The sequence below is a fragment of the Aplidium turbinatum genome, chromosome 14 (genome assembly GCF_918807975.1).
Source record: "Aplidium turbinatum chromosome 14, kaAplTurb1.1, whole genome shotgun sequence".
NCBI classification, from domain to species: domain Eukaryota; kingdom Metazoa; phylum Chordata; class Ascidiacea; order Aplousobranchia; family Polyclinidae; genus Aplidium; species Aplidium turbinatum.
The window spans coordinates 5,174,446-5,246,534 of record NC_137485.1 but is presented as its reverse complement, the minus strand read 5'-3'; the positions used below and the strand labels follow the sequence as shown (position 1 = coordinate 5,246,534).

The 72,089-nt window shown below is 37.2% G+C and overlaps 3 protein-coding genes and 1 long non-coding RNA gene across 4 annotated transcripts in view; all 4 read right to left on the bottom strand.

Moving 5' to 3' along the window:
- The window catches only part of LOC145782723 (uncharacterized), a 25,983-nt gene extending 10,745 nt beyond the window's left edge, over nucleotides 1-15,238 (bottom strand). The window contains exons 1-12 of the mRNA XM_082594479.1: nucleotides 15,152-15,238; nucleotides 14,684-14,796; nucleotides 14,234-14,368; nucleotides 12,844-12,967; nucleotides 6,263-6,360; nucleotides 5,483-5,657; nucleotides 4,255-4,430; nucleotides 3,779-3,837; nucleotides 2,955-3,057; nucleotides 1,885-2,043; nucleotides 1,129-1,226; nucleotides 334-422 (exon numbers count right to left, since the gene is read on the bottom strand). Of these exons, the coding sequence (XP_082450605.1) occupies nucleotides 334-422; nucleotides 1,129-1,226; nucleotides 1,885-2,043; nucleotides 2,955-3,057; nucleotides 3,779-3,837; nucleotides 4,255-4,430; nucleotides 5,483-5,657; nucleotides 6,263-6,360; nucleotides 12,844-12,967; nucleotides 14,234-14,368; nucleotides 14,684-14,796; nucleotides 15,152-15,200 (1,378 nt within the window). The 5' untranslated portion in view covers nucleotides 15,201-15,238. The remainder of the gene's footprint in view (nucleotides 1-333; nucleotides 423-1,128; nucleotides 1,227-1,884; nucleotides 2,044-2,954; nucleotides 3,058-3,778; nucleotides 3,838-4,254; nucleotides 4,431-5,482; nucleotides 5,658-6,262; nucleotides 6,361-12,843; nucleotides 12,968-14,233; nucleotides 14,369-14,683; nucleotides 14,797-15,151) is intronic.
- Nucleotides 15,239-29,829: 14,591 nt separating this feature from the next.
- Nucleotides 29,830-49,004, bottom strand: LOC145783135 (very long chain fatty acid elongase 6-like). The gene is made up of 7 exons (XM_082594919.1): nucleotides 48,862-49,004; nucleotides 48,085-48,244; nucleotides 45,504-45,709; nucleotides 44,503-44,613; nucleotides 42,081-42,202; nucleotides 34,008-34,190; nucleotides 29,830-32,341 (listed from the first exon to the last, which is right to left on the bottom strand). The coding sequence occupies exons 1-7, from the start codon at nucleotides 48,896-48,898 to the stop codon at nucleotides 32,243-32,245; spliced, it is 918 nt and encodes a 305-aa protein (XP_082451045.1). The 5' UTR covers nucleotides 48,899-49,004; the 3' UTR covers nucleotides 29,830-32,242.
- Nucleotides 49,005-54,659: 5,655 nt separating this feature from the next.
- On the bottom strand, nucleotides 54,660-60,170 carry LOC145783694 (uncharacterized). Its single transcript, XM_082595583.1, has 8 exons — nucleotides 60,010-60,170; nucleotides 59,188-59,284; nucleotides 58,564-58,782; nucleotides 57,790-58,012; nucleotides 57,223-57,340; nucleotides 56,819-56,880; nucleotides 55,709-55,838; nucleotides 54,660-55,353 (listed from the first exon to the last, which is right to left on the bottom strand). The coding sequence occupies exons 1-8, from the start codon at nucleotides 60,164-60,166 to the stop codon at nucleotides 55,079-55,081; spliced, it is 1,281 nt and encodes a 426-aa protein (XP_082451709.1). The 5' UTR covers nucleotides 60,167-60,170; the 3' UTR covers nucleotides 54,660-55,078.
- A 58-nt stretch (nucleotides 60,171-60,228) lies between these two features.
- On the bottom strand, nucleotides 60,229-61,321 carry LOC145783152 (uncharacterized). The gene is made up of 3 exons (XR_014290905.1): nucleotides 61,194-61,321; nucleotides 60,645-60,799; nucleotides 60,229-60,305 (listed from the first exon to the last, which is right to left on the bottom strand). It is a non-coding gene; the product is annotated as an uncharacterized LOC145783152 (long non-coding RNA).
- Nucleotides 61,322-72,089: the final 10,768 nt, after the last annotated feature.

Below are 72,089 nucleotides of genomic sequence, written 5' to 3'. Positions count from 1 at the left end.
GATTAACTAGTCATAGAAGGCCATTCGCAATATACGGAGAATGCAGAGTCTACTCTTTTTTGAGCTGTTGTTTCAATATATTGTGGGTAAAGAAATTTTGACGCGGGCCACATGGAACAGTCAGGCGGGCCGCATTCGGCCCGCGGGCTGCAGGTTTCCCATCCCTGGTTTAAACTGACGCAGAAGGATATGGGTTAGGCTAATTTGTTCCAGTTATGTTGGAACTTGTAACAGTAATTTTAAATCTTTTATGAATTTCAAGACTTGATGACATAACATCCATATCAAACATGTTACAGCTATGAACGATATGCAGTGATGTACACCATGTACCTATATCGTCAAATCCCATCAAGACATCAACTACATTCCTCATAAAGCCCTCGTATGGAAATTGATGGTCCGTCATTGAAGGTGGCTCTCTGGAAGCAAATTTGTAACTTTAGCATTCTGATCGTGTTTGAGCGGTGCATCTAACATGGCCGTGTCTCAATCTCAAAGGTGTGTTTATTAACACATCTGTTCAGTTCAGTTTTTTATTTTATTTCTGACTATCACAACGAAAACACAATATATGACAAACATAGCAGAGGTCTATCAAAAGGTAGAAACGACAAAACGTGCATGATACCAAATCAAGATAATCAGTGTGTTGATTTCTGCGATGTTACCAGTACAGCCGTATGTTTATCTCAGTGATGTATTCGACATGGTGGTGTGTTGGTTTTCGGTTTGTATCCAATATGGCGTGTTTTCACTACAGCTTTGTGCAATGCAGATATTCTAAAATAACTGTGTCTACCAGGCATCAGCGCAATGTATTTCTTTCTAGTAAATTTAACCAAAATGTGTTTTTTTGAAACACCTTTTGTTTCTGTACGTAGCCGATAGAGCTTTATTGCAAGAAGGACATGTAAAAAATAATATTAGGTCTATTGGCTGCGAATCAAACAAAAGCATGTGTAAAAAGTAGAACCCATATCATCGGAATAACGTATCCAGCAAAATACCAGGTGAAACATTTCTATGTAAATTATTTGCTGACATAAGTTTAGGAACCAAGTTTTTGTAGTCCAAGATTCAAGCATCGACAGTAAGCTTACAAACGAAATATTATCTACTGGGTACCTAGCCAACATGGTGTATCCGTACACAGCGTTGGTGTGGGTGGCCGACTCGATACGTGTAGATGATATTGTATTTCCAAGAAGTGATTCCGATCCCCACTGTTAAAAAATGACTTGAAGTAAATCGGATTGTCATATAATTGCATCGGGCCACATTAAAGTGGTTCAATCAGCCAACGACGATTTATTTGTTTCCCCGCGCTGAAGTGTTTCTTAATATAAACTTAATAGATTCCGTTCATTCAATTTTTTTTACAGTTTTTCATTTCGCTTACCTTACGTTCTACATTTACACCATGTCGTCTACTCAACTAAATTATGTTTTTCACAACAAAAGTAATATATTTGAAACCAGGAGATAAACTTGAGTTAAAATTAATCTGTTCAAATACTAACTCGTGCTCTGGGAGGTATAGGCTACGTTTGACTTGACCGGGTGCATTGTTTTTCTTTCTGAAAAAATGTAGCCCACTTCGTGGACATGCTATGTTATCACTGGCCAAGAAAGGCAATGAAGAACACAGCAATTGCACGTATTTTCCCGACTTCGTTTGCAACCGACGAGCACTCTCTTAGCAATGTTAGAGAACAAGTCGGCTCTGCTGAGCGAATTGCGTTCGCTTAACAACGAGGACTCCTTCAAAAACCGGGCAGTTGATCGCAATTCAAGAAGCCCTCAACGTTAATTCTGGGAAGGAGCCTGAGTTGCTCAACAAATAAACAAACAAGCAACAACTGCAGCAAGTTCCACACTCACATTTTCACTATACACGGTGAACCAAAAATCGCAGTAGCTTGGTATGGAATCACTGTAGCGACATTTGTAGGCATAAGTGACAGGAAAGTCCTCGGACTCGGTGCTGATGTAGGAGCCTTCATATCGTTGGTCGTCTGTATTGGTGCGGAACGATGTGACCTTAACATTTTCAAACATTTGATCAGTTCAGTTTGTTTTTATTTCTGACCATCACAACGAAAAACAATATATGCCAAACATGGTAGAGATCTAGAAAAAAGTAGAAGCGACAAAACGCCGACTTTAAGATATAACGTGCATGATACCAAAGCCAGAAAATCAGCATGACACAATCGCAACACCTTAGATGGATCAGGAGCAAAAGCGCTGATCATTTCGTTTTGGCTACCAACAGTGGTATGACTGGATGCTGATAATGATGTTCTTCTTTTTTTGTATGAGAGAAGATTGTTTTCTAGGTTTCTAGCTAATGCTGCATTCTAGGTGTCTTCCATATGTGCTGTTCTGATGGTATGATCGCTAAATGGTTGTAATAATTCAGCGGTAGCTGGTGCAAAGGAGTGTCTTAAGTTTAGTCGCCAGGAGGGTTTCTGAGGAGGAGCGTTGAGTTTTGAATGCAATAGGTTGGTTGAGATCTTCTGCCAGGCAAGCCAGATGTATAACGGCTCCCTTTCAGCAAAGCCCAGCAGGTCAGATGCCTGCAAGGGTTGCTAAGTACTCTGTTGGAGTTGGGTGCAGGCATCCAGTCACAGTTCGCAATGCGTCGTTTAATTCGGTGCAGTTTGTAATAACTAAACTGTTACTTTAGATATATATAGTCGTAATTAGTGGTGGGATTCAGACGTTTGTAGAACCGGTTCCCGGTCAAATTTTTTAAGTGGACCTAATATAATCACCGTACGCAGAGTTGCCAGATGTGAATAATTTTAGTCAAAGCTAACCGGGTGCTAAGTAGGCCTAGATTGAATCCCGTCACTGGTCGTAAGCATAACCTTTCACCACAACAAAAGATTAAAAAAGGGTTAGAAAACAACGACGCGTGATTACCAAATCTATGACGCACAACTTACGATATACGTGTACAATTCCGAGGGATCCGTAGCGTTCGTGGCGTTGTTGGTTTTCACCAATGCAAAGAATGGGAATGACTTCCTGCTAGACAACTCCTCGCAGCTGCGTCAAGTAGTTGGTGGTTAAATATATTTCATAGAGGTTTCTGCTATCATGAGCTCACATGATATAAGGAAAAAAGCTAAAGCTTCCCTTAAACTATCTTTGTTTTTTGAAGAAATTTACGAGTGAAACAGCCATAAGAGTACTAATATTGTGAAACCAGGACGTTTTATAACAATAATTATTGTTTTATTTATGATCATCATTAAATGATGATTTAATAAGAAAGAAGTGATGTGATGTTTTCATCATTACTGAGCGATGGGCCATACAACGAAGATAACGAAGGTACTTAACCCCTCGGACAACTGGTACCAGAGTCCAAGTGTCGATTTGTCACAAGAGTTGCCAAACTTTAACAAAACCTTGAAGAGTTGAACTCTCTCGTGACACAAGGTGATGATGTACAAATTCAAATCGTATTTGAAGAAATGGAAAAATCAAGGAGCGATGGTTCGACTCTCGGGGTGTGCAGTTAAGCGACACATTTTAAGGACAGCTGCTCTTCATTCAATTACACCAAGTAGATGGAAAAAATTGCAAACAACACATAAACGCTTGAACAAGCGAAAAATTTGATCCGTCAATCTCAGTGACCTTCTCTGCGTCAGTGGTTCAATGCCTCTACAAGTTGTTGCTGTATCCAACAACCACTATATTATCAAGCGCTTCGAGAATATTTCTTAGACCAATGATATAAGTTCCACAATCAATCACTTACTCGTATGTTTGTCCATAGATGAGATCGAAGCCGGTGCAATTTGGAGCCTCCACTGAAATCTAAATTCAGATTTAGTTCAACTTGTTTCAAATATTAACCATCACAAGAAATACAACCGAAACACAGCTTTCTAGAGTGAAAACCTTTGCGTCTTCTTTTTAAACGACATATATGTATATATTAACCTGGTCATATATACGTAGCTTACATGCATTTTGTACGTAAATGTTATGTACGCAATTGTATTTACGTGATAGTAACACTCGTGCAATTATTTAGAACAGTAAAGATAGAAATGAAAAAATACGTCTTCTACGTCTTTAATATGAAACAAATTCATTAAAGTTCAGGACAGGTGATGGAAAGCAAGGTTTTGGTGGTTCCGTCCATTCATCCAATGTGTGTTACTTCATAATTGAGCACTCAAACAAACTCCAAACATTATCTGACGTTAAAAACCTTTATTTTCAAAGTACCTGCATCCCATATGGATCAAACAAAGCATTTCCCCCATCGGTCAACCTATCAGGAGTTGAGTCATTGTAGACATATTCGTATAACTCGGGCGGCATGGTCGTGTTAAGGATTCCACCAGCGTCGGCTTTCTCCACCAGTGCATCAAGCATGTCGTCAATGACGGAGGTTCCAAATACTGGCAAAATATGAATACCGGTACCCTGAATTTTGTAAGTAACAGACTACATACAAAAGCATTGAACAGATGTAACTTTCAGTATTATTTTTTCAATCAATTTTTTTTTCATTTTTTTTTTTCAATAACGGCTTAAGTAACAAATGATACAATGCGGCGTTTTATATATGAAGCCAGTTGCAACGCAAAACAAGGCAGCAAATTATGAGAAAACAGGGGCGCCGGAAGCGGGGGGCGGATGCCCCTCTGCCCTCAATTTTTTTGTAATGGAGGGGCAAGGGAGGCAATAGTGCCCTTTTAAACTCATGTAGGCTACTGCACATTTTGCAATATAACAATTTCTGCTATTCGCTTTTAGCCTAATTATAGCCTAATCTTTCATTTTTGCCTTAAAACTAATAAGCTTATTCAGTTATTCACGCACAAAATTCTGCAACACAGTAGGTTACATTATTATAACATAGCATGATGTCCTTCTTTGTATACCGGACACTTGTAATCATAACTCGATAGTGAGCTGATCGATGAGCATTATCGTTATATCTTATCTTGAAGCTTTAAAAAAATTAGCCTTTCAGCAACAAAAGTGCCCTTTTTTCATAATCTTGCCCCCCCAGTCAAAAATTGTTCCGGCACCCCTGTGAGTAAATCTATTGTTCTGTTCCTGCAAATTTTAACTAATACCGCAAGTGTGCAAACAGCAATAACTGCAGCGATTCCGTTGCAAGGCTGCTACATACCTTGAAAGAAAGCAAATCCCAAAAAGTAAAAGTCATAAAAATCGGTAATGTAGTCAAGGAGAAATAAAAGCAACGCTTTTGGTACGTACGATATGACACGATCATTAGTTCATTATTAATAACAATGGGCACTGTTACAATCATGGGTTCAATATTATTGTGACGTCACATCCTTTTAAAAAGAGAAGAGGTAGTGACCTGCAATCCTGAAGACCCCTTTAACTACGTTATTTGTTACTACACCTTGTTGTATTTATAAAACCAAGTTCAGAAAAGAAAGAAAGTTTTTCCTTATTTATTCTTTTACTCCACCTTGGTCGTCCTCTGTGACGGGGGAGAGCGGGAAGTGATCGGAGAACATGGACTTGAGGTTTCCACCATAATCTTCCAAAAACTTATTGTCCGTGTAGTAACCCAAGGAAGCCTTCGCACCGCTCTCACTGACAGCTGCTCCATTAGGTACATGCTTGACCATCACGTCTGATGCCTGAACAGATTGCAATACAATTATATCAACACCACGAACAAAAACAGTCAGACTACGAATACCAACAGCATTATTTGGCATCAACGTTAGCAAATAAACGCTTTGTGGGCCATGCAACAGTAAGTCCTCAGAACACTAGGTTTGGTGACTATGTACAGTTGTACACTGTACAGATTCGTCATAGCACATGCCTAGGGAACAGTGTTCCGACAGTTAGTGCAAACCGCTATTACCACAGCGAACTCGAAGAATCAGGCGAAAACAGATTGTTTGTATCGACATTTATGAAGGAAATCTAAGATACTTTTGAACACTTATAATTTGTTTATTTTTAACTTTTCGGTTTTGCCATCTTTTCCTGCTGTTGGTACCAAATTCAAGTGTTACTTTGCCGTTCTCTACATTATCGCGCCAGCAATGACAAATGCAATTGAGTTATATTGAACTGGATAGAAACTGTCTTGGCTTGACTTGCTGTTGGGACTTTGTTTCTATCCTCCATTTGAAGTGTTCTCTTCAAATAGGTATAGTTTATAAAGATCTTTATTCACATATAAAGCTTTATGCATATGATTTACTCACAGTATAATAACTTCAAATCTTACTTTCAGTTTTGAATATCCAAGATTTTTGTAGTCACGAGTTGTAGCACTGTCAGGGGGTGTTGCCATGACGTCAGCGTTCTCCCAAAGTCTCGTCTCACCTGCATTAAACAAATCCAACTCAATCGATGCATTAACAGGTGTAATAAATCAGCCGGAGAGCACTTAGTAAACGTATTTCAAAATGTTACTCAGAGGTAAATGGAACGTGCCATATTTTGAACTGATTGTCCTGCTTTGGTATCATGCACGTTATAACGTCCTCGTTTTGTCGCTTCCACCTTTTTCTAGGCCTCTGCTATGTTTGGCATGTCTTGTTTTTAGTTGTGAAGGTCAGAAATAAAAATAAATTGAGATAATGAAGAATATAGAAATTTTTATAACTATCCCGCGTGTTTCCTGACCCTTTGACTGTATCGCAACCCAAAATTGGTTCAAAGGGTTAGTGAAGATGTGCTCACGTATTGTTTTCAAACATTCACCATAAATGTTTTAACCGGTTGGAGAGTCTAAGTGGTCGTAGTGGAAACAGTTATAGCACTCTTTGTAGCAGAAGAGAGAATAGGTGTTTACTTTTGTTTAATGTTCAACTCGAACAATGAGTTTCTTCCTCACGCTTCGGCAGGTAACTCTTCGTCAAACAGACCCGGACAGAAAAATCCGTCGTTTTTACATTGATTCAACGTCTGCAGATGTTGAATGACGGAATTTTCTGTCTGGGAAGTGAAAGTCACATTCTGTACCATTCGTCTTGTAAAACTGCTTCACGTTGTATGATTATGTTGTCGCTGAAGATGCAAAGACTCCTAAGACTAAGAAACGTCATAAGTCACATGCTTGATGTTTAAAAACCGGTTAAAAATAACAAAACACTGAAATTTACGGGTCAATTGCATTGGTCACTCAGTCAAAAAACTTCAACAAGGTTTCCTTATTAGCTAATCTGAAGCAAAACAAGGCTAAGACAAATTAATTTTGTTGCGAAACAATCGTTAGTCTGAATGATTGACAGATCTTTCATTTAGTTTCTTATTTATAATGAAAGAAAATTTATTTTGCATCAGAACAAAATATTCGCAAAACTGAGTCTACAGTACAACTTTAAGCCACTGTTCTGGTAAGAACACATTGAAATATAGAGGGTTATAAAGTCGGTACTGCTATTTTGCATTCATCAAATGCTGGCATTTGCACAACAATCTAACCTCTTAGTGTTATTTATTAAGTAAGAATCGATTTCGCTATAGTAATAGCATCTTCAGCTAGCACATGTAAAAAAGAAAATTTGAAAATACGTAAAACGAACAAATAAAACAAACTCAGATATTATCAACATGCATAAAATTCTATTTTAAATAGATGGTTACATAAAATTAAAATCAAAACCTGCAAGCCTAAATCTTAAACTGGTGTTCTGCCACGATTTTCAACACTACAGCTACCGCAAAATGACTTCGGACCTTTTTACTAAAATTTACGCCAGGTTTGTAGCTGTGCGTTTTACATCAGATCATACCACTAACAATAAGCAATGTGACTAACCAGTGGCGGCTCGTGGCCTGTAAAAGTGAGGGTGCTGCAAGTGACATGTCCCTGCAGAGCTCGCCAAAGGCGAACGTTCCGGCGGGGGGTCTGGGGGGCCTCCCCCAGAAAATTTTGACAAATTACATTGAATTTGGTGCGTTCTGAGCGTATTTCCAGCAAAAATTGCAATCAAAATAATCGAGATTAATGTATTGATTACCTTTACAAAGAGTTTTCACAGACATAAATTTCCATAATTAAGGTGCAAGTAGATTTTATATAACAAGAAGTCTTAAATACAGGTGGAGTAGCCTACTGTTCTTTGAAAAACTCCATGGTGTTATGGGGTGCTGGGTGTTATGACGGAGGTTTATTTAATTTCTTCCAGCGCACACAAACAACGACAAAGTGTAAACACACGAAAATAGCACTAGAAACAGCAGCCAAACGATGATCGTTAAAACACGCATAGGAAAGTGTGTATTACTGCAGCGAAATAAAATGCATGGCTACTGCACCTGAAATGAAACAAAGGCCTTTACAAAACATATACACAGCTCGGACAGCTGTAACTTCAGCCAGGGATACTATTTGGTAGGCTACTACACCTTGTCCCAATGAGCAACGACAATTAAGAGGTAACACCATTCTGCCTCAAAGTGAAATTTCTGCTGCTGGTTGCAGTTTATAGTAAGTACCCAAGGACCAGGACTACATCACATACGGTGATATTTAAAATAAACAAATTGTCTTTGTTTATTGCGGTAAAGTCACTTGTATTTAGTTTATTTTGTTGAGCAGCCAACCATAGACTATAATAGTTTGGAAGATGTAATCAAACAGTAATGTCGAAGTGAATGAAGAGACTAAGTTCAAATAATATACTGACATAGTTCTCGTAAATTTTGCCTTGAATATTATCGTTTGACCGTGTTTTTCGATACAACCCTTTTGACGTACGGAGGAAGGCAAGTGTATTGCAGCAACAAAATTGAAAGAACAACATGGCAATGACACACACAGCTAACTCAGACAGACAGATAACAAACCACATAACACATTTAGAGGTGTGCTGACTTACACATTTAGACGATAGTGTCTACAGTCGGTCCGGTGCCGTGAACCATGTTGTTACGAGGGCTAAGTACAAATAATTTTCACGCATAATATACTAACATTTACATAGCACCACATCCTCAGTGCAAACTATGCCCCTGGACACTGTGCACTGTGCATGACAATGGTGATAATTAATACGGTACTTTCAGTTATAATGTTCAGTGAAATAGAACGTTTTCAAGAGAGTTTTGAATTCATATAATTTTTCAGCTTCTTTTACACAAATAGGCAAACAATTCCAGCAACTGGCAGCAAGAGCTGGGAAAGTGCGATTTCCACATTGTGTCTTACATGAAGGGTTGCACAAGAGGAGCAATGTTGAGAACGCAAAGTTCTGGCAGGTTTATAATGAACAAGCAAAGTGTCCAGATAGTTCTGAGCAAAACCATGGAAAACTTTATAAATTAATAGACATATTTTGAAACGAATACGATACAATACTGGAAGCCAATGCAGGGATTTTAGTATAGGAGTAATATGCTCATGTTTGCGTGTTAAATTAATTAGTCGAGCGGCAGTATTCTGAACTCTTTGAAGACACAAAATAGCACAATGTTATTTAACAATGAATTTGAATAAACAAGCCTGGATGTGCATGGGTTAAAGTTTTACAAGCATCAATATTTATGAACTGTCTGATGGAACCAATATTTCTGAGATGAAAAAAGCACATTTAACAGTGTCACTGACAAATTTTTCCAAACACAAATGTTGATTTAATGATACACCAAGCAATTTAATTGAATTAGAAGAAGAAGAAATAATATTACTCAGGGTAAGGGTCATGTCGTTAAACTTTGAAATACACCGTTTTGGAAAAAAATACAATAAACTCACATTTTTCTTGATCCAGTTTTAACATATTAGCCTACAGTAGGCTATAGAACACCCAATTTGAAATATCAACCAAACATTTTTGATTTTTAATACAACACGATGAATCTTCATCAGTAACATGCAAATACAATTGTATATCATCAGCATATGAGTGTTGTAAAACTCTATGTATGAAAGCCCATGTCGCTTCATGATGTCAAACAGAGGTTTGTAGAGGCAAAACCAGACAGGGCCGAGAACAGAACCCTGAGAAAATCCAGAAGAAAGGAATGTTGCAGAAGACATTGAGTTTTCAATTGCTACAGACTGAGTTCGGTCAAAAAGATGAGAGAACCAGTCAAGTGCCATTCCTGTAATGTCAAAATCTGATTTGAGACGATTTATAAGAAGTTTGGGAGCTGGTATACAAGTCCCCCTCACCCTGGTAACTCATGACAAAGAGGAATTGACCAAAACATGTGGACTGAAGTGTGTGAACAGTAAAGCAAAGGTAAAGTAGTTTCACCCTATATGTTTGGTCGAGTCCTGTCTTTGTCATGAGTTACCAGGGGGGGGACTTGTATACCAGCTCCGTATAAGTCCAAATGAAACTTCCAGCATAAAACTATGAGATATAGCATTTACTAAAAATTGTATATTTAATGGTACAAAACTTCAAAAATTACAACTAACCTCTGGAATGCATTGATCGTTGCACCACTCATACGTAGTCATCATGCGAATGAAGCGATTTCAGAGAAATTAAAAACAGTAAATACAGCAGGTATGAACTCTCATAAAAGTAAAATCACAGCGTTGTAAGAATGAGTGTTAGATGGTATGTAGCAATAAAAATTAGCTTAAGAATGGCTCTGAACATAATGAAAAGGTGCTTAGTAACCTAACAAGAAAAAAAAAACTAAAACCTAAATTTTAGTGTAGCTACCACTTTGCAAGCAACTTCTTTGCAATAATGGATCGCTACCTCATCATGACCTCTGAGTGGCAACTCAAATTTCTCACATAGTTTGATGCAGTTAATAATTTTTAATAAAATTTGCCGATTTTCTATCACTTTCTCATTGTGGCGAGCAATTGATTACGGTATATCTGTATCCAGAATCAAGCTGGGAAGCAATATTAGCTGTACCTAAAAGAGGTAAATTTACCATTTTGTTCAAATGAAATTGTGATTTATCATGTCTTGCAATGTTTCAATTGATATGATTTAAATCTTTAATTCTAGACTTTGTCCATGATGTATCACCACCAAACAGTAAGCATGGAAAGCAAAATAATGCATTTTTTGCACTGCAGCCACATAGCCACAAGTTAGTTTTGTATAAATGTTGATTAAAATGCCGGGTATAACCTTTAGCCTACTACTGCTGGATGGTGCTCTTTGTGAAATTTCAAGGGAAGGCGTTGGCCTACCTTCAAGTTTAATATTGATCTTTTCTTGTAATGATAACCTATTGAAAGTTGTACTTTGCAAATATTGAACAGAGTTGTCTATGATCAGATCAAAAAAGCTTTAACATTCAGTATAATGATGATAGCACAATTTGAAACAATAATCTTACATAAGCTATGTGTAGGTAAAATGAAAGATAGTCAGGCAGTGTAGCCAATTTAGCAGCTTAGTTAATACAATATGAGTTGCCGGTACTTATTTGTTCTACCTGTCTACAGTAGGCTACACAATTAACAATTCAAAAGGGATAAGACAGTAGAAACTAGGAATATATCAATACGGTACTCAGGCTATAGTAGCCTACTTCAGACTGGTTCAACATCCCACAAGTTAGTCTTAAGTGCCCTACCTGCCTATTGCTCTTGCAACCATGTATGCTAAAAATTACTCACTGTAGACTGGTATAACAAAGTCCTGAAATGCTATAAGGCAAATCTAGCCAATGAACAGCTTATTATAGGCTAAGTTATGTCAAATAATAAAACTTTTCTGCATTTCGTAGTCTATCGTCAATGACCGGTAGCTGTCTAACGAAACCAGCAGTGTACGTGCTGACCTGAGCAACACTTGGAACACAGTCAAACTGTTGGGAGCACAGCTCCCAGAGGCTATCAAGAGTTACCGCTTTTGCCTGCGTTTGTGTTCGCGTCATTGGGGTTTTCCCAAATCGTCATAATAGAAAGAACACCCTTCGTGGAGCTTCTTGGTTGCTCAGCTCCACTGCAGAGTTTCCATTCAAATTTTTAAAAAGAATGCTAAAGAGTGAATATGCAAGAACAGCGAAGGTAAGTTGAATCATCACGAGGACGTTGAGGAAAATTTTTGTAAGGGTATTTTCAACAAGTTCTATTTAGATGTCAGATCGCAGAGGGAGCTGCAGCTCCACAGCTCCCTTTTACGAGCCGCCACTGTGACTAACAATGCGAAGATTGTGAAAAATGTGAAAAAGGTTATAATAATGCAATATGACAAATTATTAAGAAAGGTCGATAGTTTTTATTAAAAAATTTCGTTGTATACAAAATGCTTGTTTTTCTTGAAAATTCAGAAAGGTCCGAAGTCATTTTGCGGTAGCTGTATACTGGTACAAAATTCAAGAACACATGAACATTATCATCCATCAAGTAAATTACAATCCTTCAACAAGACGAATACAAAGAAAAACGCAATTTAGATTACAGTCCACTGCCATAAGTTTACATTGATATAACGCCAAAAAGAATAAACTGTGAATGGGCATGGTTGAATAATCTACACTACAGGGGTCGGAGGTTGCTGATGACATGGGAGTAACAAAACAGACTAAGTGGTTGGTCGAATCAATTTTTGTATGTTGATGGTGGCTTTAATTTTATGTAACCATTTATCTTCAGCGATGTCTAAATATTATTTACTGGGTTGTTCGGCGAAAATAACGACAAAGCAGTCTGCCAGAGCTGGTTTCTTTTTTAGTTCACCGTTGTGGAATTTTGCATAATGTTTCAATAATGCTGCTTTGTCACCGGATTTATCAGAGTAATTAAAACTGTTCCAAATAGATCTGTGTGTGGCCCAACGTGTCAACTAGTTGTTTCCAACGTAGATCTACCGCAATATGTACTTCTAAATAATGTAAATCTTAAAATTAAACCAACACCAATAACAAACATACTCAAAGTATTTCCACCATTGCTAACCCAGACATCATCAGAAGCACATTTCTTGTCAACATCGCTCTCATGAACTGTGGCAACCAGCGTCCAACCCCCTCCATCAGTTTCCATGTCACAGTACGTCTGAAACATTTCACTTTATTTTATTTTGTCGTGGCCATGATCTCAAATAGATTGAGCTTTTCATTTCATAAATAAATGACAAGACAAGCAAGATTAAAAAGTTCTGGCAATTATTATAAATTATTTTTGCAATCTTGCTTTTTATATGGTCTGGGATTAGTCTTTACACAACCATTATTTGTTGAGCTATAAGCATATCTTCTGCAAGATTTAAGATGTTCAATGTTGGTAATTGTATGTAGCGTACTGTTAGAATAGGCTATTGTAGAAAGAAACATGATTTTAGATGGCGGTTATCCTTTGAGCTTTTTGGATCAGAGGTCTTATCCCTTTACCACCCCAGTATGTCGACGTTTTTCTAAATTACCCAAGAGGCCCACTCAAGTAGGCTAAGTCTTAGGTTCCGTCATCTGAACAGCACAGATCTTTCGCTCTATTTGAGTAGGAAAGATGGTGTGCGTAGTGCCGTGTGCAAATATAGTTTTTATATTGCGGCCAAAATTAGATTATAGCTATAGTGATACAAATGTCTTTAAAAAACAGGGTGGATAAAAATAAAATGTGTGTTGAACTTCTGTTTTTCATTACAACTCTGAAACCTGGAATATTTCAACAAAAATGGCAGAAAAGATTAATGCTTTTGAAATGTGGTGTTTCCGTAGAATGCAACGCATTTCATGGCTGGCAAAGAAAACAAATAAAGAAATTCTACACTAAGTGAACCAAACCAGATCTCTGTTAAAAAGTATGAAAACCAGACAATATAAATTTCTCGGCCATGTAATAAGAAAGCTAAAACTGGAGCATCTCTCTTTAACTGGTAAAATTTTTGGAAAGCGGGCACCTGGCAGACAAAGACAAACACATCTGGAACAATTTAACGACAAAACAGAAACAATTATCCATGCAACATATAATAGGAACATTTGGTCTAATTATTCATCTGAGGCCGTCGATGCCTGGTTCAGGCAAGGCAATTGAAGAAGAAGAAACTATATCTTAGTATAATGAAAACGATAAACATCTTTTCGTAAAAACTCCTTTTTTCAGGGCCCCTGTGAGAACAATTTAGGCCCAATATGGATGAGAAGCTTGCCCCTCCCAAACAAGACACTTCTAATAAAAACAATAGAACTCCAAAGAATACGCAGTGTGTTCCTCGTTCTTAGACCCTCTAGAAAATTTTCGGATCCCTAAATGCTCGAGGGGCCAGGTCCAAAAGTACCCCGTCAACGCTGATACTCCTTGTTGCTTTAGTCTACTCACCAGAAACGGCTCAAGTGTGCTGTCAGGTTGTATGACGTAATAATTTGAAGAAAAGTCTCCGTTTGTTTTCATCTCCAGACATGAGGCAGGAGGATTTCCAGATATGATTTGGGAGCTATTAGATTCTTCAGAATACTGAAAGAGTGAGAAAAACGCATCAATACTGCAATTAGATCGACGCTTTGTTTAGATTTTAATTGCTTCTTAAAAACAAGAAGACTCATGGAGGAAACTATTTGATTGCATAAACATTGAAATATTAGTATTTCAACAAATGCGAAGCTTGTAACAGAAAAAGCATGATGAGATCATTACACAATTAAAGTCACGCAATTTAGTAGCTCACAATATCATACAGTTGTTGATTTATCCACAATATTACAAAAAAATATTAATATTAAAAAAAAAGCAATATTAAACAAAACTCGATTATTTTGAAGAACATCTCACCTTGACCATAAAATATATTCCAGCTATTGATAAAGCAATTAATGCCAGAATGACAACAACAACAACAAACGTGCAAAGTTTTGATCGGCCTTTGCTCTTATGCCCTGTGACACCTGCAAAAATGAAGATCGTAGACTAACAAATATCAAAATCATATAACAAAATCAACCTATAATGAGAAATTGAGGTGTAGCCTACCACGAGGTGTACTGTTGCAAAATATCTAATAACAATCATTCGTGAGCTTATATGTTGAGAGCATGTACTAATAACTATCAGCAGTAGATAGAGTTTCGCTTTTAGCAGCATGATCTTTATCTACTTCACTCAGCAGCAGACTTATCTCAATAAATAGGCCTAACGTAAGCTATTAATTGTACTACTATATATACAGTACAATCAGCATGTTTTCCACTAGGCCACTAAATGAGAACCCATACAAATAAACAACATGCAATATCATCTTACCAGTTTCCATTTCGATGTTAACTTTTTGACCAGCTGTATTGTAGCTCATATCAACTAAATATATCAAAAAAATTTAATAGATGTACTGCAAAAGAATAACAATCAGTTATTGCAAGTCGGCTACAGCAGCATTTGAAAGTATTCCATTGAAAGCAACAGCTGTCTTATCTGCCATCTTTGCATTTATAAAAATAGATCAAACTCAAAGACGTGTGTCGCCTAAACTCAAGCTTAAGTGAAGTTACTACTCAATAGTCTGTACCTACTATCGGGACATAATATCACATGTCCTTGGAGGCAATACACACGAGCTAATAATTAATCTCAAAATGTATGTTTACTTTGTAAACTGTCAAAAAATTGAAAAGAGTTAGGGTGTAGATTTGAATCTGTGATTAATTTGTATTCTCGAAAATCAGTCGAATGGTTTTTATGAGCTAAGTGATTGGCAGACTTATTTTATTATTACCTTATTGATTCCTTCACCAACCCCTAACTAAAGACTCACTATCTTTGAAACGACTGTGTCAAAACAAATACATTTATTCCTTGCGCTATCTTTGTTACACCAAGGGTCGAGGGACTCTACCTTTCACTACCCTTTCCGACAGTTGCGGTAGCCCGCACTAAATGCCGGGGTAGGTGTCGAGCAACTACATTCTGATGACGTAGACCACAAGCGACGTTGGGAGGAGGCAATAAATCATACAGTTGATGATATATGTCCTTCCAAACTTTTTTTTATCAGTAGCGTGAGACCAGAGTGGAGGAAGTGGGCATATTATATTTATATGAATATGATTTTAGTTTTTATTTGCGTGTCTGAAACGAAAAAGGTAGTATTCTCGCTACAACAAGCGAGATAGTTCAATATAATTTGTTGGTGAATTGAAGGCCTTCCAGCACCTCAATAAACGGAAAGATAGGGCAAAACTTTGAAAGGTTTAAAACATGCCAGGATAGTTACAACATGACCTTCTTTTGCGAGTAGCTTACACTCCAGTGAGTCAGATGAATGCTAAGAATGACAACTTTGAGGCTTGTTTCACCCTATAGGCCTACTCAATAAACGGTCCTTCAAAGTCATCTAACCGTAACCATATACATAGGTTTTCACCTCCGTTCATCAGACGTTTGAAGCCGGTAAGCCAAGGAAAATTTGTAAAATGTAGGTGGATAGACACAATATGAAAAACATTTAACCCAAAATAATCACAAATTTCTCTCAAGAGCCATGAATGCAAAAGCAAAATTTTTCCTCCTGCTTTCTCTTGTATAAAAGACTTTGTTTTACTCTTACGTGAGTTCGTTAGTAAACTCTCTCTTTTGCAACTATTTTTATTCATATCCAGTGCAATTCCAGTGCAAAATATGGAATTGAAATTAATGACAAAAAAACAAAATGCATGACTATCTCCAAACAAAGTCCTGAACCCCACTTTGTACTTCACCAGAGAGGCAACACAATTGAACAGGTGTCTTCTTTCAACTATCTTGGTTCTCTCTTAACAGCGGACGCACGATGTAAGAAAGAGATACGAAGAAGAATAGGCCTAGCTAAAGACGCTTTTAATAGACTACGACCTATTCTATTGGATCGCAAGCTTTCTATTCTTCTGAAGGTGCGACTTCTCAAAGTGTTAGTGTGGTCTGTTCTCCGGTACGGTTGTGAAACATGGACCTTCAACACAGAAACTAGGCGTAACCGCGTAACATTGAAGCAGCTGAAATGTGGTTTTACAGAAGAATGCTCAGGATTTCATATACTGATCACATCACAAATGCAGAAGTTTTAAACCAGGTACATCAAGATAAGGAACTATTGAACAACATAACTCAAAGGCAACTCAAATTTCTCGGTCACATTATCAGAAAAGAAGATTTCGAAAATCTCTGTCTAAGCGGCCGCCTTCTCGGGAAACGTGCTCGTGGCAGACAAAGAACAACATTTATATCTAATTTCAATGCATCAATCAGCCAACCAAGAACACTTTGGGACACTGCGCGACAAAGGGAACACTGGAAAACATTACGAACTGAGCATCTAGTTCATCAAAGGCCGCATCGGCTATGATACTGTTGATGATTATTCATATCATTGCAACGTCTTGCGAAGTTGAAACGATGTAAAAATGAAATATTTAGCAACTCAAGCAATGCTTTGAAAATTTTAATTCTTTGAAAGGTTTGTCAGATTTGGCTTGTAGAACTCACTCAAGTTTATTTGATTCCCTTGTTATTGCATTTGCTGAACGCATCAACAGAAACAACCCAAAACCAGTAATCGCTCAGAATGTAACAAATAAGTTAAGTAAAAGTTTTTGAATAAGCGATGTCTGCTATTGCGTATTTTTTCAAGTTTTGTAATGCAGTTCGATTTTAAAAAGTGAAGGATGTCTAATTTAAAATGTTTAGAACCACCTGCTAGGATACTATTTTTTAGTGTCGTAAGCATGTTTATTGCAGCATTTTATTTCCTGTTTACTGCTCTATCTTCACAACACATCTATGTTGTTTTTTATCTGAAAATCTTGATAGATGTGGCTAGTGCTAAGTTAATTTGCTGTGATAAATCAAATCACCAAACGTTTGTTTGTTTGTTTATCTTTATCCTGCATTGCGGGAAAGCGGACTTGAGCGCTATGCATCGCTGTACGCCTTTCGACGTACACCTGACCCACGCTGCAGCCGACGGTAATGTCTGTTTCCATGTTGTCTACTCTTAAATTTGGTACTACCCAAGGAGGACTTAAATTTGGTACTACCCATTACTCGAAATCGATCACTGGGTAGAGGCAATTATCGTAGTTTCTTGTCCAGAGAAACTACAGCAGGCTCTCGACTGCGAGCCCAACGCGCTAACCACTCGGCCACTGCTGCCGAGGTGATTTGAGACTGAAACTGACTAAACTGGAACCTCAACTCTAACAAGTTTGGAATCTGCATCAAGTGCGAGCTCCCATAACAATATTATTGAGTATAGCAATACATTTCAATAAACCTCGCACATTCCAGTTCATAAGACGTAGTAAGCATTGCAGTGACGTAACGAAAACAAATGCTCTTCAAACATACAGTGGTTCTTTTTGGGGCTTGAGATTTGCTTGAGAATAGGAGTGTGCCTAAATATTAACTGAGGTATTAATTCAGCCTTTCCAGAAAGGTAAAATACAATCAATCGACAAAAGTAGTGGTCGAAAACTCTGTGGCATAAACCAGTGGTGCGATACAAATGAGCCTAACCTTTTGGGCGAAACACCGTTGTCTATCGCTGTCAATTTTTACTGCAATCGGCTGCCGAGAAACTATAAAACGTTAGCCAGAATCAAAAAGAGCAAAAGCATAAACAATAATTGTTTTCCATTTATTTCTGTTTCACTGTTTGTTGGAAATTGTAGATCTTGCATCTTAGCTATCTTGCAACGGGTAGGCTATGTAGCACAAAATGAAGTATTAACGCTGGAGTAAGTCCAATCACACTTAATAGTTAGTTGCAACAGCAATCTATCTCTACGATCACGTTCGTTGTTTATCTTTAAATCTACTGGTCGAGATCCACACTCAGCTAATTCTAAACACAATCGAACTGACCCGAACAGAAATAATGCGTCTTTTGGTTTTGTACTAAATTCCATTGTATTTTATAGGCAAGAGTCCGACCATGCAGAAACAAAGCTGCGGCTTTGGCTGACTCACGTTATAGTCACGTGCAACGCAACGTTGAGCGCGCGTGACAATAATTCATGACGTAATGCGGAAAATTTTACAACCATTTACCCGGTTGCGTAGGTTGCTGAGAAACAACTTAATTTTTTTTGCTGTTGATTAGCTGGCAGATCCAAAAGAGTGTAAGCGACCCCTAAAACAGTGGTTCTCAAACTGTGGTCCGTGTAGACTGAAGACTCGAGTGTAGACCTTCTACTTGTGGTACGCGAAAGTCTAGTTGGTGGTACGCGAGCAACTCACTGAAACCACCAAGATTTAGGATAAAAATAACAAAATTTGCCAGAGCTTTCAGATTAGCCTAGGTCACGTGTATTATTGTGTCATATTTACTTTATTTCGAGAGGAGGAGGGTTCAAGCATTTATGATACAAACAACATGGGTTATCCGGCTTTGGTCATCATCAAATTGAAATGCAGGATCTTGTTGCCTCTGAGCTTGATTCCAGATGCGCAATAAGCGAAGTTATTCCTCGCATTGACCAACAGGTGAAAAAACAAACAATTCCGTACAACAAAAATTCGAAAGCCAAAAATAATGATAAAAGGTCAACAAAAATGTTAACAAGCAAAACAATGCTTTCAATATGTTCTCACAATGTCACTAAACTGATCATACTGCTCTTTGAAGCCACCGTCAAGCAAAGGGTGCCTGATTTATGCTGTAGTCCAATAAATATAAAAGAACAATTTGGCATCAGCTTTACTAGCAGTAAAATTTTCTTTTAAATAAACAAAATCATCTTCGTCTGAACCCATGGTTTTCACAAATGCTGCATCAAGCCAATCTCAATACAAATCGAAGGCAGGTAGGCTTATACTGTAATATTTCTGGTAAATTAGGCATAGCTACACGCTTTCTCCCAATTGTAGGATTTTTTTCTTTAGTGGCCAAACTTTTATAGCATTGTTGTAAGAACCTCGCCAGTTCATCAATCAGAAAGAACTCTTCATTTTTATACGGAGGAAGCTCAATAGCTATCTCAGAACCATGGTAGGAGATGAAGAGTTAAAAGGCAAGCTAGATATTATTAAACTTTAAGTTTCTTTCTGCTGAAAATTTTTATATTTTTGGCACCCAAAAACAATTATTCCTTATGATAGTAGTTTACTCATGTCATACCATTGACAGAGCAGAAGACATTGCCTTCCTTTTATCGTCAAGCCGCAACAGAAGTTTTGTTTTACTTACATCTATTGCAACACTATATATAGAGCGTAGCCTTTGTTTTGATCCCGAACTTCATATTCAAAGTAGTGCTTGCAGGCTTATGCCTGGTGAACAGCTTCACAGAAACAGAAGGTAAAGTGTCCTCTCCGCATATGAAGCAAAATTTTGATTGGATGTTCATTGTTCAATCAACCTCGTCTGGAGTTACTTGGTCTGGTACTCATACTTGTAGCAGTCGCTATTGCAGCTGTGCTCATATCAAACTTGAAAGCTAACTTGCACAGCTTTAGCTTCCAAAAACAACACTAATTTTGACAAAGCATAGGGCTACGACTACGTATAGCTGCACCATAAACATGGCAACAATATCAAAGACAATGACATAGTCCCCCGATGATATAACACCTTAAAAGGGACATACATAGCTATTACCTAGCAGTCAATTATGACAAGTTATGATGTCACAACGTCAAAACACTCAATGCAGTATTTCGAACAATGACAGCTCTTACATCATAATGCTAAACCAATTGTTACGTCATAAATACAACGTTGGAGACAATAAACTCTATAAAATATTTATTATTTGTTGGGAAAAGAGTAAAAAGTTGATTATCATAAAATCCTGACGTAATAGCCAAATTCTGATTTGTGATTCGAGCTCAGTGCACCAAATGTGCTTGGAAATGCATGTTAGTTTGTCCTGTAAAAATTTCTTATAGACCAGTGTTATTGACGTGCCCGTGTAAAGCTTACTGTGAATAGTACTACCTGTTTCATTCCGGACAATGTTATGATAAAAAATGAAATGGTGTGATATACTGACGTGATGAAAATCACAGACCCAGCACCACACCCAGACATTTAAAATAGGTTTAAAAATTTCCACTTTAGTTATCAGGCTAATATAATATTATAACCCAAAAGCCAATAACATACAATTTAATTACTGTATGTCCAATGAATTCTTATTTCGGTATCGAGCACGTCTTAGTGTTCGCGTCAGTACCCAACTAATTACTAACACAACTCATCGTATTTGCAGCAGATTCAAAGTGTGCAGAAACAGGCAGGTTGAACTGATAAAACCTGGTTAAAACAACTTTAAACCGAATTAAACCATTAAATGGTCGTTTTTGTCCCCCTAGCCATCGCAACTTTGAATTCTATGCAACCTACCTTACGTATTTCCAACGCTTGTATTTCTTCTTTCTGTCTTATACAACTTTGGTTGACTGATTGAAGAAGTCTGGCTTTCTATAATGTAAAGAATACCTCTGTTATTTTGCATTTATCGAATCCTGGTCATTGCACAATCTAACTTCTTAACACAATGTATTTGGAATCGATTTAGCTATAATGATAGCATTTTCAGCTGATTTAAATAGAAAAATATCACCTCACGATGTGCCAGGCCTCTTCTACAAATACATTTCATAATGAAATGCGTTTTAAACTAAAGCCAGATAAATATTTATTCACAGTGTACGCACATTTGTATTTTACGATTTTATGTGTAGGCTAACTGAAATGGCGTAACCTTTGGCAAGCTGTCAAAAAGCCCGCTTACTGCATGCTTGAAAATATTTCTGATTCTGATGACAGTTCTGCTCTGAAGTCTCACAGCACTTAGCTGTGTCAGCACAAAGTATTGGTTACCCAGCATTTATCAAAATTACTTGTTTTTATATTGATGCAACGTGTATGCTCAGATTGAGTTAATGTGAAAAGCAATGTTATTGGTTGAGTAGGTGCACATTGACACACATTTCCTGTCTTGTTTATGTCGTTTTGACGTCTGGCAGGGTTGAAACAGCAAAAAAAAGAAACTCTCGTGAACTAGTCTGCCATTTCTTCTATGCTACAACACGCTTGGATCAAAACAACTTCGGCGATACGGTCGGTCAACAAATCCTCAGGTCTACAACTGATGGACATGACACAAATCACGTAGTTCGCGCTCATAAACAAGAAGGGAGAATTACGTTACACCAACAACAGATTACGTAAAAGGTATTTTACAAGGTGTAAAAATGTGATGTAAACCTACAGCTGTAAAAGCGCTTGGTAGCTTGTAAAGTGCTTTTCAACTTAGAATGGATTTTTGCATGCTGATTAAACGTGAATGTGGTCGACAAATAAAATACATAGCTTTGGTAGAGAGGTACTTTTTAAAAACCATAGACAGACAATCGATAACAACTTAATAACATTGAATTGCATAATTCAAAATTAATACAGAAATTAAATCAAAAAAATTAAATCAAAATATACTGTGCAGTTTTTGTCTTTTTCTGTTTATAGATTTAGTTAGGCCTAACCATTGTATTTTTTTCAGATGTAGTTAAGTTGTATGTATATTATTCTTGAAGAGGACATCTTGTGATGTCGAAAACGTTCGATACTTAATTTGTTGCGTAGTTTTATGTTTAGGCTATGTAAATGTAATAAACTTGAAGATGTTAAACTTGATCACGTTGCTCGGCTTCGTATGCCTATGGTTCAACAAGACAAACTCTCTACCGAAGCTCTATAATACAGAAATGAAATAGATACATAATTTCAAACGTTTTCGGCAAAACTTTCTGCCCTCTTCAGGAAAATATCTTAATTCATCTAAACACAACAATTATTCGTGAAATGCAGGGATATCTATAACTACGGGATTGGAAACTGTATCCAGTGCTATACATCAGTAGGGTCATCACGTTACTACGACTACAGAAAGATTAACAAAATAAAATAGGCTACCTACTAAAAGATATATATACAAATTCAATTTTACAATAATAATACAAAATGTACACTCACATTAAAACTTAATTGATGTATAAAAGTACATTTACGCTGCTAGAAAAAAAAGATGAATTCAAAAAATGAATGAATGCAATGAGTCCAAAAACCGCCGACTGTTGTTCTTTAGCATTTTGCGTACTGCAAATCGGATCAGAAGTAAACGAGGAGTGTTCAGCAATCAGTGAAATATGCTGTTCTATCATCAACTTGTTCACAGACCAATCCAGTACGAAACCAATCCGTTTACGATGTCATCAGAACTAAAAAAGTAAACGAGGAGTGTTCAGCAATCAGTGAAATATGCTGTTCTATCATCAACTTGTTCACAGACCAATCCAGTACGAAACCAATCCGTTTACGATGTCATCAGAACTAAAACCAATATACTCAATCTGGAAAATTTTTAAGCAGCAAATAGAATACAACATGACTGCACTAATGGAATACAAACAAATTATTTATCAAGGCGGAGCACAAAGAAAAGTAACCCTACTGGTGTATAAAATGGTTTTCACTTTCACAGAGTTTCCAATCCCGTAGGCAGGCGCGGATCTAGGAGTTTTTTTCGGGGGGGGCCAGAAAATTTGAAAATCAATTAAAAAGAAAGAAAAAGATAAAACACATATGAACAATGATATTACGACATATAGCCTAGATATGATATAAAATAGACATTAAAACAGACATTTTCATCAATTGTGAATGTTTAAAAAATAAATTTTGCTTCAATAAAAATTGCTAAGCATGCAAAGTAAACTTGAAATCTGGTTTAAAACCCTGCATGCCTATCCATGACCAATTGGATATAAGTTATTTTATGTTTGCAGGCATATACGGTAATTGATTGAAATTATAATGAAGACTAAAAACTAGAAAACAGCCATTCCAGTGGCGTAGCCAGAAATTTTGAAATGTTTTTTTTTTTTTTGACGTCGGGCTGGCGAAGCCACCAGCGTGTTCGCCTAAGACGACACCGAGCAGCGGGGGGGTCTGGGGGCCTCCCCCAGAAAATTTTGAAAATTTACTTTGAATTTGGTGCATTCTGAGAGCATTTTCAACAAAAATGTGGGTATGAAAATTCTTATAAAATGGTGCTGTCCGGTGGCATAGCAAAAAGATGAGATCATGTTTTCTTCAGCTTTTTTCGGAAATAAAGCTAAGTCTCTATGTTTTCTTGTTGCTAATTCCTGGCTGAGATATTTGAATGTTTGGTATTGGCAAAACTCGCTCTTTTAATGCAGTTTCGTTTAAAGTTAAGTAAACTTTGTTTTAGAGACATAAAGAGACTGAAAGCATCATTCTCAATATCGTGACGTCACATGCGTGCCAAAGGGGGGGGGGGGGGTTGTAACCCCCAAACCCCCCTGGCTACGCCACTGAGCCATTCAATGTTTCAGGTTGTTTCAACTGACGCCAATTGGTTCAGCGTTGGTTTCAGCCCCAACAAATGTTGCTATTAAAATGTATTTGAAGTTGTATGAAAGAAAATAACGGAGTCTGATCGATGGGTAATTTCAACCATAACAACAAAAAACTATTCCCTCCCCCCGAGATAAGTTAAGTCCGCCGTGGGACTAACATCAGCTGTATAGAAGCATATCAAACCATTTGATGCGGAAACATACAATTTCAACAATTCCTCACAAAATTTCGGGGGGGGCCCGGGCCCCCTGGGCCCCCCCATAAATCCGCGCCTGCCCGTAGGTATAGATATCCCTGGTGAGATGTTAATAATAAATGACTGAAATTCAATAAAACTGCACTGACCTGCGTACAAGCAACAACTGACTAACAAACACAAAAGGTTGTAGCAGTCTGTCATAATTATGCGGGAGTGTGGTCATGAGACAACATAGTGAGCGGACGACAAAATAGCCTACATTGGCTGAGATTGCACGTATAGTACAAGCTTCATGATAAATTGCAAATCACTAACGCTACCTAAAGGAACGCATAAAAGTATATTGTCACATCACACTAGTGACTAGACGGTGTTAAATGAAGAATTTTAACGGGACCATCAGTCGAACAACCACACTAAAGCCGATATTTTTTTTTCGAATAAATACACATCCTCATGAGTGACAAACCACCAGTAGTGCTTCGTAATTATGAATCTTTTAAAATTGTATCTTACACCACGAAAGCCACCGTGGTTGTTCCGTCATGACTCATCACGCCAAAGTAGAAATAGTTGTCGTTTAAACAACTTGTGGCTAAATGATCTGGAACGGATGAACCTGATCTAGACTCAGTGTTGTACATTGATGCCGTCAATTTACGGCGTCAATTTTTTGTTGACGCTGAGGCTAGCGCCGTCAGTTTATTTTTTAGTTGACGGAAGTGATAGCGCCGTCAATTATTTTGCCGAATTTAAGCGTCACGCGCTAGCCTATATGCGTCATTTTTTGTTTTCATGGAAAATCTCGTTTCACAATGAGAGTTTCAAAATGTATTCTGGCCAGCGCGACTCATTACCCGCTTTCGACTCACTAATTACCCGCTTTCGACTCATTACCCGACCGAATTACCCGTTTTCGCGTTGGTTGGAATCAGGGCCGGATTTAGCCTAAGTGCTGCCCTAGGCAGATGAGAAAAGTGCCGCCCCCAAAAAAATTTTCGATGGTGATTTTCGATTTTTCGATTTTTCGATCCTACAATACAGGCACTGGTTCTCATTTGTCCTCAATGCCACCATTTTTATAAAACTTCATGAAACTAAAGTTCTTTCGTATACTAGTCTTACTTTTTGGCTTGTTTACATACTTTAAGCATCAAGATTCAAGACAAGTACACAAAATAGCCTGCAACTTTTCCATCAACTTAACATTGACTAAAAACATTTTTTCTAGGCTCCTTCAAATTTACTAACAGTGAAACAAACCGAAAAATAATTAATAAAAATTGCACAGACAAAGCCTTGTCCTCCATACTACGCGAGACAGATAACTAAAAGAAGCGCTAAGCAGCACATATTGTTGAAAACCAATCAAGCGTGAAGTACTCTAGGGGGGATGACTTGCCATACATGACTTGCCGCACTGTTTATAAATGTGTGTGATGTGATAACATAATTATTAATTGCTATATATCTGAATATATCTGTTGTGAATTATTATATTCACTTAGCCTACAGTATTATCAATGTAATATATTCGTATATTTTGCCGCCCCCAATAATTTGCCGCCCTAGGCAACTGCCTACTCTGCCTACTGGTAAAAAAAATCTGGCCCTGGTTGGAATGGCTACCTGGAATACATGCGGAAGAAGTTCGCCAAATGGTGATCACTAGGGCAACCAAAAGTCAATAAAGTCAAAATTTTTCTGCCTTGTTCAAAGTTTATAAAACGTCCATAAACTAAACTTGTTTCAAAGTTATTAAGTAAAAAAAAGTCAAATTTCATTTTAGGTCAAAATTTTCTTTTAACGTAGCTTTTCCTCTTTCTAGTGATATTTTATTAAAGCTACACAGATACTGATTTTTTGTTGCAATGTCTGTTGCTATTCTGACGTAATAATCCATTTGTTGCAATTTCGGAGGTAATAATCTTGTTTCGCCCACTATTGACGGTTGAATGTAGACTACGCGTGGAAAGCAGGTAACGTGGTCTTTGTTCTTGCGCTGGTTAGATGAATGCTCAAACCATTATAGTATTGAGTTTTAGCTTCCTGATGTTCTCAAATTTGTCTTTAGCTAGCCTATAATTATGTCTAAGGTTAAACAATCAAATTCTTCTAAAGTTCGTAGTACCGGTACACTGTCTAAGTATCAAAGGATCGGTCAACAGTCTCAATATTTTAATAGATTCTATTATTAAAATATCTAAAATATCTGTATATTAAAATATCATTATTATATAATTATGTATTATATATTAAAATTATATATTAAAATATCTATATCTATTAAAATATTGAGACTGTTGACCCATCCTTTGATACTTAGACAGTGCAGATAGATCAACTAGTAATGGACAAAAGATCGTCGCAGCATAGCAGCAGCTCAGGTAGTCAAGCAGATTTCCTCCCTTAGTTTAAAACTAGAGACCTTCAAAGACATACCGGTACACTGCTTGATTACACTTCTGCGTTTACCTCAACAGCTAAAGGTGAATGACAGAAGATAGGAACTTCAAAGGCGATGATGTGAAACATTACTTGATGTTAAAGTTGAAGTATAATACTGCAGGCAGAACCCTCTCAGTAATTTCGGGATATTTAAAGACACTCTATATTTATCCTTTGCAGTTTTTCGAGTTACTTTTATTACCTGTTTGTTAGCTGTGGTGTCGTTGAGTCTTTCACATTTTTCTTTTATTTCATTAGAAAAAGAAGATATCCTTACCTAATGGTTTGATTTCTGATATGCTTTGTAGGCTATTTCGCATTCGGGTTGCAAACGCAGAAAGGTATTGGTCAAAATTTGTAAATAGTAAAGTCAAAATTTCAAGTTTTTAAGTCAAAAGATTGGTTGCCCTAGTGATCACTCATATCGTGAGCAGTATCGAGAACGAGGTATCAGAGAAAGAAAGCGAAAAATCAATGAATGTCATCGCGGAGGTTAAAGATACTTTATTTCAAGAGCTCTATGCATCTGAAAAGAGGGATGTTGGTGCAGTGCGGACCTCGTTAAAAGATTTATATATGCTACACCAACACAGCACCCTTGGAACAGTGTCCAGTGGTACCTTTCCGTGTAAACGTTTTCAAGACTTGTTTTTAAAATACAACACACCAATACCATCCTGCGCTGCAGAATGCATGTTTTCACTTGGAAAGGACATTATGCGTCCCAAACGCAGCAGATTGTCAGACAAACATTTTGAAATGCTTGCGTGTTTCTACAAGGAAATAACTAATAAGCTAATTACAATACAGTCTCAAAACATAATAGCCCACCTGCTCTTTATTTATAGCTATTGTTAGCCTAAACTTGGTAAGGCGAAATACTTCTGTTTTGTGAGACCCTGGCTAAAATAGCGCTGAAGCCGTCAATTTCTTTAAGAGCTGACGCAGTAGCCTACTTTACGCCGTAAAGTTTTTAGGTAATTCGCGCTAACGCTGACGCCATCAATTTATTTCATTGACGCGTACAACACTGGAGATATAGTTTAATCCCTAGATGTACAACTAGGGTCAAATCGACCCTGCAAGCTTGATTTTATTTGCACTTCACTCTTGATCAAAGTTAATTGTTTCAACAAAACGGTCACACAGTTATACCGGGAATCAACAGACAAAAATGTAGAAGTTTGAAGCAAAATAGCTGTGGAAACAAAACAAACTTCATTTTTCGCACAAAAACACCAGGGATTCATAGTATAGGGATCGCCAACTCGGCTGAATATCTGACAAGCGGAGTGTAAAAGTGTTGTCAGCTTTTTTTTGAATTTTAGAAAAAATATAATTTTGGTATTTTTAAAGTAGTAGTTGCCCAAAACTTGCCTGTAAATAAATGGACAAACTTTGGGCTATCACTACTCTTTAAAAATGCCAAAAAATGTGTTTTTCTAAAAATTGAAAAAATATTTGGTAACACTTTTACACTCCGCTTGTCAGATATCCAGTCGAGTTGGCGATCCTTATACTATGAATCCCTGAAAAACACTGTAGGCTAACAAAAAAATACAATACATAGGCCAACATGGCAGCCCCGGTCGCAACTTTCTAAAAGGTAACCTACCATAAAAAAATCCCCTATGCTAAAACTTCGGAAGAACAAAGGAAAAACGCAAATGGTAGCTGAATTAAGTCATCGGCTGACTTGGAGCAGAGAGTTAGGGTGATGGTAGTCATTTCAATGATATGGGTTTGATTCTCACCACTGCTATTGATGTTTTTTTTTCTGTAATTACCAAACAAAGTTCAAAGTAATAAATGTTTAAGTGCCTACCCTACTGATCAGCGCGACTCTGATTGGTCAAATTTCAAAGTAGGGAATTTTTTAAGGTACCTTTTGGAAAGTTGCACCCGGTCATACTTTAAACCAAACAAAGACGGTTGAAAAAATAATTTTCGTTTCCAATATATTAAACCATGGATACTGAAGTGGAAGTCAGTAGATTGACAAGTTCCTTTCTATCGGTTGTCCTTTTTTCAGAGACTAAGCCTACCCAAGTCATTACACCTTGGAAATGAACCTCGTGTTTTTTTAACAAGCAGCTTCCGCGGGTCGAATCACGATCGGCAAGTGAATGGCTTATCCAATGCGGCATACATGAACACTTCGCTGTATTATGACATATAATATGACAAAATAATCACTTTCACGCAGATTTTAAAATAAATTTGGAGACAAAATGTTTGCTTGATTAGCAAAGTTGGCCCTTTTTCAACACAAAAAGAACTGGTTTTGCGAGCTGAGCATTAAATAATGCGCAAGAAAGTCTTGGTACAGTTCTGCATATTCACTCAGCAAACTACCGTACTGGAAAGGTATAATAAAGTCTGTTGATTATAAGTGTTTCCAATGAATCTTCGTGCCCACCCTCCAGCTTCCCATTACAGGTCCTGACATGACATGGGCTTGAGAAGAGAATCGAACTTCACTTTAATTGAAGTCTTTGCGGGCAGAATAAGCACTTCATTATAAAGTGTTGGCTCACTTTAGTGTTGTTGGCAAAGGTTTGACTCGTAAAGAAAGTCGCTGATATTTTGTTCTGGACTGTAGGTTGTCTTGATCCTCACAAGTGATGGATCATGCAGGTTTGAAGAAAAAATTTTTTTTTTTAAAACTTAAATTGTTGGCAACAGTTTGAATCAATCAGTTCATTACTCAACTTTTCAACCAGTCATTTCTATGTAGATTTAACATCAGCAGACGTGAAATCAATCTAAAAATGGCTGATGTAAATGCGACCGATTTGGGTCTGGGGGATCAGAGTTAACATAAAGAGGGGTGTGCACAAACCGATGCTACTGTAGAAATGGTTGACTTGCTGTTGGTTACTGAAGGACACTGGTTGTACTACCATGGACGACAATAAGTCACTTGCATGCTGTATTATTGAAATAGAACATAAATTAGCGTAAAATTAACGTTTTCACTTTTGCATGAATAAAGGCAAAATGAGGAAGCTTTGGAAGCCAAGAAACTTTGTTAGTGTTGGTTCAAAAAGTGCGAACAAAAAATTTTAGTCCCAAAAATTCAACATTTTTGACGCAAAGACATCGTTGAAATTGCGTTTAGATGTCGCAAGAGTTGATCGGAAAAATTTAACATCTTTTCAACGTAAATAGTCATCAGCATGACGTCAGCAATGCGCAAAAATGACGTACACGGCCAGGTGATTGAAGAAGAAAACGTGGCAAATGCTACTTCACGTTGTTTGAGCATGTTTGCATCAAAACAACATAAAGTGACGTTTGTTTGAACCAAGAAGTATAAGATTGCAAATAAAACCACAAGGTGAGTTCTCTGACAACAGAGGTGCATACAACCCAGACAGCAAATCAACCGTTTTTTACATTGATTCAATGTCTGCAGACGTTTGGTAAATAACTGTTGGTTTGCTGTCTTAGGCAATGACACAATAGATGGCCACGGTTTAGAATTAGATGAATAAGCAATTTCAATTATAAAATAAACTCGTCGTGCAAGTAAATTGAACGTACATCTTACAACAAAAACGATTCACCTCATACTCAAGTCTACTTTCTTTAAATTAATTGCTCGAACTTGTGAACTTTAATTAAAATTTTAATCTGAAACAAAACAAGAGAAAATCACAATAAATCCACGAACTGCAAGTTGGACTGTAAGAAAATTAATGGACGCCATCTTGAACGTAATCATCTCACAATGAACAATCTGAGGCTGAATTTATCAGTTTGGGCACTTGGTAACTCGAAGATTTCACTTACAACGACCCGACAGCAAAGCAACCGCTTTTCAGATTGATTCAACGTCTACAGATGTTGTAGACGCCAACGTCTGTAAACGTTGAATCGATGTGAAAAGCAGTTGCTTTGCTGTCTGAGGATGGGTGACACATATATGTCCTCAGCACTAACAGCTTTGAGCTAAATTAATTTCAATGGCATTAAGTGATAAAGTATCATTTCAATTCAGCATAGTTTTATGAAATATTTAGTACAACCGGTCGCGGTATTGCACCAATGCGTAGGTACCGATGTAAAGGCAAGCGTTCCATCCACAAAAGCAATGCACGGGCATTGACAATATGCGGCGGCTACAGCACCGGCCAAATAGTCAACTCTGACAATTAGCTTCGTAGGAAATATAATAATCTCAACCAAATATATATCAATCTGGACGGCTGGATGGTCTGAACAACTTCAAACAAAATTCTTTGTACACTGAGCAGGATCCCAGACCGCAAAATGAATCATTTTTACATTGATTCAACGTCTGGAGACGTTGGATCAAAGTTAAAATGATGGATCTTGAGATCTGGGTTACATTTTTGCAAAAAAACAACTTACAACCAACAATGTATTCATAAGTTAAAGATTGCGATAGGGAATTAAGCAACTACACGGATGGAACTTGATGAATGAACGGTTGGTTTCATTTATTCACTTTGGAGCTTTTTAAGTTGAAAAGCAAAACAATGGCTACATAAGGATTCGAACCTATAACTAAGGACTTTGAAATTCTCGGCAACATTTTATAGTTGGCACTTAACTAGGGGTTCCCAACTGGAGAAGGGTGTGGTTATCAAAGATCAATTCAGTTAATCTACCAAGGGAGTAAACGTTTTGAGCATGTTTTTTGCATGATCAGCAACAAAGTTAATAGAAAATTCGTCATCACAACGTCACCGTGACGTCATTGGACGTTGAAATACGCACAGTGTTTTGCGTGGAGTGTTGGAGTTACGCTGCAATAACGAGAATTCGTTTAACAATGTTGTCAAGGATGCGATTTGTTGACCAGGACGGTTTCAACATCAATCCGATGTTGGCAAATGTACAGCTTGCTCTTGACTAAATTGAAGCAGGAAACCAAATCAGCCAGCAAATCAGTCGTTTTTTACGTTGATTCAACGTTTGCAAAGGTATAAAATACTGGTTTGCTGTTTGGGGCAAATGAACTTGGTCGCAGCCATACTTCACCGATGGTTCAATTACTGAACTCACCATTTGTACGAGGCTGGCAAACGGGGCACAGATCGTAAATGTGTAATTTTTGCATCCACTCGACATTTATTGACGTTGTGTCAGTGCAAAAATTCTAAATTTATCGACTACGCCATCACGACTTTGACTTCTTCGGTGCAGCGTCAAAGCGGCAAACGGAAGGATGTGATGTTTTCACACCGGTTCAGCGCATCAAGGTTTTCACACCGGTTCGTACTTGATGCGCTGAACCGGTGTGAAAACCGCAGGATCAACGGTAGCAGGAAAAGTCAGCGCTTTATTAAAATTCAGAATTTCTTCATTTTTTTCTTTGCCGCAAGTTGGCGAGGGTAGCCTCCGCTGACGTCACGTGACTGTTCATGCGTGAAGTTTCCATTGGGGGATCCACTATTTCCTTCTGTTGAAAGAAATAAAAATATCAAGAAATTTATATTCCCTTCACAAATTGATGTAACTTTATAATCTCAAAGGCCATCTTTACTCAAACCCATTGCGTTCTTATTTTATCCTGAAGTCTTTACTTGCTTCCTGTGGGCCATTAAGTCTGAGGAATTTTCGCGTGTTCGGAGTCAGAGTCAGTTATAAACCGAGGAATCGGAGTCGTATATTTTTTGCCCGACTCCACAGCCCTGCATTGTGCGACATATCGTCCAACAGATGTCTGTTTGTGTACAACGTTTGGCATAGTGTGGCACTTAGCTTTCTTCATGCTTTGCATGAGCTTTATAAGCCTGTCAGGGCTTGGTATTGCGAGTATCAATTGTTATGAAGAAGCCCATTAAGCTGCGCAATATGACAGCTGCTGCTTCCCAGCTGTCGCTAATAAGCAGAAAGTTAATGAATCCCCTAATTGCTTAAAAGCGTTTCATTTTACTGAACATAATGATTAAAAAATTAATTTATTGCCACTGTCATCCATAGAGTCTACTGTAGAAGTACAGTTTAAATAGTGGGCATGGCGTTTTATCAATGTTATTATTATTGTTTTCAGTCTAGTTCGTTTAGCGAATTAAAATCGATATTTGCAACGAGAAAAATGGTCGGAAACTGTTGTTCATAATTGACACAAGCTTACTTCTACATTGGGGTCGTATGTTCAATTGTTCATAATAAGCTTATTAGAAAAAACATTAGCTGATGCCTGATTGTAATCAGTCTTTCCTCATGAACACACGTTTGTTAAACTAGCACTAGCAGTGCACTAAATGGGTTTAAATCAAGGATGTCCAACCTGCGGCAGCGGGCCGCAGTGCGGCCCACCTGAGATTTTTGTGCGGCCAGCTAGTCATTTTCACTCCAAGTGGTATTTTGAGCTTGGAATCCTAGCCTAATTAAAATGTACCAGTCAGCTTTTAGGGGTGCAGTAATAGTATAATAATTGGAGCAACAAGATTATATATATAATTGTTGAATTAAAGCACCCTTTAACTTTAAAATTATTTTTATGAATTAAAGGACTGGAAGAATTAAAGCATGCGTTTAGTACTTGGGCAGCCTAGTATTATTTGTTCCTATTTTCAAAGATGAAATTAATGGTTTTTATTTGTTTCTTTATGTAGCCATTTTTCTTGAAATTTAATAGATTCTGTTGCCCATTGAATTATTTCAAGTGACAATGCGGCCCACTATAATAAAAAGTTGGACATTCCTGGTTTAAATGAAGTCAAAAGAGCTGCCTGAATCAGTTAGTCCTGCTCCCCCAGCCAGTAAGCATAATTCATTTTGCTGGAATTACTATTTTAATTTCAACTACCTTACAAACTGTTGGTGCCAATCATAAATAGCTATCAATTAAAGATATGGAATGAACTGAAATTATTTATATAACCAAAATCACAATAGCTTGAGCAACCCTAAATAGAAAACTATATTTTTAAAATCTAAATGATGAGTACGAAGCGATATTTGCTAGGGACGACAGATTTATATGCGTAATACTGCGAGGCAAGTAAAAAACATTAGTGCAAGTTTTCACAGTGCACCTAAGTGGTTCTTGAACTTTCTGGTAGAATTTCATACTGAACTCAACCGTTGGTAAAACAAATGAAAAATCGGGAACTTACCGCAATTCTAATGGGTTGCTTCTTGATGTAAGTCACGTAGAAGAAATGAACGAAGAGCACGAGGTAGGATCCGTACATGATGCTCCCGTAAAGAACAAGCTCGAAGGATGACTTGCAATTTCCATCATTTCGCCACAAGTGGGCGCAGTAGATCGATACGCAGCCAATCACCATTTGGACGATCTGAAACGTTTAAAAACTTTCAAATGAAAAGAATAACTTGGTGGTAAGTTGTTTGAACCAATGATGGATAAAAGACACCTCATTGGAGTGCGCAACAACGAAAAAACATGAGTAAAATCTTTAAGTTTCAAATCCGTGTTGACGCTTGCGGTCTACAAAGGAATAGCAGAAAGTCAGCCACGCCCCCAAATCGGCCAATCAAATTTCTTCGAGTTCAAGTTTGAATATTATTGTTGTTTATTCTTGGTGTGTATCAAACGTAAACGAGACTCGGAACAATTTTTATAACGTTTTTGGGTATGATCCGACAGGGTATCGAACCCATACGTATAGACTCAGATGCAGGCACGCTGTTCATGGCGAGAGCTCTTGTTCGGTACTGACAGGGCGCTGGTTCTACACCGCTCAAGAGCATGCGGTTGTGTGGTTGGCAGGACACTTAAAGGCATGCCTGAAGGGGGACACGAAGATTGGCTTCATTGACCATCGGTCGATGTGGGATATACATATCAGACGTTGAATCAATGTAAAGAAGATCTGATATCCTGTTTGAGAAGTCGGAATTTCCGCCAAACACTTCCTGCAGATCACTGTGTTTTACTGCTTGACGTGATTTTTTCGCGACGACACAGTGGTGAACTTTTGCTACTTTCCATATTTAAATGGTTTGCACATTGACTGTTAAGCACGGGTCTGCTACTATTCGGTGAGTCCGATTCGGTGAGTTCCTAACCTCTAACCCTAAAACGGCAATGATAATGAGGCTACGGTACGGTACGCGATAATTTAAAAAAAAAATTGAAAAAATCCCCCGTTAAGGGATCGGACTCACCGAATCGGACTCACCGAAACGGGCCATTCCGGATAAGCACAATTAACGTGTAATGAAAATTTAACTGACTCAACGTAGCTGAATTCTTCAAAACTTAAAAAAAAAACATAAAAACTCTTAGATAACGCATTCAACAAAACATGTTATCTCATTCACTCATACAAAATGCATTCCAAATTAGGAATGTATTTTGAGACTTACTTTTTCTACATGGTTCAATCATAAATGTTGCAAAATGTGCTTGCGACTATTTTTATTCTTTGCAACATATCACTTGTATTGTACACAACAGCCTTCATTTTAATTGCAAGAACTGTTTGAATAAAAACGCATTTTGCTTGAGCAGTTGTGAAGCAAAATGTTTTTAACTGACGTGTTTTCACTGAGATGTGGACAGAAGCAAACGATGCAACATCTACTCGAATGCTCTGACCTAAAAACAAGGTGCTCTGCACAGGATTTGGCTGAGTTCAACGATAGAGCAAGAGCTTGCGTGATGCTCTGTTTTGGGCTACGGCCGTGTGACACACGATGAAGAAGAAGACTGGCGTGATCGTTTGTTACATCGTATGTAAGGAACCACTCGGGAGTAATGAAAAAGTAAGGGTAGTTCTACATCCTCCATGCCTCCAGAGTTTCCACCCAGGAGCCTTTCCCACCGGTTGCAGTTTTAATATCATGGCCAGGACCCTTGTACTTAATGCTACATCCATAACAACAAGGAAGTTGCAAATAGAGCCAGACAAAACGTAAAGTTATATACAAACAAATTACATGTGTTATGTTATTGTGACGCATTATGTTGCTGAACAGTATGACATTTTGCTGGGTTCACATATCCGTACATCGAACAAATAGCTACAGAAATACAAGAAATTACTCTACAGTCTACATTAGGATGTTTCATTTTTTCACGATTTTTGAAATTGAAAATGCTTGGGGTCTAATCAGATCGGATTTTGGCCACAAACAGCCGATCCAAAATATTTTTTCGATCGGACGACTTTTAGAGAGTGCGCGGCCCCCCCGAAGTTTGAAAATTTGAAGCGTGGGAAAATTTGCAGGAAATATGCGATATCTCGGTAACGGAAGGAGATAGGAAGACGGGCAAGGTGTCAACTTGTTCGGAATGGCCAACTTCCTATCTGCGCTTAATACATTTTGCTACCCTATCTGCAACGAAAAAAAAGTTAATTGCGAAAAACTGTTTTTTTCATATTTTTGATGTTTTCTTCACAGTTCTACAGAAGCAAAACCCTTCCAGTAATTGCAGTGATGACAAATGACATTTTTTACGAACAACAGGTTTTGTTAAATGTACTATGAATGACTTAACAATGCAGGTGGACGACTTGTAGAATATTATACTGTGCTTTTTAAGTTTTCAGAACTACATTCTTGTTCGAGTTTGTAGTAAGAAGATTTGTAATGTATAGGGTTGTTTTGAGAAGCTCTCGTTGCAGATTGAGTCGATGTCATTCGCCATCTGCGGTTTTAATTTACCACGGATTGTCATTGCAGGTGTTAAGATTTAAGTATTGGCTATTTGTACCCAGAAGTAGTTAGTTCAATTGCTATTATGCCAGAAACAAGACTTGACGCCAGTGAGACATTGCAGAAATTTGAAAAGCTGCCAGGGAATGTATTACCCACAAACATAAGCGTTCTTCAGTCTTCACCACTACAATTTTTTATGCAAGCAATGCAGTGAAACGAACCCCAAGTTCTTTAAGAAGCCTCCATGTTTTGCTGATGTCAAGGGACAGTTGATAAATGATATAGTTCATGTTTGGGTTAGGGCCAGCCTTCCGGTGATAAGCATCATTCGAGTTGAGACCAGGTTAAAACTGCTCATAAACAAATTTAAGGCAATCAAGAAAAGAAAACAGCCACAGACGGGAGCGACAGAAGGTGTACTCCATGAGCTGTTTGATATCTGCAAGTGTAAATGTGCCATTCCATCACAGGTGAAGTTTTACAACGGCAGACTTTCTTGTAGCTGTCAATGGATGCACCGTATCCCAGAAGAGGAGGTTGAGTTTTTGCAAGATCAAAGGTCTGCCAGAAAGATGTTTATTACTGCATCTCGCGACAGATCTTTTACTAGGGTAAAAAATATGAGTCATCAAGAGTTCTTACCAGCAAAAGTTACCAAGTGAAGATGAACCATCTTGCTCTTATTCAACCAGCTCAGAAACTTCCAGCCTGGTAGCACAGGAGAGGCTAAGGCGAAGACCTGCATATATGATTACACCTGATATAACCGTTTCCAGCAGTGAGTCTTCGGAAGATGAGACACGAAGCTTAATTCTTGATCCTGATTTCGCCAACAATCTGACCAGTTCTTTAAGCTGTACCAGTTTCTTTAAGCTGACCAGTTTCTTTAAGCTGTATGTTAGCTGACCGGCGAAACTCTTCTATTCGCCAACAATCTGACCAGTTGCTTGCATGTGCTGGTGACGATATTGCTGCCTCACCGACTACCGTGTATAGATGTAGGGGGGAAACAAGAAAGCTGTGTTTAGAAGAATGTGATGATGACATCTCTGCTTCCAATTTTCTGCAGCTTCATTATGATGGTCGAAATGTGAATGGTATGGATCGTTATGTGTTTTTGGCTCAAACGTATGATCAAGCAAAGAACAAAACTATGGCAAGAGTTATCGGAGTAAAGTCTTTTTTCAAGGAAATTTCTGTTAATAGTGAAGCTGTCTTTAATGCGATTATTGGTGCATGTGGTGAAAATCTTTCCAAAGTATACTCGATCATGAGTGATACAGCGAGATTGAACACGGGCAAAAAAAGTGGTGTTAATAAACGAGTGACTGATTACATCATCGAGAATATTGGACATTAAATACATTTTCCATGTAAATGAAATTTACTTGTCTCACGTAATTGCTGAGGTTGAAGGAAAAAGCAAGGGTCCAGGTGCAATGCAAGAAGGCGCACTACTCAACAAAATTAAGTGGATTACAAAATGTAACTTAGAAAATCTCATCGCCAGGAACAACATTGATGTCCAAATCACACCCATAGCTGCTTTCCACCTCAGAAGCAAAATTGAATGGTTTTCAGATCAAAAACGCTGGTGTTCACCGTTCACATGGTGTATGACTCTTGATTTGCACAGCCACGTCAATGTCAACTGTTTTGTTTAATTACTCTGTGTTGGTAGCTTATGCTGAAACGTTTACATGTGAGAGACACTTGCGATAGGAGATGACGGTATTCTAAGCCTGGGGTCACCAAACTTTTTTCTCTGAGGGCCGGATTGCTGCGAGATTAACAGCTGCGGGCCGGATGCAAATTGCAAAAAGATATAGGCTACAACTATTTTGAATCTCCATTGACTTGAATTGAGCACAATAAATAACAAAGTCAGCGGTAGAATAGCAAAGTTGTGATGAAAATCGAAAGGTTGCTGGAAAAGTTATCCTCTGCTGTGATACAGTAGGCTACAGGGCATCGTGCTCTTGAAAAAACATTTACATCTTTCCAAATTTGACCTAGGCTGTCCCCATTTGTGGTGGCCTAATGATAAAAACAATGATAAAAAAACGATAAAAAACAGTTGTAGTGCAGCTGTTATTTCCACAGCACGTGGCCGGCCGGATGAAATCAGTTCGCGGGCCGGTTCTGGCCCGCGGGCCATAGTTTGGTGACCCCTGTTCTAAGCCAATCGTGAAAGGAAGTCCATTGTTGTGTAAAATTCGATGCACACTTGTACCCTATGCCATAGCACATGTTTGTTGCTCTCTATAACTTGTAATCACTGTAGTTACTGGTTCCAAGGGTTTTGCTTCTGCAGAACAAAACATCAAAAGTATGAAAAAAAACAGTTTTTTGCAATTAACTTTTTTTTCGTTGCAGATAGGGTAGCAAAATGTATTAAACGCAGATAGGAAGTTGGCCATTCTGCACAAGTTGACACCTTACACGTCTTCCTATCACTTTCCGTTACCGAGATATCGCATATTTCCTGCAAATTTTCCCACGCTCAAATTTTCAAACTTTGGGGGGGGGCCGCGCACCCTCTAAAAGTCGTCCAATCGAAAAAATATTTTGGATCGGCTGTTTGTGGCCAAAATCCGATCTGATTAGACCCCAAGCATTTTTGATTTCAAAAATCGTGAAAAAATGAAACATCCTAGTCTACATCCTTCTGAGAAGCACGATGTCAGCAGGCGGATATGCTGCCATATCATGCGCGTTATCTACAGATGCATTTTTAAAACTTTTTAAGCATCTCAATTTAATTTTCTTTGTCGGAATTTTTAAAACTTTTTAAGCAATTCAATTTAATTTTTTTTGTCGGAATGCAGAAGAAACGACATTGTGGAATTGAAATACAGCGACAGAACCAAAAAAAGGCGGAAAAATCGTAATGGTTTAAGACGTGCAGCATGCAAAGATCTGATTCTATAATTTATATGTATCGAATATCGATGAATATAATAAGGCACGCCACCAAACCTAACAATTCAAACAGGTAGACTAATTAGTTGAACGAATCAGTCATCTTCTCATTCCTAAAACAACCGAAAAGTGCCAATTGTTGAAAGAATGGGCGACGATTGAATCTTACAACCACTGCAATTTACGTTCTGTAAATTCTGTAATGACCAGATATATTGACGTTTGGTTTTGAATATTTTTATAAGGTGTAGAATAAGGAGTATGAAAAGGTCACTAAACAAAAGACGCGGTAATTAGGCTTTTTATGCACACCTATTGACCAGCCACAAATAGCCAAACCTATGCTACTTTTATCATGGAAACTCGCAAATCAAAAACGGTTCTACAGATCATGCGGAATGCACGTGATAAAATGTGACCTTTGTCATAAAACTGTCTCAACCAATAGATGCAATAGGGGATTGGTGATAAAGCTTTAGAAACCTTGCCCAATAAAACTTTCGTACCTAGGCTTTGTTACGACTGCTGGTTGGAAATTCAAATCAATTACACGGGAAGGCAACCAACCTTCGTGTCCATCTAAAGGCGTGTTATCAAGTGTCTTGTCAAAGGCACAAAGACGCATGCTCTAGATAGGCGTTGAACCCAAGACCCCTCGATCACCGTGCCACGTAACCCAAATGCAATAAGATGCGAAACCATGCTCAAACTTCTCCATGACATTTGCAGCTGTTTTCTCATGTGTTGGTACGTTGACAAGACCACTACCCTTCCCAGACAGCAAAGTGCAACCAATCAGCAAAAATCAACGTCTGCAAACGTTGAACCAATGTAAAAATGACGGATTTTGGTGTCTGGATTCGGTAAGTGACATGGCAGATTGTCCAATGAGCTACACTCATGAGCGAATGGTAGAGGCCAAGATGCATCAATGGTAACCAGGTTTCTCTATAACTAATTGTAAGAAAGCGGCAAGACAAACTGAGCCTGTAAAACGTCTTGAATCACCATTCACCAAACTTGAAGCTTCCTACCATGAACGCAGTGGCTCAGGATGTGCGAGTTGTGTGTGATAGTTTGAGTCCAGTTGTGATAGACTACCATACAAGAACCGATGCATCAACATAACTAGTTGGAGTCATGCTTATGCTTTGGAATATCGTTAGTAAATCCCGACAGGGTCTTAAAGTCGCTTTAAAGTTGTAAAACAACGAACCATCACATAAAATTATAGTTTTTAACTAATTAACAATGCAGGATGCTAAAGGTGCGTGGAAAGTACTGTGAAATGAACAACTACTTCTTCTGAGATGACTCACTGCTAATATTTTTGACAATGTTACCAGCTGGAGAGTTGGAAAAATTGAAATCAGTTCAAAAGTACGTGACAAGCACGATATTGATGGGTTAGATTACAAAAGCAAGTCATAATTTTAGAAAACCTGCGAGTTATATTTTAGGATTACAACGTGTTACCAAAAATCACGCCACAATTCTTACAGTCCAAAGTCTACGGGAATCACTGTTTGCCTTAGGCTCTGCCCACAACCATATGCAAATAGATTCACAGCAAGTGACCTACAAGAGGTCATATTTACATTCCGGTTGCAATAGTACATCATTTCACGTTCACATTACGTTTAATCAAATAAGAATCTGAAGTTTGGCCAATGAACAGTGCAGTTACTAGTAAGCCTTCAAAAGCTGTCATTACAACCATATTCTGGAAATAAATGACCTTTCCGTAATACCAAAGCGTTAAGGTAATTAAAAACGCAAAGTTTTTACACAAAACGTGTTGAGCGTTACAGGGCGGCCTTTCTGTTAATAAATAATTTCTACTCAAAGCACAATTGCATTTTAAAAATATTTCACATTTCTGCTAAAACACACAGCAACAAAAAACGACTTTCTATGTCATTTGAACTCTGTCAAACGTAGCCACGGTGTGGAAAAAGTAACTTAAAGCAGCAATGGCCATCAAGTACTTAATTTTGTTTTCTGATATTTTACAGTAGTTCAACAGATAAACATACGCTTGTAAATGAAGTATTGACCTGGGTTAATCGGTTCCTGTAATTTTCGTGCACCACATGTGTGCCCAGACAGCCAAACCAACCAGACGTTGAATCAATGTAAAAATGACCGATTTTGCTGTCTGGGCGGCAACGTTTTCTACAATTGTGATGAAACAAAGCACATAGTAGCTTTGACTCGCCTTTTACATGCAATCTTGTGACCACAACGCCACTACCGCACGACGAGTGTTACGCCACCAAACACTTGACAATATCCATTTCCTGTTTGCCTAAGAGTGATGAAAATTTCATAACGTATGGCCTTGATATGGTAAACAATGCGGAAACAATGGTACGGTAAACAATGCGGAAACAAATCAAGGACAAACGACGACTTTTTTAAAGTTATTTTTGAAGGACACACTCTATCTCAGTTTATAATTACATGTGTATTTTTCACCAGTTTATCTTCTATAAAGTTGCTTCACCTTTGACAGTTCAAACAAATTCGTTGCGAACCACTTTGAGTTGATGGTCGCAATCGTTAGCCTTTGACCAACGAAAAGCATTCTTCTATGTTTGTTTACCGCATGAAACTTTGATTTTCCAGCAACAACCCACCTGAGATACGGTGATCAACACAGCCACTGGGCGGGGTACTCTGATCCCTGCCGCTCGGAAGGCATAGTAGGTGTACATAAGGGAGTGGACGATGAAGTTGACGGTCATGAACACTCCGCCACCTGAAATTAAAAAAATGAATAGGATGTAGCAAAGACAAATAAAAGCATTGAATGCCTAGCAGCACATGCTAACGGTAACAACAGTAAGTTTTAACAGAAAAAGTTACGCGCTGCCTTAGGTTTCTCGCTGAAGCAATCAGCGAATGCAAAGTTGTTCAAATAGAATATTTAAAAGCGTTGCAAAATCGAAATCTTTTCTTCCACAAGCAACAACATTGGTAAAGCAGATTGCATGTTCCATTCTCATCACATCATTACAGCTTTGAAAGCATGACGGCTTTCAAACGATCGACAATTTCATGGCAGTAATTTTCTTGTAAGGACTAATTTCATCTCATAAGTGGTCCACTCTCAGTATAATATAGCCTTTCCTTGTGATAACCGACAAATATTTCTACTTTGTATATCTTGTCCACTGCGCTGTGTCCTATATTGTAACACAAGACACGAAATTAGTGCGTGTGCATGGGATTTAAAGTAATCATTACGGCAGTTACAAACTCTTTAAAACGATGGCAGTTTACTTGAATCCTTGTTGCTTCCAGGTCGCTTCCAGATATCTTCCATACAAATGAGAATGCAGCAATGCACAAGTATAATTTTTATATTTTTTTTTACAAAATTTACAATTCCCTTTTTACCCCACCATGAATTCCATGTGCAGCGAAAACGCACAAACACCCAAGCTGAGTCTCCGAAAATCTAATCCACTTGTTTGTGTAATTGCTTTCCTGTGGTGATCTTGGAAATGCAAGATAGGACAGAAGCTGTGCTCCACAAAGGCATTAGTGTCTGGGTGTTGTGCGGACGCTGAGTTCGGCATCTGTCGCCCGATGATAATATTAACTGCATTTGTCATTTCGCTTTCTGCGCTTTGAGGAAACAACTGTTTGTTGCTTTCGTGTGGGCAAAGCAACCATAGCTAACTTATTAGCGACAGCATTTACCACACAATATGCTGACAATATATCCCGTTCGACCCAGTCCTCTGCCATTCTGTGACGACCTTTTGTTCAACTTTTTTTTTCACTCAACAGAAGTAAGAATATTTCTGAAGCAAGCTGTACCAAACAGCTGGACTAAAAACGTGACACAACTCAATTACTGTTCTCCTTTTATATATCAACAATTTCCTAAAAAAACTTCATTTCTGAGGTTTGATTCTCGGTACGTAGAAGTTTTGTTCTCATACAAAGCATGCAAATATGAGTTTTAGAAAGGCGTCATTACATTATGTTAACACCTTTCCTTGTTAACACCTTGGTTTTCCCTGAATGAATGGAAAGACATTAATTCTATTTGTCAAATTAATATTAGGAATGGAATCAGCAACGCAAGTTTTTCGACTAAAATCTTTAAAAACCGCCCTTTTCCATTAACTAAATATTGTAGCTCACTAAGACTGATTGAACAGCCAAAAACATGTTGATAAAAAGGAAAACGACAACATGGAGTAGAACACTGCGGCTACGACCACCATTCTTCCACCAATCCACCAATCTTCCGTTGCCTAGAGCGAAAATGAAAGCCAGCTGTTCTCTCACAGCCTTTCCATGCAGTGCAGGAGCTATGACCAGCCTGGTGTGATAAAGAAATTTTGGAAAAACTCGTTTAGGGGACTTGGTGGGCAGAACCTTTAACTGCTTGTTCCGCTTCAGACGACCGTGGGATTCAACTTAGGCATCAGCCAAAGTTTTTAGTTGTCATGTCACAATTAATTTCGACTGTTTTCACTTCTGCGCCTTCAGTCTGGAGAGATTTCCAACATTCCAAAGCACAACAGAAATGGCTTGAATTTTAAGAAATTAAGACTGAAAAAAACTTTTCGTTAAGAAACTTTTCTCGATACACAAGCGGAGAAATTTGGCGTTGATCAAACACAGCAGTTTGTTTCAGATGCCCTTACTAAAAAAATTCAGCTTCGACCGAATGTATTCAAATAGCTCAGCTGTTCGGTCGGTCACTGTCATTCAGGTTATTGTCCTTCGTAACCTTTTCCTCTTTTCCTGATAGCAAAAAATGCTGTTTGTACATCATCAGTCGAGTGACGTTTACACGAGCAAGCTAGGTTGAAGAGACGTTGATCAGTGTAAGAAAGACTACTTTGGTTACAAGGTGTACCCTTCACACATGTCATACGCCGCGCTAAAGTGGGGCATTCTCATAAGTGCGCTGCTACCACTAACGTTAAATCAATGTAAAAAACATCGGTTTCAAGAAATAACTTTACTTTCTCATGCTGGTTGCTGGCTCAAAAAGTGCGACAAGCTTTCGAAGGGTTCCTACAAGATTATACCCACCTGCGGATTGAGACCCGTAACACCACCAAGAAAACAACGAAACAGTCAAGTGATGATACCAGTGCAAGAAGATCAACTTTTGTTTTCGTAAAATGATGAATGCTGTATCCACTGAAAACAAACGAGACGCGATTACTGATAGGTGTGTGATAGGTTGTATTTGCACAACATGGAAAAATTGGTTCGCATTATCAAAATAGGCTACTTCACTGTTAAACTTTATCCTCGGACTGGGAAAGCTTCTTTGAGAGTTTAATCCAGGCAGTTTCGCAAACTCGTAGATGCTTTGAACCACTCAAGCCCGGTCGCAAGTTTTGAAAAAGTACCATTAAAAAATCCCCTTCGAACTTTGTTTGGTAATAACGGTAGAAAAAAGAGCAATAGCAGTGGTGGGAATCAAACCCACGTCAGTGCAATGACTACCACCGCCCTAACCCTCAGCGCAAAATCAGCCAGCGGCAAACCGATGAGTTAATTTAGCTATTACCTTACCTACCTTTTTCCTTTGTTGCTCAAAAGTATTTTTTTAATGGTACCTTTTAGAAAGTTGCAGCCCGGTCATCGAGATTGATAAAGTAAAGATTCCGATTGTTGAAGTGTTGTTGCCGGAGAATTATTCCATCCATTAGATGCTATTGAATGAAGAGCAGTCCTTAAAGTGCGTTGCTCAAGCGCACACCCCGAGAGTAGAACCAGCGCCGCTTGATCTTGAAGCTTCTTCGTTCACGAAGTCACGCGCTAACCAACTGAGCTATCGGGGCGGATTTCTTACATTTTTTGCATACAGTCGGGTTTTGACAATCGTTTCAACAAAAATCTGAAATCAGTACTTTTAATCTTTTATTATGGTTCGCTTATGTCCAGTGCCACATATTGCACATTTTAAAGTAGTGTATTATTTTCAAAATCTTCAAAAATTCATTGGAAATTGTTAGATTAGAAAACTAAATCTTTCAAACGTGGTTGTACCACAAAATAATTGTATTCATTAGCAGACTTACTGTACTCCAATATCTTGCTGAACACAAACACAGGACCCCAAAACCTGGTAATGGGGCCTAGGTAAAAGCGCTCACTGCAAATGAGTCCCCTGAACCCATGGTCTACCCCCACATGGTACATAACAATGGTTGACCGAACAGCACCAATAACACTGAAGATGGATAGAAGCAAGGACCATATCATCATGGGCTGGCGCAAGTTGTATCTGAAAAATAAAATTTGATAATAATCATCGTGTCATGCTGTATTAAAAGAAGGGAAAAGTAAAGTAACCTGGTAGGCCAAAGAAGGCCATGGAAGAACTTGGTAGGCCATGCTCGCCAGAAAAATAAGGGAGTTTAGAGGCTTCAACAATCAACATGATTTATACAACCTTTCCTCATGATAAGGCAACGGGCTACTAAGACGATCTGTGACGGCATCATTTGTAACCCATCGACCATTAACAGTGTCAAGTAAGCCAGACATATCGACAACAGACGACGCAAACCTTATCCATGTCAACACTTTCAGCATGAATCACAAAACTGCATGGGGTTACGGAAAATATTACTAAACAAGTGATTGCATCTGCACTTAACAATTCTACATGTAGTAAGGTAAAGGTACGATAATGAACAGTTTTTGTTTTCATTCTTCTTACTCCTTGACCAATTTTTTAGTTTTTGCATGACGTTATTTTGTATTAAATGATTTTTAAGTAGCCTACGTTTGGAGGCCAACTTAAATATAAAATATCTTTACAGCCTTCAGTATGCTAACACAGATTTTATATTGAAATTTTTTTTTGTAAGCTCTACGTCTTCACTAGAGCTGATTTCATTATTTGTGAATAGTATTGATTAGTCCAATTAAAATAAAAATAACATGATAGACCTTAAAAAAAGTTGTGACGCTGATACAATTTTAAAATACTTCTAATGATACAAAATATCCTCTTCCAATTGCCTTATTTGTATGGTGAACTTTGACCAAACAGGCCTTACGTAAGCGAATAGCTTTTAAAGTGACTGTGACAAGATAAATATTTGGTGACAAGGTTAGTTCCATATATTGATTGTGGCGCCTTTTGTTTGGTTGTCAATACAAAAAACTGTTTTTGCAATGCGATTGCATTGCAATAAGGTGATACAGCAAAACAAAACGCTATTTTAAAAATATTACTAGCAATAAACCTTCAAACTATCTTCAAATGACATTGGGTTTTATGAGCTCAAACCAGAACTCTTTTTAACAACATCACCAAAATCTCTTAAATAATGTTTTGCTGCATACAAGCATTGCATTCAACTTCAATATGAAATAATGCATTAAAAAACTTAAAAAAATCATTGATTAACCAAACCAAGCACACATATTTGACCTCATTTTAAGTTTTTAATGTAACCAATACAACCATTTTCTACATTACTTGAAGTGATAATGCAGTATAGTAACTATAGTATACTGTACTAATTTTAATAAAAAGTTGCAAAAACAGCAATTTGTGAAAGTACATTCAAGCAACTCTTCATAATCACATTTTTGCAAAAAATTCAATCAGTCTAATCATCCTATCCAATCCATACAGGGCTGCAGAAATCAAGATAAAGATTTCAAAATTATTTTGTAGCAAATGATATATGGGTACTACTTAAAGTTAATCACACAGTTCAATGCATCAGCTTTTGCAGATTTCTAAAATTGGATGACATTCCTAAAAGCAGTATTCATACAAGAGAATATTCCCAAGATCTGGCCCAAAGCTCATGAATAAGAAATTAGCTCAGTTAAGTTCATTTAGCATAAATGTTTTTTTAACAAACTTGTGGAATGGAGTACTGGAATGTCCCAGAATGGCCCGTTTCGGTGAGTCCGATCCCTATTCGGTGACTTTTTCAATTTTTTTTTAAAAATTATCGGGTACCATAGCTTATTTATCATTGCCGTTTTACGGTTAGGGGTTAGAGGTTAGGAACTCACCGAATAGTAGCAGACCCGGAACATCCAACTCCCAAAGAATCAAGACTTGAATTTTGAAACTTAGTCAAACTTTAATGGGCTCTTCCTCTAAGTAATGATGACCTGGGTTTTTTTTTCGGTCATTGATCGATTTTTTAGCAAAGGGTCCGAAAAAAATGTAGTCAATTCGGTCAAAATGTCCGAAAAAATATATAGTCAATTGACAATGAAAACTATTAATACTACAAAAAGTGCTCAATGCCAAGCAAAAAGGCAAAGCAGAGCGAATTAAATTAAATGTAGTTATTACTATCTGAAGCCTTTACAAATTGTTTAACCTAACGTTAGGTGAAACAATTTGTAAAGGCTTCAGATAGTAATAACTACATTTAATTTATAGTCAATTGACTATATATAACCCAAAAATGACTAAAAATGACCGAAATAAATAAAAAATGACCGAATTTTTTCAAGTCATTTCGGACAAATGACCGAAAAGTCTCAGCGAAAAAAGAAACCCAGATGATGACAGATGCTTAATAACACATTTTAATATAACTGAGACCAGCTACAATGATAAGCAAAGAAACTTTGGCATATTTCAATCACAGCACCATTGAAATAGACTTCATTAGCTACCTTGGCTGGGTTTCCATGTATTTCTTGCCAGCAAAAACAGCCGCTAAGTAGAAGAGGGCACATCCCAAACCAATGTTGATGTTCTCAGTTAGCCAGGCAGATATCTCATTGCTGTTGATGCTGGTTTCCAGCTCCCATTCCTTATGATTCCCCACCACACCTGATTTGAATAATATATCGGTTGCACTACTGCAAGCTTTATTTTGTGGTGGCAATCAATTGATTAACCGAATTTTCATTTTCTAATCTCCTTGTCTAAAAGAAAACTTCACTTTCACATGGTGTCAGCCAAATTCCATAGTTTGTTTCGTAATGTGAAAATCTAATTGTTAATCTTGTATTTCACTCAAAAACAAAATACGGCCAACTGCATGCCATATTTGGCCTGGCAAAGGGGTAGAAGTGGTGAGTTAAACTATTATACATCAGTTAAAGCTAATTCATGCTATGATAGTTAGGGCAGGGGCAACTATTTTTCTTGCTATATATAATGCATTTCTTTAACCATTGGATTAGAAATAGGTCTAACAAGAGAGTACCCATGTATTTGCAAGCCTGCAATGTTTTTGGTATGATGATGATGATTTTGAAGCCTGCATTTCTGTGAATATACCTTCTCCAGAATGAAGTACACTAAATCTCCTGCGAGATCGCTGATATCTGATGAAGCTTTCATAAAGTATTATTTTATGCTAAAAAATAAATTACAAGTAAAAATTAATTATTAAATTAAGTAAAATCATAAAATTGTTGAATTTAAAGTAAAAGCCAAAATACCTGTTTTGTTTTGTTCCATGATTCTTTCAACTTCCATTATAATGATAATAGTAAATTAATGTCTTTAAACGTGTTACCAAGCTTCAAAATATTTTTAGCAACAGCCAAAGTTAAACCACAAGCTAATACTTTGAGATTCTTTTGATCCTGCAAAAAATGCATTCCTGGTATATATAATAAAGTTTTGCGAATTAAATCAAATATAGTTATTACTATCTGAAGCCTTTACAAATTGTTTCACCTAACGGATCATCAGAAGGTCTGAAAAAAACATGCAAACAATAAAGAATCGATAATTCTGAAAAGATATTAAATATTACAACTGTAATTTAATCTGCCAAAAAAATCTCTAAACCTGTACTTCCTGAGAAGATATTAAATATTGCAACTGTAATTTAATCTGCAAAAAAAACCTCTAAACCTGAATTCCTGAAAAGATATTAAATATTATAACCCTTATTATTATAATTATTATTATATTAATTATAATTATTATAATTATTATTATAATTAATTATAATCTTATTATTATAATTATTATTATATTATTAGATATTATATTATAAATATATTAAATATTATTATATTTAATATCTTTTCAGGAATTCAGGTTTAGAGGTTTTTTTTGCAGATTAAATTACAGTTGCAATATTTAATATCTTCTCAGGAAGTACAGGTTTAGAGATTTTTTTGGCAGATTAAATTACAGTTGTAATATTTAATATCTTTTCAGAATTATCGATTCTTTATTGTTTGCATGTTTTTTTCAGACCTTCTGATGATCCGTTAGGTGAAACAATTTGTAAAGGCTTCAGATAGTAATAACTATATTTGATTTAATTCGCTCTGCTTTGCCTTTTTGCTTGGCATTGAGCACTTTTTGTAGTATTAATAGTTTTCATTGTTTTAATAAAGTTTTGCAAAATATACTACACAATTAGCTACTAAATGCGAAATACTCAAAAGTAACTCTATATTCTGCCTCATTTTGTGATCGGACTATTGGGACTTGTTCTGTGATATTCAGTCATACCCAACCTAAGACCAATACAATAATATTAAGCAGATATGTAGCCTCTATGTAATAATGCACAATAAATGAATGCTACGGTATATTATGCATGCTTTTTTTGTGAAAACATGTAGAACACATTTGTTTTAAACTTCCAGGTAAGCTATTCATGTCTGAATTATACCTCTATTTAATCAAACCTGGCAATAGTCAAATAGCAGCTTTAAGTTTTTAGACAGGTGCACCAGCAAAAAACTTACATAACCGCCAATGCCAAACATCCCAACTTTTCTGCTTATATAGTAGCCTACCCAATCCCTTTTTTTCTTTTTATTGAAAAAAATGTTGGGTGACAAAACATTTGTACAGACATGAATTCCAAACAATAACATTTTTTTCATTTAACACAATATTTCCAAGCACAGTAGGTTGAAACAAGACTGAACCTTGCATATTTTGAACCAAAGAAGTCTGAAATTTACTTGTTTGATATCAGAACGATTGAATAAATTTTTATGTTTAGACCGAAAAGCCTGTTTGGGAGCTGAAAGTTTGTAGTTTCAAATACTCAAAAAAGCTTTGAACCACAACCAAAAGCCTGGTTATTGAGAATGGCAAAGTGAAGTTTCTGGCTGGTGAACTGCAGTTGCCTGTACAGTATTCCATCTATTAGGTGTGGCTAAATGGAGAGATGTTCTGGAAATGCATTGCTTAAGCTCATATTTGGAGAAATGCAGTGGCTATCCTTACTTATGGTGAATATAGCTCTGAGGCTATATGCCCATGTCTACTCAAGCATGAGGTATTCTTTTCTTTTACCTCTTTTAAAACAAATAATGAGAGAAGAACAACAGCAAAAAGATGAGTTTATAACTTCTAAACTCAAGTTTTTTACAACTGGTGGCTCGTATGCTATTTTTTAGGTTGGGATTCTAAAGGATATCAGTTTGATACATTAGGCTACGTACCGTAGATTGTTTTTATTTCTGACCATCGCAACGAAAAACAACATTTGCCAAACATAGCAAGAGTTTCGAAAAAGGGTAGAAGCAACAATACACAAATTTTACAATGTGCTTGATACCAAAACAGGTTGAAATATGGCATGGTCACAACACTTAATGTATATTTTGAGAGTTTTAGTATGCAATTTGTTTTATTTTATTGCTGCTGCCTCTATTTGCTCAGCCTATTATGCATCATGGGCGACTTGAGTTTTGCAAAAAGATACAGAGCTGACCTATAGGCCTACAGCATGCCTGAGTGCATATTTAGATCAAACATCCTGCTCGACTGAACGTGTGCATATAGCCTCGAGTATATTCACAATATAGGCCTATGATACATATCATAGCGTCAGCCTTTGAAAAAACAAGGCAGTGGCTATTTGACCGGCTCCGGTCTTTGAATCTGAAACACTATTTGACCGGTCATGACGTCACTACATAAGTGTTTTTTTCTTTTTCTCTTTCAAAGCAACAGACGAGAAGCGCCGATATAAGTTCTAACTTCAACACGTATTCTTCAACTCAGTCCGTGGCGCGTGCGATACGTCTCCGGCTGCCAATCTAGAGGGGATGAGTTCGATACTATCCGGAAGTATTCTTTTTTTTCATTTTTTTTTTATCTAAATTTTGACCCAAAGCGCATTTTTGTGGTCAATTTTTAATTTGAGTAGCCTACAGCCCATTTTTTTATGTCTTTTCAAATGTGAGTAATAATGTTAGAGTTTTTTTAATTTGCTGGAATTTGAGAGCTTATCTTGGTAATTTTCCGATCGTCATAAGTGAACGTGTGTTGCCGAACGACCCTACATTTTTCTCTCAAGTTAGTTATATACAATACTTCTTTAAAAAATGGTTTTACCATTATCATTTCTTTTAAAAGAAGTATTGTATATAACTAACTTGAGAACTATACTTGAGAACTATTAACTACCTTGGACTGTAGGCTACTCAAATTAAAGATTGACCACATAAATGCGCTTCGGGTCAAAATTTAGATAAAAAAAAAAATGAAAAAAATAATGCTTCCGGATAGTATCAAACTCATCCCTTCTAGATTGGCAGCCGGAGACGAACCCTATGCGCCACGGACTGCATTGAGTATACGTGGTGAATTTAGAACTTATGTCCGCGCTTCTCGTCTTTTGCTTTGAAAGAGAAAAAGAAAAAAGTGCTTATGCAGTGACGTCATGACCGGTCAAATAGTGTTTCAGATTCAAAGACCGGAGCCGGTCAAATAGCCACTGCCAAAAAACAACTCTTTCTTGATTTTAGCATTTTTTGTTCTCAACTTTGCTATTAGGGTAGACTCCATAACGTAGTTGCACAATTTTTCAGCAAGGTTAAAATGTGCCAAAAGACAGTTGGCTTAGCTTAATCATACCAAGTGGCTACTAATACCTTGAAAGGTTCTAGTTCTCTGTTCACTTGAGCATGCATTCTGTACTAATGTGCTTATACCTGATCATTTGAGTATACACTATATATACAGTATTGGCTTTAAGTTAGACTTGGCTGTCCTGTTCCTAATCCCCTTGCAAAAAAATATTAACTGAGTACGGTACCGGTAATGTACTGACCCCTCAGTTACTCAGTGAGACTGAATCTTGCATGTGCAGGGAAGAGTGACTAGTCCTCACACCCATAAGTCGACGTTGCTTTACATGCGAGCGTGTGACCTCCCGATGTTGGGTTGCTCAGAGAAGGCAAGTCGACCTTTGTATTCTGTCAGAAACAACTTACCTAGGTTTGTGGCACCAAAATCTAAAAAACGGATTTAGCTGCTTCGTGCCACACATGAAATCTTGGCATCTACCGTAAATAAATAATATCCATACTACGGTATGTTAAAATAGAGTACCTTTAAACTTGTTTTAAAAGGAACTTCACCCTGATTTTTTAAGCTGTGGCTATATTTACACAATAGCATTGCCAGATAAGAAATTTTGCACTAATTTGAGAAAAATTCAAAGCTGTTGAATACAAAAACTTGTATTTTGGAAATTTTATTTAGCCCTGGGCAAAGATCAAAACCCTAACCTTATTTCTAACTCTAACCTTTCCTAACTCTGGCAACACTTGATTGTAAACATGACAACAAGTGGGTAAAAATAGCCACTTCGGATTTTTTAAGTTAACAACACACATGACTCTGTAATAAAACCGTCTAAAGCTTTGGTGCCTATAAGGATAGGATAGCCTACCCATTGCCAAAGCCAAATCAAACCACACCTCTTTCCAAGTCGGTGTGAGACTCTGACCTTTCACCCTAACATTCAACATTGTAGCCGCAAATCACTTGTGCGAAACTAATGAATAGTTTCCTATTTGCAGCTGTTGCAGATGATGCCGAAAAAAGGACCGTATGGTCGGTAATTGGTAAAAATGTTATTTTATATTACCGTTTGTGATGATGCAGCCTTGCTTGCCCATACAAAGAAAGCACTGAAGCGCTTAACTTCTTGCACAAATGCCTGCAGTTAACATGCTTCCTTGATTACTTTTGCACTGCTTTTGTCACGTGTACTCCGCGAGGCAGCAGGCTACTCTGTTTTTTTCGTATCGACGCAGTGGAACACTGTGATAGCCGTTCCATGCGTCAGTCACCGATTTCCAAGTGTTTCTGGGGACACGACGAGATAGCTGGAATGGAGCTTCAGAGGCGAATGTTTCTCTTTGGCAGAATTTGTTTAAGGGGGAAAGGTCGACAGTACGGCGTGGTGAGCCATCATTTTTCCGTGTTATAACTCCTAGTGATAACCATGCGATGAGAGACTTTTTCAAGGATTCCTAGAGCCTCGTCGCGGAGGAGATCAGCGTGTACTTTTTCTTGCCAATGCAAGGGGATAGACGCTGGTGTATGAACGCCCACTGGTTTCGCGTTGGGGTCAACATGAATTTTTATGGGAGGACCAGCCATACAGAGTAGCGCGCGGTGAGGGCAAGTGTTGAAAGTGGATGCGGCGTAGGCTACCTCTGGAGCAGCCAGTTTGCCATCTTGTCATTGTTTTCAGTTGTGCACGGGAACGGAAGCTTGGTTGGGGGAGCTGGAACTGCACCACGTTGACGGCAAGTGCACAACGCCAGTTGCTTGCTGGGTAGGCCTAATGTGCAGCCACCGTTAACAAGGATAGGTTATAGCAATCTTTGTAAAGAAAAAATGCCCAGTAGGCTAACACACATGTTTCGATTACAGAGATTAACTTGAACTTTTTTTAAATGATTGTAAGTGATGCTGACCAGTGACCACTATAATTCTGAACCTTTACTTTAATTTGCAAAAATATACGAACTTTTTGCGGACCAGCATTGGTCCGTGGACTAGAGGTTGCCGACCACCAGGCTAAAGAGTACGGTAGCTTGTTTACAACAAATTACTCAAAGCATTTGTTGCATTTTTTTGAGCAAAACAACACAGCAGTTTTCTTTAAAAATCACATCACAGCAGTTCACGTACCAGGCCATGAAGATCTTATCATTTTGCAGCATTAGGCTTAATGCACTGTGAAGCATTTATTTATCTTCAGACTGGAAAATTCAATCCTGTGTGTTTTGCAAAACTTACTTGTAAAGGCTTTGAACCATTGACGCAGGCCCGGTCACCGAGATTGACAGAGTGAAGTTTCCGCTTGTTGTTGAAATTTTGTTGTGAATAAAAAACAATCTTTAAAATGCTTTGCTCAAGCGCACACCCCAAATGCCGATCGAGCATAACTTGATTGATTGAGGGAATCTGTATCCTCAGACTTAGAAAGTTTCTTTGGGAGCTTAATCCTGGTACCGGTAGTTTCTTATAGTCACTTTTAGAGGCTTTGAATATAACTGATAACTCGTTTGTTTATCTCAGTAGAAAAACAATACAATTTGGTTTTGTTGCCACATTATCAACAGGAATTGCCTAAAACAAAAAAGCATGAACAAAAAGTTAGCACAAATTCCAGCTAACTAAATAACCTTCTTCTCAATATTTGATGTCATTATTTTTTACTTTGACAAAATTGCACATACTTTGTTTGATTTAGGGCACCAAAGCAAGAAAAATATCACAAAGAAGGATTTGATTTTTTCAAAGTGGTCTTGTGGGGGCACCGTAGCCATGACTATTATCGCATATCTGAGGCTAAATCCAGCCCTGACTTTTTGGATGCCCATGCTGCTACTACACAAAGAAACATTTAGTAGCAATATGGGTTGAAAAATATCAAACGTAAACTTTTGGCGTTGTAGCTAAATGCTTATTTTCGTCATTCGGTGTCAAATTGTGCCAAAAAGCGGCACTTGCTTTTCGCAGCACAAGCGTTATCATGTCGGGTTGAATGGAATAGCTCATTTGCGACACTTGGTGGCAAAGCTCATCTATGTTCAGTTCATAAAAACTCTCTTTTGCGTCATGCGTCTTGTCATTGTTGTTATTATTATTCTCGTTTGAAGACTCATTCCTCTCTTCTCTTGTGATGCGTAGCCTCACGTCCAAACCTTGAAATTTACAAAAGAATTAATACCGTTGATGGACAGCTTATCCGAAGTTATAAGCAAAGAAATGAAACGACGGATAACTTTAACTTTCCTCTTGTGCGTGTAAACTAAAACGTAAGCCGACATTTTATGACAGGCAGGCCTATTAGATTGGTCAATTTTTATGTTGACTCCTTTACGTTTGATCTTAAGTAGTCGTGAACGTTCAAATGTATTAGTACAGTGGTTAAAGTTCAACGTTACTTTTCTGATTTGCTACCGCTTGCTCACTGCTATGGTAAATACTTTGTTTTGTGTTGCTATGAATAACGCCATGTGGTACTCAATTTATAGGCTGTCAGGTGTATGTTCTCACCGTTAGTTCTGACGTAAATTTTCTTGGTCGACGGAAGGTGAATACCATTGTGAGAAACAAAGACTTTGACAAACTTTTCCGACTGGGACCAACTGTAAGATCGGATTGGAATGGTCCTTGTATTGGCTTGCTAAAAGATATAAACACAATCTCTTAATTTGAACATATAAACATTATATAAAACAATAATAATAAATAATAATATGAGCAGTTAGTGTGTCCGCCTCTGAATCTATAGACACGGGTTCGATGCCCTGTCGTGTCATACCATAAAGACTTTTCAAAAGTGATGCTGTGGTAGGTACATAATTCTAAAATACATCTGCGATGAACACAGCGTTAGCCAATATGAAAAAAAACACACATTGTTATTATTATTATTATTTAGATAAAAATATTTATTTCTTTGGAAAACCAGACCCAGCTATCAAAGTTACGTTGAGGCGGCAATTATTGACTCACAATCGTTGCCAATCACGGTCGTTTTACGCGCGTGTGTTGCTGCAAAGAACGTTGAAGTTTCATTGTCACGTCATATTCAACGTCATAATGACGTTGACGTTTCTTTGTCACGTCATATTCAACGTCATAATGACGTTGACGTTTCTTTGTCATGTCATATTCAACGTCATGTTGACGTTTTTTGTTACGTTGATTTTGCACGTTGCATTTAAGTCATAAAACCATTCGCTGCAAACTCAGAACTTGATAACGTAATAGTAACGTTCCTGCAACGTTAGAAAATCTCTTAAATTTTATTTTCTTAAACTGTTCTCTGAAACATAGCGCCCGATCTGTACCTCTTTCGGCAAGCACTTGAATCACGATCGTTCAACTCGCGCCGTGTGCACAAGCAAACCGGTTAACACACAGCTTTCTTCAGGGCCATCTAGCGAATGGGTAATCTTATAAGTAACAACACCTCAACAAATATACTTCCACTGTCTACTTTTGTGGTCGGCCCTTGTCTGGGTAGTGGAAAACCTCTAAAAAAAAAATGCTACGATTAAACTTTTAGAATCTCTCTCAATCTGAAGATAAAGATTTCTTGTATAAAATTCTGTATGAGCCAGTGAGTAGGCTATATTGCAAAAATATCGATTATCTTACTTCCTCCTTGACCACAGGGTTGACAGCTTCTTCTATCTTGTTCTCTTCTTCTATGACGTCATCTGAAATGCAGCCTGAAAGTCAAACTTTTGGAACTAACTTGAAATAGTGCTACCGAAAACGAAAGTAAAAAAAAACACATTTGTCAAACCATTCAAATTCTTTACTGTTATGGACCAGTTGAAGGCACTCATATATCCAATAGCGATGACAGAATCTGGGAGGTAAAAGGAGTACTTTTGCACCCCGGCCCGGCATAATCTACCCAAGGGGACGGGAGTTTAAAGAAACCATTGAATATTCTTTGGACATATCGCGTATTTTTTAGACGAGTCTTGATTTGGGGCCCAAAGGGTTTCATTGGTTTCAAATTATCTCCCCCAACAGCCCTGCATATAACTCACCATTTTTGATGAAGGTGGCGTTTTTCCTTCTGTTTGCTCTGCATTGAACAAGGCGGTCTAAACTTACTCTTCCTCCCCATACAGAATGATCTTCATCTTCTGTTTGTGTAGTCACATCCTGTCAGATATTGTTATCAATGTTATAATATAAACGCTGACATAAGATTTTTATCGAGTTAAGCAGATGAACACTTCTTTTACTGTTGTTTGGCAAGCATGGAAACAAAGTTCACATAGCTACAATGTTTCTAGCAGTCCCTGCCGCTTTAAAAAAAATTCTTTTCAATCTACAGTAATAACCTTGTAGCCTACTTAGATTCTTGTATACTGCATAATAAAATACAATACACAGCACAGTAAACTGCACAGTAAAATAACTGCACAAAATTTGATTAAAACATATCTGTTGAAGTAAATTTACCATTTAAACATAAGAAATTTAGTGTACACAATTAAAAAACTTGCGTAGCCTTGCCTGCAGGCCTACTGTTTACTTGTCTAGAGTCACAAGTAGGCTACACCATTAATCGTGTAAACTTATACAAAATAGCATTTAAGTTTCTATACTTTGCTTTGCGCGTCATCAGGAAGATACTGAGTTGCAACAGTTTTCGACTTTATTCTTGTTTGAGATGAACTTTCACGTTGAGCATTCAATGGAGTTTGTGATGATTTTGACCCCGTTTTGGGGCCAGAGGTCTGAGTTGTGCTGTGGTGAAGGTATCCCGGTAACTTCCATTGATATGCCTGTGTGGCTTGAGAAAAGGTTTCGCTGTGTGTTTGAGTGGCCCTGCAATAGATGAAGCAAGTCTTTTTAACAATCATTTGTTGTAATCTATCACAGAACAAATTCAATGTGCTCTAGAAGAACGAACGATAGTTAAAGTTTTAAAAATTAAACACGGTTGCTTCAGTTACAAAATGCAGTTGCAGACTACATCACTGGGTTTGCAAAGCGGTAAGAACAACGTCTGCAGATGTTGCTTCATGGTAAAAAGAACCATTTTTTTTGTCTGAGATACAGTAGGCTACTTTTAAACTTTTAAGCCTTTAAAAGTGGCCTGTTTCTCTCTGATTTACAACCTTTATTTGGGTGAAAAACAGCTGGAGAATCACCAACTTTTTGTTTTAGATCCATTGCTGAGCACAACACAGTTTTACATTTAATTTAACGATTTATCTAAATTCCAATTTTCAAATCAAACTACTGTGATAAATCGCGATGCATGTCTGGCAACGTGTTTTCAAGTTGAATTTAATGAATCAGATTATTTTTGTCTGGGAAAACATACAATCTTAAATAGCAGATATGTTATCACTTCAGAGTATCAGACTACTTACATGCTTTGTGTAGTGGGAGTTTTAGACCTGAAGAACTTTCTTCGAAACATAGACGACAAAGACTTATCTTGCGGTTTTGGCCGAATCTCATCCAAATCAAACTTGAAGACAACCTCTCCTTTCAAAAGTCTCGTTCCATCTTGTAATCTGACGTCACTTTCCAAGCTCGGACGACACTTTTCAGGTCTACTTGAAGGGGTGTGGTTAGGGTGTGTAGGTCTGTGCACAAGAAAGATTGCAGAGTAGAGAAATAAAAAGATATTACTGTTACTGTAGTCGAAATTAAATTTTGTTTCAACTTTACGAAAAGGTAAAAATTAATTTATCCCTGTTGAAAGATCGCTTCATTTGCATCGTATGTGTTTTAGTTGTTACGACTACGCCATAATATAAAAACGTTATTGTGACATGTCTTAACATTTTGTTGGTCAATATACGGCATGACTGTCCTACAGATCAATACAAATAACTCAAGAGGGCGTACCAAGTGTAATAATCAAAGGTATAATCAACAACCATTTATTTTCAAATATGGAATAGACCAACTGTCCTGCTTGAGCTTCAAAGACGGCTTTCTTGTACCGAATGATGCTTTTATCACCAAACAAACATTAGGCGACTCACGAGCGGTAGTTTTCCTCTCCATGATCTTCTTCTCGAAGCTTCATCAGACGAGACGAAATGCTGGTTGCTATGGGAACGCTCGAAGAAACAGGGTTTCCTTAATAAAAATTAGAAATGGAGAAAAATTAAGAAACTGTTGGTTTGATTTGCAATTCTGTATCTGCGCTATGTGTTGCAGTGTCAGGTAATTAATGATGGCCCATTGTATTTTCTGTATTTACTATTTATTGTTTAATGTTAATACAAAGTCTCAACTATTTATCGCATTTTTGTTAGCTAGGATACACATGACAGAAAAGACACAGTTGTGATAATACAGCTCTATAAATTATAATATTAACTGAATAATATTTTTGTTATTCATTTTAAAAGATTTGTTGTACGAAACACAGAGCTAGCCATCATTGCATGGCTTTAAGGGTTTAAGCTCAATAAAACAAGACAGGTTTCATCAATAAAAGTGCATTCATTCTTATTTGAACGCTAACTTGATTGTTTAGAATTATAACAATATCGCTAAAAGAAGCCAACATCTTTATGTGTACAAAAATATTTTTTTAATAATTTAAAAAAATATTTCCGGTTTTAGTTTCGGTGTTGTGGTCTTGGAATCATAAAAGCCATGCCAACGTAAACGAGGAAGAAGTGAGAATGGTTGGTTTGGTCGCTTTTATAAAAAATCTTGATTTTTTTATTTTGCAAGTTGCCTTACCTATAATATGGCTGAGCTTATATCAAACTCAAATGTGTGAAAAAAAATTTCCATTTTACAAAAATTAAGTATCAAAATCTTAGTTTTAAAACAAAATTCTACACTCTTACCTTGGTGGGGTTCCCAATTATTCATTTTGTTTATTGCAATGGAATTAACTTGTTTCCACCTCGGACTGTCTTTGTTCGTCTGGTTCAGTTGGCTGACTGGCAAATTTCTCACCGATCTTGAATGAATTTCTCGTTTCTTTTTATTATGTGCCGACATTTGCTCAATTTCTTCTTTCGTAAACTGCTTCACGTGTTTACTCCTTTCGGTAAGACTGCGGCTGCTGACTGAGGCATCGGAACGACTTTGACCCGTAGAGCTCAAGGTATCCCGCGTCGATTGAGATTTATGTTTCTGTCTAAAAAACAAAAAATTACAAGTTGTGACATCACAATGTGGATGCGAACAAAACTAAGTGGTAAAATTACGATCAACAAATGTCACTAGATGATATGACAATAGAAAAAATAAACTTTTGTTGACTCTCGCATTTTTATGGTCATGTTCACAATTGCTGATCAAGTCAGTAGAAGTTGTCTTTTCACGTCTGTCTACGTCATCACACGTTTAAGCAATGCAAAAATGCAGCTTTTTCTAAATCAAAAGGGAGATTGAAGTACCATGTTGCAGCGATTAATTCTGCAGATTCAAATTGCATAAGCAGAATTACCAGTTTCCAAAAAAACATGTGTCTAACCTTTGTTTTGAACGTTTGTGTTCAGCAGTTTTGTTGTTTTTCTTCCTTCCACGTTTATCATCGTATGCCGGGAGTTCTTTTGAGGATTTCAAAAGTTCATGTACGTCAGTGCTGATGACGTAATCGGGACAATGTGTTTTGTTTTCAAGATCCTTCTGAACAAACAGTTATATTAGCAATTTGAAGAAAATCAAGTATGAATCTGCAGAAACGGTTTAAAATGTTCTTGAGTGGCATATTATAGAGTGAGGTTACTTTTCAATAAAACGAGTGGACCTCTAAACAGCTGTGTGCCCTCCCCTGGTCGGGGGTGAGAGGGGCGGGGGGGCGGTTAACACGGTCTTGTGTAGAGAAGTGACTGCTGTTGTGGGTAATGGCAATTTCAAAGTGAATTACCTAAAAAAACGTAAAACTAGCAATTAAAATATAATACAATATATCTTCTCAGATATGTCGTAAACTTCCAGCGTTCTAACAAATCATGAGTTATTTTACTGCAAAGAAAAACCAAAGTAATAGGTCTAGTGTGGCCTTTGTTTTGACTTTTACCGTTTTGTTGCGACTTGATAGTTTAGGCTTGTCTGCTGAGCCCAAGACTGTTTTATTCTTTCTATGCTTTTCCTTGGAAGATGCGTTTACAAGATGAGGACTTGCTTCTGAATGGTCTTCAAAGCAAATTTTTGTCTGTTTTTTGTTGTTTCCAGCAACACTGATGAAAATTTCCCTTTCCAATTTCTCTTTTTCTTTCAACAAGCTTTCATAAATCCCTGTGTTGTTCTTGCATCTTGATATTATCGAAGATATGTCATCTAACTTTTTAACCTTGCGTCTTAGTGACATCACAATGCGTAGAGAAACCCAAGTTCTATTATGAAACAAAAGCCAGGCCTTGTGTGATGTATGGAAGCATCTGCCAGGATAATGGTTCGGAATAGCACCAAAATTAAAAGAAAGCTCAGAGAAAGATTTGAAATGGCTGATCGACTTTAAGAAAAATTAATCAATTATATTAAATATTCATTGTTTGTCAATAAATTAAAAAAAAACTTTTCTTTGTCAGTTTGAAAGCCTTAGTAAGTGCTGTAATATAAAAAAGACTAATCTGAAAATCACTACCACCACCAACACTGGAAACACATTTGATGTACTAAAAACCTATCGTCGTCTCTTTTTTACAACAATACAACGTCGTTTGATGTCAAACCGATACAAAATAGAAACTTTGTATTGCTTGTAAGAACACATCATCGAGGTTGGAAAACATTTGTCGCAATATGCAATTTTCGAAATGGTACCGGAATTGAAATTGAATATCTTTAGCAAACGTCGATTAAAATGCTTCATATTGCCTAGTTGGATTACTTAAAGCCAAGGCCCCAGACAGCAAAGTTTGTAATTATTACATTAATAAAACCTCCGCAGACGTTAAACCAATGTAAAAATGACGAGTTTTGCTGTCTACTAGAGCAATCTTGCTTTACAGCCTCTTCATCTCAAAGTTTTAGTAACCAGATGTGAGAACCTGGATACTGCCAAAAAGCCAAATTGATGCAGTCGGTAGAAACGGTAAGGAATTACTGCCGCCGTGTGGGCAGGACAGCACCGATGAGACCCCATCGCCCTGAACAAACGGCCCTTAGTTAATTTCATCTGATCTTAAACTGACTGTTGATAGACAGCTTTGTTCGTGTTAGCGTTACCTGTTTGTTGTTGCTTTTACTTTCACTTTCATCAGATGAACGTTGCAACTAATGTCAGAAACGATAATTGTTCTGATGAGCACCCAAGCTTTTCAGTATTCAATGGAACTCTTTTATTGTTTTGTAGCATCCAAGTTATAAACTATCTCTTTTCAACCATAAGACCTTGACAAGATATTAGGGATCAATGTTGTGACGTCGGCCAGCGAATTCACCATGCTCAGTTGAAAACATTTTCCAATGCAAAGCAAATTTTCTTAACTTTTTTCACAAGTTTTCCAATGGAGGGAATTCTCACACAAGTTACACCTTCCTAAAAACGATCCAGCTTCACTAAATTGCAACTGCACATCACCAAAGACTATTAAGTTGCCTAAATTTCTCCATAGTTAAGAAAAAAATTTCCGTTTGGAATTGGAAACACTGTTCAGGATATTTTTGTCGACTTTGTAAAATATTCGAGCTGCCTGTCATGACAAAACAATCTGCTTTGTTACACAACCGATAGATATTGTGCTTCGGGAATTGATTTTGCCCGTGCTCAGTGATGCATAATCACACGATTATTTCGTAACAATGTCTTTATGAATCATTTTCAACCAATTGATTTGATTGAATTTTTGAGAGGATTTCTTTTTGTCTCTCTGGTATTGCAATTTGTGCAATGGTCGGTTGGCTAAGCCTAAGGTAACTCAAGCTGAAAATCAGCCTTTGTTTGGACGTCTTTTATATTAAACTCCACGTTGAATCAATGTAAAAAAGAGCTGAATTGCTGTCTGGAACTTGCCCTGTGTAACTTTTTAGTTCTAGTGAACTTTTGAGATTAGGAATCCGTATTTTACAACACCTAGTCCGAGGACAACGGTTTTCAACTTGGGGCGATAGTTCCCCTTCGATTACATGAAAGCAATGACTTCAAAAAGTAGTGAAATTTAACTACAGACATATACAACCAAGCAACCACACGGCATTTAACATAATCCATTAAAATTGAACATAAACTATAAGCTACAAACGTTTTCGGCCATACACACGTAGCTTATAGTTTTGTAGCTTTGTAGCTTATAGTTTATGTTCAATTTTAATGGATTGTGCCTTTCTCCTATGCTCTGCCGTTTCATTTTGCATTTCGTTTTTCAATTCAGTGTTTAGATCAGTTATTCATTTTCATTGTAGATATGATAAGCAGTTATTTTTTTTTTGTTACTTGATAAGGGCTAACGTGTGTATGGCCGAAAACGTTTGTAGCTTATAGTTTATGTTCAATTTTAATGGATTATGTTAAATGCCGTGTGGTTGTTGGTTGTATATGTCTGTGGTTGAAGAAAGTGACCTCTTTACCAAAATTGTATAGTGAAATTTAACCACTAAAGCTCGTCATACATTCAAAAATAAGCTTCTAAACATTTCACTAAGTCAAGTTAATCTATTTTGTTTCAATACATATAAACAAACAAGCAGAGTAAATGAAAAGTAAAAACAACGAATTGTAAGTTACAGCTGTTTTATTTTATGGCGCAGGTTGCTCTAATAAGTCTAAGAAGTTTAGGGGTCAACAGTGGTATGGTAATTCTGTAAATGGCGACCGTGATTACAGAAAAGGTTGAAAATTACTGTCTTGAAGTATCAACATTTTCTCAAAAAGCATCCAAAAGCCGGTGGACACCAATCAACCACTGTACAACTGAAACCAAAGAGTTTTACAGAATGTCTTCGAAAACATACTGCCGTGGGAGGGGAGCCAAACAATGAATTTTAACACTTGAGAAAAGTTTCTAAAATTACAAACTAGTTTGAAGTTTTACAGCGATATTACGTTACTCTTGCATTCAAATGCTGTTGTATTTGCATCTGGAAAGTTAACCTATAGAAATTTGTGTGTATTTTACGCCAGTAGTTGTCTGCTCTCAACGCATGAATGCCTTTGATTGGTTGGAAACTGAAGTTCATCCGCGCATGGACTGGCATGCCTGGTCACAGACAATCTGGTCAGTCACCTTGTCACTGTTGCACCGTCCTAGTGACGTTGACAGAGGAGTCTAGATTCTAGATTAGAAAATACTTTTGGACTTGGCTCGAGATGATTTTAACGGCCCAAAGCCTCTCCAGGGGATCATGGAAGTAAACAAAACTTCGCTTTTGTTATAGTGCATTTTCTTAGCCGCGTTTTGTTTTGTGGGCCGGTGATTGTCACTGGTACCCGGCTCCAAATTAGCCTCTATTCGGGCTCGGTTTTACTAGATGAAGGGACCAAAAACTGTCTCTTTCTAGTATCCTCACTCTGCAATCGCCAACATTTGGTGATAAATAATATCACTACATCTAAAGAATACGTTGAGTAAATTTAAAAATGACGAATTTTGCTGTCTGGGCACATTATGTTTCCACACCATGCTGTTTTTCGCTGTTCTCACTCAGGTGATGCCATTCTTTTCTTCAATATCATCCCACCACCTTCTTTCCGGTCTCCTTCTAGTTCTTTTTGCATATCTTGGTGTCCATTTTGTGGTTATTTTGGCCTTACATGAAGGCTCATATGACCACAGATTTTGGTGATCATGGGTTCAGTTCCAGGTCTTGGTATACTGAAAAGCTTAAAATAGGACCGACGGTGTCTTTTTTCTCGGTGGGATTGTGAGAAGGTAGAGTGGTCTCAACCGAATATACGATAATGGAAAGCACAAAGCTACTCAAAGATCTTTGCCATGTTCAACAGATTGAAAATACCTTTGATTCCCGTGGAGCCTATATCGTTGAGTTTGAGCTAGTCAGAAGTACTGTGCAGTTTTTGTCTTTTCCTGTTTATAGATTTAGTTAACCATTGTATTTTATTCAGATGTAGTTAAGTTGTATGTATATTATTCCTGAAGAGGACATCTTGTGATGTCGAAAACGTTCGATACTTAATTTGTTGCGTAGTTTTGTGTTTCTATATGTAATAAACTTGAAGATAACAAAATAGACAAACTCTTTACCGAAGCTCTAGATTGAAAATAATTTACGTCATTATTATATTTTACTTCGGCTCAGACTGACTGGTTACTTCACTTCACTGCGTCTCAAAAGCTCTCGCAGAAGCAAAATTAGTTCTTTCATGGCCACCTAAAGATACGGCCTGATTTGTCACATTTTGCAGAAATTTCCAGGTTTTTCTAACTTTGGGCGAACGTTTAAATAAATTTTTCTAAAAATTAGATTTTTACGCTTTCTTTATTTTTTTCTCCAGATGACACAATAGGTTTTAACATTCTCACTTGTTGAAAAACAAAGAAAATTTGATTTCGAAGATTTTAGTCAGACTGTTAATTTTCAATAACAGTCTGATTTTGCGTTTTTCAACTTACTTTTTCTCATTTGCTACTGCTTCCCCAAGGCAACAAAAAAGTTTTATGTCATTAGGAAACCGCAAAAAGTAAAAACATCTCAAAAAATGTCAGTTAAGCACTAGCAGTAGCTGTAATCAAAATCTGCCAAATGTGACAAATCAGGCCGCATCTCCAGGTGGCCATGGTTCTTTGTACGTTGATGTAAGGTCTGTAGACGTTGAAGCAATGTTAAAAAGACTGGTCTTTATGGTCGAATAGTTTAGTCCTTTTTTTAATTTCTTAAGACTAGCGTCTAGTTTTATATCTTGAACGTGAAAACGTAGCTTAATAATGCTTGATGTTACTTTCCAAATCCATTAAGTAGCTACAATAATTGCAAGCAACCATTTGCCTATGCACTTGTTATGAAAATATGGCTAAATATTATGTACGTCTGACTGAAAGAATGACTATGGGAAGCTTTAGATTTGTTGCTCAAAACAAGGTGCTCTGTAACCAATGTGGTAATTTTCGAAAGTTCTACGTGTGGGCTACCTCGCTACACAAAACACCCACCGTGCATCGCACAAGTTAACTTAATTGTTTATTAAATAAATGATGTTTGTTTAGCAATTTCTTTCTTTAACCACCAGCTTTCACATGTTGATTAAAACTGGTACTTTAAATGCAAACCCTTAACATTCAATATGCCAACACGCAATCCTAATCTCCACTTTATTACTAACCCAGCCAGCAAATTATTCTATTTTCACGTTGATTCAACGTTGGCCGATGTTGAGACGACGTGAATTAGATTGAATTGGTAGTTGCTTAATAGCTGCATTATCCAGAGGTAAACAAAACCGAACGCAGCAATAATACCTCGTATTGGCATATAAATTCACTTTATGCTTTTCTGGTACTAGTTACTTAAATGTAACACAAACGTTAAAAAAAATAACGTTAAATTAGGCATTTGTGCTGAGTTTATCTATCTGTGGATACTAAACACGTTGTAAAGAGGATATAAGTCAAGCAGTAACTTTTTAAATCATTTTCTTGCAATCTTCAAGAAACAAACTTAATTTTATTGCTGATCATGAAAGAATCTAACCACCAAATTTATCCTTTTGCTTTGACGGAGTTTTGTGCCCATACACAGCAGAAGCAATAGGATTTGTTCTAAACTGCTGGTAAACTTAGTGAGCTGTTTGTCGTTGAAAATGTTGGTCGCGGGTAATCAACGAAACGTCAGAATGAACGCAGACTATGAACCACAGCAGCAAATTTAATGCGTTAAACCAGCACTTATAGAAAATCTGCGTTATTCCTTACACCTGGGCAAAAATTCCATCGCTTTTAACCAATTCTGTAGTGCCTTGCCTTCTAACTGACACCTCACTTTTCGACTCTACCCACTTACACACTCACCCCGTTTCACAAAGCTGCGTAGGTGAGTTTAACATGGTTTAATGTCAGCTGTTCCAAATGAATAGCTGACCGCTTCCGTGATGACGAAAAGGTTAGAAGTCACGCTTTGATGGCTATCAAGAGATGGTGATTGTGACGTCACTTTTTCGTAAATTGAACGCTTCAAGGCGGTTGTTAAAAAATGTAAAATTGTTTTCACAGGTCTCTGGTTGATAAATATCACCTGATGTAATTTCCTCATAGTTTTGGACAACTCACAGCAGGTGAACCTGGTTTTTAAGTCAAAAAATAAATTTGGATTAGTTTGTAAGTACGTAGCACACAGTATTTTGTTGGTTGGTATTTCGTTTCATGTTGTTATAATTTGTATAATGTATAAGACAGTGTTTGTACTGATAATAACTACGTGTAGTTTTTGAAAACCAAAACGAAAGAACAACTATTCTCAGGTACGTTTTGAAAACAAAAGTGCGCGTTACTTGACCGCAGTTTCATTTCTTACCGAGTTTATATACCAGCGAAAACAATGACGTATTACGCGTCACCGGCGGTCAATTACGTAGCAAGCAAAGATTTTCAAAGTGCCTCTCGCGGCTGCTATTTCTTCTTTTTCACATTGATTTAAAATCTGCAAACGTTTACTCGCAGCTGATTTCTTTTCTGAATGAAAACACATTTATTGCATTAAGATTTTTCATGTTTCTTGGGGTTTTGCACACTCTGGTGCTATCTTGCGATGTTTCATTTCCTTGTTTACATGTTACAGTTTCAATAATTTTATAATATCATATTATCACATTTTCAATAATATCATACTTCCATATTTGATTCAATATAGCACGAAAACTGAAAGGCGTGACAAAACGTACAGAGTTCTTGATAAAAAGTTTCCTGTCCGTATATTCTTATCTGTATATCTGATTTTTTATTCCCTGATCTGCATATTCTTAACTACAGCTACATCAAAAGATTCAAAGACGATTGGTATGAATGCTGTTTTGCTGTCAATTGTTTCAAGCATAGAGATTCAAACGAGGAAAACTTTCGGCTTTAAATAAAATTTCGCTTTTCTTTCTACTTTTTATGTTAATTAAATAATTCTAAACTTCCGTGTCATCTCAGTACGAAATGAAAACACAAGTGACGTCACTTTAAAAAATCAATAGACTGTACCAAGGATTGCGCTCCAGATGATTGAATTTGTTATGACGTTGTGGCGAGGATTGAGATTGGTTAAAATTAAATTGCACCAAGAAAAATTATTGATTAAAAATTCGCGGAGTTGCTTTCAGTCCGTTAAACACGTCACTGATAATGACATATTCAATTTGATTGAATATTATTATGGATTTTATGGGATGTGGATTGGTAGCCTAGCCAGCAAGTCCTTTTTTATATTGACCGCAGGCGTTGTGCACTTGTGCCAATGTAATAAAAAGCTGATGTGCTGTAAAAAAAAAGACTCATCAGAAGCATTTGTGCATCTAGCCTATTCTATGTCTAAACAGATTTTTATAGTTACGAAATGTTCAACTTTCTATTTTGGGATGATACCACGGGGAATATTACAATAAAGAGTGCGTTTAAAAAAAAATTCAACATCTTGTCCTACAAGCATCAAAACCTTTAAAAAATAATATTCAAATATTTTTTAATGCAGGTTTTCGCTTTCTTCCTGTCAGCTTCATTGCAGCCGCTTGAAGATGCTAGTGAGCATACTATCCTTCCAATGAATCGTTTTTTTTTAGTGCTGAGTGATAATAAAGTTTTTTTGTCATTTTTTGAAGCATTGTATCAGCTGACAGGGTGTAGAACCCGTGTTTACAGAGTTAAAAAAGAACGCTCCATTCAATAAAACAAATATTATGATGTCGGAGAAGATGCTACCACGTATTCCAAGCAATCTTGATGAAAACAAATGTGAGCGAATCTATATTCTTGGACTGAGAAAGCCTCTTTGCAAACTTAATTATGACCGTTTAGCATATTAAATGCATCAAAATATTGGTGTCCGACAAATTGTTCGTAAGCAATTGTTCGTAAAGCAATTGTTCGTAAAGCAATTGTTCGTAAGCAATTGTTCGTAAGCAATTGTTCGTAAAATTAATTCTTCGTAAAACAATTCTTCCTAAAGCATTTTTTCGTGCATGCAGTTAAAATTTGATGTATACGAAGAAATGCTTTACGAAGAATTGTTTTACGGATTTCATTTTACGAAAAACAGTTTACGGACAATTGTTTTACGAACAATTGCTTACGAACAATTGCTTTACGAACAATTGCTTACGAACAATTTGCCTATAACCAAAATATTAGAGTTTGCATAATATCAATCCAGTTTCTGTTTGATTTTTTGATAAAAAATTTTCGATGCATATTTTTTTCAAACTTAATTTTTACGTTGCATGTACGTTTTTTGCAACATGGTGCAGTTCTGCCATGCTAGAGAGGTAGCCACTGATCCTGTAGTCACATTACTTGATCTAGTCCCTTGCAGAAGCGAGTCTTGTTTAATTAACCAAACCTAGGATTAAATACAGATTATCACTTACAAATTTACACCAAAAATTTTTGATGTTTTTCAAGTAAATGCCTGAGGAACAACCTCATTCAATTGTTTCCTGTTTTGATAAGTTGTGATATTCATTTTTTCATCATCAAAATGACTTGTGTATCATTTAATATAGTATAATATTATATCGATAATATACTGTACTGTAACATACCAATAAGGCTGAATGGCCGAAATGGTGTGCCACTGTCTGCAGTTAGATAATAGATGTAAGTCTACTGTATATAAGTAGCCTAATAACTGCGGGCAGTGCACACCCTTTCGGCCTTCCGGCCTCCTTTCTTTGCAAGTTTTATCTCTTTTTTGGAGAACTGTTGCACAATTCTAGTCAATCTTGGACAAAGTTGACAGACGGCGACCACGCGCGACCGACGTTTCAGGAGACTTTGTTTATTGATTTGTGAAGTGTTTAATTTTCAAAGTGATCTTGAATGGGAAAAGAATACGGACAATTGTCCTCAGTTTCAAACTATTGACCTGTGAGATTAATAAAGTAATCAAATTTAACAGAATAATCGCTTCATTACTGAAGAATCTTCGATTTAAATGTTTGTTTTTATTGGAAGGCATTGATTTAAAGTAATTACTTCCAATCACATCGATTTTCCAAATCGTTTTTGCATTTTAATTGCCAACAAATTAAAGTAAGGAATAAAATTTTGACTCAAGCAGTTCTATAACTCAGGTCTTCTGTTGCTAATTACTTATTCCAAACCACTAATCTATTCACAAAGTCGCTACATAAAGTTTTTGCATTCCTTCAACGCTTCAATACTGTGAATCAACGTATAAAAGAGTTAGTTTGTAGCTCGATCATCTTCAGTTAAGCTTATTCAAATAGTTAAGCTTATATTAGCTCATTCTATTTGAATAATCTTAACTGAAGATGATCTAGCTACTATCTGATAAAATTCGATTTTTAACTGTTTATGATTGAACTGACTAGTGTGAAAATATGTTCGTTTGTATGGTTTGTATATTGTCAACAAAGGTGTTTTAGCGTGTGGGATGTTTTTTCAATTTTTTATCACGTTCTCATTACGTAATTATCCGTCTTCCTATTTCTTCATTAAAACACAGGGAAGGGGGGGAAGAACAAGCACCTTCTCGTGGTCCTTCCCGTCAGTACCATATCTTCAAGAAAAAAAGATATGCGAAGCGAAGCTTGTCATACTCGAGCAAACCCTCATACGCCATCATCATCATTAGAACACAAATCGGCACCGTTATTAAAGTCTTTGATATGACTTGACCTGGGATCGAACCCAGATCTGCAAGCATTAGAGGTGAAGACTGATAACTTACTGGTGTGACTAGAAGACCTTCCAGGTCACTTCGCAGCCACCCGTTGCAGTATCCACACATTCTACGTGATCGTTTGTGTTATTTGACTTAGCTTGATGAATGTGTGTATTTATACTCGCAACAAAATAAATGCCAATTAATCAAACCACTCGGCCACAGCTGTTTATTAACTGCAGGTCATCAGTCGTACTTGCAATGGTTCGTGATGCCTCTTTTCATATCCTCTTCTTTGAGACAAAATAAAAATATATTTTTATTAGGCCTATTTGCGTTGAAATGGACGAGTAGGCGCTTGCCTTCCAATCACACGATCCTGGTTTAACACCTGGTTAAGCTGTACATTGAAAAACACCACCCACATCTAATCCGATAAATTGTGAGGGTGCAGTTGCTTGTGAGAAGATAAGAAAAGGTCCACTCTGTTCTCCTCACTTGTTGTGTAGGTCAAGTTAGCATCAACTATCAAAACAGCTTCATACTTATTTGAATTTCATACTTATTTGAAACAATAGAACATATCCTTGTCCTATTGTGACCAGAATTTTGACCACGAAGTCATTGGACACTTCATGGAGAAGCCAATAACGTTCCATGCCTAAGATGATCTTATCTTTGTTGAATTAGTCATGATGACAATGAAAATGTGCGTGTGTTTGTATACAACTTTGTACCCACCGCAGATGTTCGTTGCCTTCAACGCTTCACAAGGCAGACATTTTTAACGCAGTTGATCTTAGTTTCAAAGTTGATCTTAGATCAAAGACAACTACGAGAAGGAAAACTTACCGGCAAACGAAATAGAGGCAGACCACCAAGAATTTGGACTAATGATATTGAAGACTGGTCAGGACTTAATTACAAAACTGCAGTAGAAAAATCTCACAACAGAGAAACTTGGCGCCTCATTGCCTCCAACCCTCGACGAGAGGAAGGAACTTAATGATGATTATTTTCAGCTTTAAATTTTATTGATAGTTATTTTATGGATTGTGCAATGCATGACCCATGAACCACAAATCAACAGAACGTACAGTTTTATATCTGGCAAATTGTCTTTGACCCTCTAACAACAAGTAATGAACATTCCTGGTCTGATCTAGAATGGTTACAAAACAACTTTTTGAAATTGAAT

Bases quoted from the DNA above. Each gene is read 5' to 3' on its own strand.
- LOC145783694 (XM_082595583.1), bottom strand. From the start codon at position 60,166: ATGTCGGCACATAATAAAAAGAAACGAGAAATTCATTCAAGATCGGTG. The intron at 58,783-59,187 runs GTGAGTCGCCTA...TCTTGTGCACAG, and splicing joins GGAGAGGAAAACTACCGCTC to ACCTACACACCCTAACCACA. The intron at 58,013-58,563 runs GTAAGTAGTCTG...CATCTATTGCAG, and splicing joins ACTCCCACTACACAAAGCAT to GGCCACTCAAACACACAGCG.
- LOC145783135 (XM_082594919.1), bottom strand. From the start codon at position 48,898: ATGGAAGTTGAAAGAATCATGGAACAAAACAAAACAG. The intron at 44,614-45,503 runs GTAAGTCTGCTA...GTTTGTTTTCAG, and splicing joins CAGCAAGATATTGGAGTACA to TGGATACAGCATTCATCATT. The intron at 32,342-34,007 runs GTAAGTTCCCGA...TTCTTTCAACAG, and splicing joins AGCAACCCATTAGAATTGCG to AAGGAAATAGTGGATCCCCC.